The sequence below is a fragment of the Musa acuminata genome, chromosome BXJ1-3 (genome assembly GCF_036884655.1).
Source record: "Musa acuminata AAA Group cultivar baxijiao chromosome BXJ1-3, Cavendish_Baxijiao_AAA, whole genome shotgun sequence".
Lineage (NCBI taxonomy): Eukaryota > Viridiplantae > Streptophyta > Magnoliopsida > Zingiberales > Musaceae > Musa > Musa acuminata.
In genome coordinates this window covers 10,231,818-10,292,765 of record NC_088329.1, presented here as the reverse complement: position 1 = coordinate 10,292,765, position 60,948 = coordinate 10,231,818, and the positions used below count along the sequence as shown (strand labels likewise).

The 60,948-nt window shown below is 42.3% G+C and overlaps 6 protein-coding genes across 16 annotated transcripts in view; 5 read left to right on the top strand and 1 right to left on the bottom strand.

The window, feature by feature from the left end:
• Window positions 1–465: 465 nt before the first annotated feature.
• On the bottom strand, window positions 466–4,154 carry LOC135582045 (ubiquitin-conjugating enzyme E2 22-like). 8 transcript variants are annotated; one of them, XM_065124830.1, is made up of 9 exons: window positions 4,026–4,102; window positions 3,806–3,929; window positions 3,451–3,572; window positions 2,241–2,415; window positions 1,996–2,140; window positions 1,834–1,911; window positions 1,608–1,720; window positions 1,165–1,268; window positions 466–989 (listed from the first exon to the last, which is right to left on the bottom strand). In XM_065124830.1, the coding sequence occupies exons 4-9, from the start codon at window positions 2,241–2,243 to the stop codon at window positions 677–679; spliced, it is 756 nt and encodes a 251-aa protein (XP_064980902.1). In that variant the 5' UTR covers window positions 2,244–2,415; window positions 3,451–3,572; window positions 3,806–3,929; window positions 4,026–4,102; the 3' UTR covers window positions 466–676. The 8 variants fall into 8 exon arrangements, with proteins under 8 accessions (XP_064980902.1, XP_064980883.1, XP_064980940.1 ...); XM_065124811.1 differs by lacking the exon at window positions 3,451–3,572; XM_065124868.1 differs by lacking the exon at window positions 3,451–3,572 and having other exon boundaries at window positions 3,806–3,854; window positions 4,026–4,085.
• Window positions 4,155–7,643: 3,489 nt separating this feature from the next.
• On the top strand, window positions 7,644–21,970 carry LOC135622711 (calcium-transporting ATPase 5, plasma membrane-type-like). Of its 3 annotated transcripts, XM_065124782.1 has the most exons (35): window positions 7,644–7,847; window positions 7,952–8,115; window positions 9,032–9,148; window positions 9,229–9,271; window positions 9,647–9,756; window positions 9,835–9,966; window positions 10,051–10,140; window positions 10,549–10,618; window positions 11,141–11,211; window positions 11,296–11,379; window positions 11,462–11,539; window positions 11,988–12,059; window positions 12,961–13,044; window positions 13,134–13,216; window positions 13,291–13,399; window positions 13,516–13,571; window positions 13,661–13,703; window positions 13,777–13,860; window positions 13,973–14,110; window positions 15,502–15,564; window positions 15,648–15,746; window positions 16,055–16,165; window positions 16,228–16,395; window positions 17,040–17,099; window positions 17,537–17,698; window positions 18,765–18,881; window positions 18,955–19,053; window positions 19,182–19,319; window positions 19,621–19,721; window positions 20,589–20,634; window positions 20,728–20,862; window positions 20,998–21,105; window positions 21,208–21,299; window positions 21,526–21,620; window positions 21,700–21,970. In XM_065124782.1, exons 1-35 carry the CDS (start codon window positions 7,841–7,843, stop codon window positions 21,741–21,743), a joined length of 3,273 nt encoding a protein of 1,090 aa, XP_064980854.1. In that variant the 5' UTR covers window positions 7,644–7,840; the 3' UTR covers window positions 21,744–21,970. The 3 variants fall into 3 exon arrangements, with proteins under 3 accessions (XP_064980854.1, XP_064980863.1, XP_064980871.1); XM_065124791.1 differs by lacking the exon at window positions 11,462–11,539 and having other exon boundaries at window positions 7,708–7,847; XM_065124799.1 differs by lacking the exons at window positions 7,644–7,847; window positions 7,952–8,115 and adding an exon at window positions 8,124–8,315.
• A 3,793-nt stretch (window positions 21,971–25,763) lies between these two features.
• On the top strand, window positions 25,764–27,790 carry LOC135622705 (plant intracellular Ras-group-related LRR protein 1-like). The gene is made up of 4 exons (XM_065124770.1): window positions 25,764–25,808; window positions 25,925–26,106; window positions 26,526–26,695; window positions 26,943–27,790. Exons 2-4 carry the CDS (start codon window positions 25,942–25,944, stop codon window positions 27,634–27,636), a joined length of 1,029 nt encoding a protein of 342 aa, XP_064980842.1. The 5' UTR covers window positions 25,764–25,808; window positions 25,925–25,941; the 3' UTR covers window positions 27,637–27,790.
• Window positions 27,791–34,288: 6,498 nt separating this feature from the next.
• Window positions 34,289–35,114, top strand: LOC135622698 (uncharacterized). The gene is made up of 2 exons (XM_065124757.1): window positions 34,289–34,694; window positions 34,792–35,114. The coding sequence occupies exons 1-2, from the start codon at window positions 34,502–34,504 to the stop codon at window positions 34,911–34,913; spliced, it is 315 nt and encodes a 104-aa protein (XP_064980829.1). The 5' UTR covers window positions 34,289–34,501; the 3' UTR covers window positions 34,914–35,114.
• An 18,612-nt stretch (window positions 35,115–53,726) lies between these two features.
• On the top strand, window positions 53,727–58,383 carry LOC103973140 (uncharacterized). Of its 2 annotated transcripts, XM_065124746.1 has the most exons (7): window positions 53,857–53,881; window positions 54,727–54,818; window positions 55,083–56,310; window positions 56,630–56,680; window positions 56,842–56,940; window positions 57,494–57,652; window positions 58,029–58,383. In XM_065124746.1, the coding sequence occupies exons 3-7, from the start codon at window positions 55,099–55,101 to the stop codon at window positions 58,152–58,154; spliced, it is 1,647 nt and encodes a 548-aa protein (XP_064980818.1). In that variant the 5' UTR covers window positions 53,857–53,881; window positions 54,727–54,818; window positions 55,083–55,098; the 3' UTR covers window positions 58,155–58,383. The 2 variants fall into 2 exon arrangements, with proteins under 2 accessions (XP_009385907.2, XP_064980818.1); XM_009387632.3 differs by lacking the exon at window positions 54,727–54,818 and having other exon boundaries at window positions 53,727–53,881.
• A 1,134-nt stretch (window positions 58,384–59,517) lies between these two features.
• Window positions 59,518–60,948, top strand: part of LOC135622684 (uncharacterized) — a 3,623-nt gene continuing 2,192 nt past the window's right edge. The window contains exon 1 of the mRNA XM_065124727.1: window positions 59,518–59,651. The gene's annotated coding sequence lies outside the window, so the exon portion shown is untranslated. The remainder of the gene's footprint in view (window positions 59,652–60,948) is intronic.

The following is a 60,948-nucleotide window of genomic DNA, read 5'->3' as shown; positions in this document are numbered from 1 at the left end:
GAAAAATCCAATACGAGAAAAACTACGGGACCATAATCCACCTCAAACTTTCACTATCAATAGTAATGATAACAGGTTTACAGTAAATCTGAGAATTCTAAGTCTCACAAATTAAGTATAACAGGAAAGTATCTCAGAGAGAGTAAATCAACACCGTTAGAATTATAGAGCTTACCGTAAGAATTTTTTTATATAAAATTTAGGTTAAAACTTTAAATAAAATTTAGGTTAAAACTGACTATGAAAACTCAAAAACACTGTGGCTCGCTCACCCTTTGTCGAGCTATATCTCTTTTGTAATGATTTGAACTATATCTATTTTGCATTTCAATTAATGATTTGCACTTAAAGGTCCAATTGTCCAAGCTGGACCCAACAAATTGAACCAAGGATGATCGAGTATATGGTTCACAACATCAATTTGTCGATCAAAGAATGAGTCATGAAAGAGAAACACAACTATGATGAGAAAAATAAGATCTCAAGACGAAGAACGGGTACACCCTCCGTTAAATTTCAGTGGAGTATGTTGCTGCATGAAGAATTACATTAAATATGCAGCATATTCTATCTTTTCTCTCTCTACCTCAGTTCAACTGATATTTAATCTTTTCTGTTTCGACAGACCAATCGATAATTGATTCCTCAAGCTCTTCTTTTCCTTTTTCCTGCACATTTATAATCTCTTCAAGCTCTTCTTCCTTGCATCTGTCTTCCTCTTATCCGTCTGCACTTTTGCAGCGACTATGCCTTCCTTCTTTGGAATTGCGTGCGCTCCAGCAGCTCCTTCCGCAGGAGGGGGAAGGACATTCTGATCTTGACCCTTCGGTCCTGGAATCTTGGAAGGTGGAGTTGATGGCGCGGAAAGCAGAGGCATTTTACCACCGGAAACCATGTTCGACTGATCCACATTCAGAGCCGTCGTGGATTCGGAGATGCCTGCCTGGCACTTGGGTTTAGGTTTAAGTGCATGAATTACCGTGTACAACCTGCATTGATGATCATATAAGGAGCCCATTTTCTCTCGAGGCAAAAGGAGATCATACTCGTACATATTTGTCTACCACATTGCGGATGCAAAAGATAATTTTGAATTGCAGCCGAGGTGCCCACTCAATTAGTAGACAAAGCATAGGGGAGAGTGGGAACGAAAAAGAACTTTACCTTGCATGCCTTGCATACTCGTCATAATTTTCAAGAAGCATCTTGCCTGCCTGTTCATTCAGGGCAGACTCAGGGAATGGCTCTATCAGCAGGCATCTGATAACCTGTCATGCAAAATTAACAGGCAATGAACTTGATTAGCCCGAGAGAACTTTTTCTTTTTGTTGCCTCTTCAAGAATTCATTAAATGATCATTTCATATTAGCACAAGACCATAAGAGGTACCCCGATTAAAAAAAAAGATGTCATCGGTGACGATGATACCTAGTTGCTCATGGAAAACGAAAAACAACAACAAGGTCTTAACCCAGTAGGTTAGTGCCATGATAATGCGCTCAAGAGTGTGAAGGAAAAAAAAGACAAGAATCGTTGGTTGTCATGACCCCTAAAAGATACTGGCCTATGAGTTGGCATTTTACGTAGGTGGAAACATTTGAACTTACAAGTAGAACATGTCTTAGTCCAAGACTCGGATTCCAATCCTTCTTCAGTGTGTTGACACAGATTTCTCCATTCGTTGCAATATTTGGATGAAATATTTTGGTCAGGAAGTAACCTGTGGAAAACAGAAGAATGTTAATACTTAGCAAGTATTCAACCCGAACCAAGTATTTTTGGAGATGGAAAAAAGAAGAAAAAGACACTGCAGCTTAGTCTTTAGTGGATTACCCTTCGGTGGCAACTGAGGAAAGTCATGAGATAATAGCAGCTTCATGCGGAATACACCATTCTCATACGGTGTTCCAGCTGCAAAAAATATGTAGCATAAACTTGTCAAGAATTAGATGCATTGTTCAAGTGAAATAACACTGTATTTTCACAATCACCTACCAGGACCCTCAATATCAGCAAAAATAGTAGAAAAGTCATCATCATTTAGGACCACTTTTATTCCTTCTGGAGGTGTTTCATCTAGGTTCTTCAGTTCCTTTGCTAGTTGTTTGATGACATTTGGTGGAAGATTCTCATTTGTTGCCTGCTCACAGTAACAAACATGCAAGCAGCAGTGACTTCATCACAAGAACGTATTAACAAAAAAAATAGTCTCGAAAATTTAAAACTGAAACTGTATTTACCATTGTTGGAGAAGAAGCCTTCACAGTGAAAACTATGTAGGGATCTTTTTTTCCTCACTTCGAAGTATACTAGCACCCAGTTTATTCTTTATCCAGGCAGTGTTTGTGACTTCAACTCAGATGCAGTTCCAGAATTATATTATGACCAAAATATTCAAATTTGCGAAAGACAAACCTGCAGAAACACTCTATAAGCATTAACTTGACTACTCTTATGAACATACAGAGATTATTCTTCTTATGATACAGCAGGCATTTAGCAGGAAATGATGTATGGTCTTGAGCTGAAGCAGTTTTTCATAACAACTTACGATCAAAATTAAATGGCAAAAAAACACTCTTCACATTGTTTCTTGCTAGACATAAATCCAACTAATTTTATAAGAGCCACAAACTGAAATTCTTCCAGAAAACATCCACAGCTTCTGATACTAGATACTATTTAGACTACCAGTACTAGCAAGATTTTTTGTAGACTCATCAAATTGGGCTATGTTGCAGAACCCTTAATTTCAACAAACAAGAATGCAAGACCAATCCATTCTCTTATTTATGTGGAAGAGCTATAAAATTATAAAACTCATTCTCTATATGTCATACTGCTGCCTTGACTTCTCAATGAAACATCAGAGACACAATGTTGCAGGAAGCAACAACATTGTCTATGCAAATTTACAGTATCCAACAGTTCTTCTGGAAATTATCATTTTTAGCGGTTCTGAAAGTACCAGTATTTCTTTTCCAAATAATGCTTTCAACTGAATCTGTGATAACCAACATCAAACTGACTACTCAATCTTGAACCACGAGATTACCAGAGCTCACCCCATATTCCAAAGTAATTAACAGCCAAATCTTTGTATAACAAAAAGGGTCAAAATGTCCTAAATTTTAAAACACAGTATGAGCCCCAATTTCCGATGAGGTCTGCCAAGTGCATTTTCATGACTAGCGCGAGAAAATCATGATCCTCCGAAGCACAAGAGAAAAGAAAATATGTACCCACAAAGGAACCTTATATTAGAAAGTTGAATGCTTATGCCTTCAAGTGCTTCAAACTTGAGAAAATATCTCAACAATTAGTTAAATGAAAGATTCAGCAATAACTAGCAAATCAAGATTTAATTCTAACTGGTCTACGTTTTACTATAGTTTCTTTAACATGCACAAAACTTCTATGCAATTTCCAAACAGATATAAGGGCATTTACCATTAGCCTCCTTCACAGACACTTCACTTGATCAAATAAATGATTAAGCCAGTCATCTCATCGAAAATCTTTCCCTCCCAAGAACAGCATTCCACGTTTTCCTACGGTCTTCAAACCCTTTACTGCGAAATACAACAATCCAGATACTTCTTGGGAGTCTGAATAGCCTAACTAAATAAAGCCCTAATTTGCTGTGAGATCCATCTGTCTGAACTACCCCAGTTTAAGACAAGTAATCCAAAGACAAGCGCCTAACTTGCTCGTGATACAAGAAACAAAAACCATCAATCGAGGAAGGTATCGCCCTGAATCACAAAGAACCAAAAAGAAACCCAAATCATAACGAGCATCGCACCTTCCACGTACGCATCATAATAAGAACCGCAAGATTGTCGCTTTGGTCACTGAAAAGGGGAAAAAATCCATCAAGAAAGCTTTTCTTTTTGGGGCGTACCGACAACAAGAATGGACATATCGTTCTTCAAATCGCACATGAAAGGGTAGAGACATGATGGAGAGTCAGACTCAGAATGCTTAGAGTAACAATTAGAGGAGAAGGAGACGAGATCGCTCACCCGAGGGGATCGAAGTTGGGGTTTCTTGAGACCAAGAATGCTAAAGATCCCGAATCGAAAGACGTTTGGATGAGGTAATACGTGGCCCCATCGCTGGTGGCACATTTATTCGGTGTGGATGTGTCGGCGTCGGACATCGGATCTGATCTCCTCCTCTATGACAATACTACCCCTTACTCTTACCTATATACTACCCCTACTCTTACAATATTCTTTCTATTGACTATAATACCCTTATTTTGTGATGTGATCGCTCGTAGATAGCAGTGAAAGGTCGATAAATTGAAAGAAGAAGGGTGGTTTTATCGTCATAGAAATCGATTGACGAGAATAACCTTCGCGATGGACCGTTGGGGCGCGTTCTTGGCTAGCCGTTCACAATTTTCTTTTCTGGATTTGGAAATTTTTCGTGATGCTGTTTGACTTCGGACTAGTCAACGTGTAGATTCAAACTGCCATAAATAGGAATTTGTTCAATTTTTTTTCCGACTTACCATTTTTTGTCTGTAATACTTAACCAAGTGTGAGTTGTTCATCATCTAATAATCCCTGTATTTTTATTTTCCTCTTCAACCAAGTGATAATAAAAAATATGACAATAGTCTCTACTAATCAAGACTATCATACATCTTATTTTTATCATTTTTTATTCAAAAAATTATTTTCTAAGGTATTTAGAGTATCTATTAAAAATTGACCATTAAAAAGGTTTCATCGGTTATGTTTTTGATACAAAATTTTTTATATATATTGATGATGAGATTCGCTAAGTAGGAGTTTTCACATCAAAATTTTTTATATATATTATATATATATATATATATTTAGAAAATAATAAGTTTTATAAAAAAAATTTATTTTTTTTTACTTTATTCTCTTTTCATTTATTTTCGTAAAGTATTTTTTATTTTTTTAAAATATATAATTATCTTTTCATCCCATCGTGATCACGTTGGAGGTCGATGTGATCGTCTCGAGAATAAAATAAAATAAAAAGTATTTTATAAAAAAATAAAGATTTTTTCTTTTTTTTTAAAAAAAAAATGTCTTGAAAAAAAGGATATCATATTAGATAATAAAATTAAAGTGCCACATCCCACTCACTCCCAATGTGATGGTCTCTTTATCATCGTCCTATGACTGTGACACCAACGCATTGCCCTCCCCATCTCACGCCCTTTTGGCACGGCCGTCGGCGATGGCTTACGAGGCGCCATGCAAAGCTTGCAGGCAAATCTTAAATTTATAATTGAATTTACGCAGCCATTGATGACTCACTTTGGATCCACCCTCGCTCGGTATCATTTTGATTACCGAGCACGCAACATTTTATGATGGCACCGTCATCACGTTAGCAATTAATTGATAGGACACTGTCACATATAATAATAATATGTTGCAAAGATGCTTCACGTCTGGAGTAGGTAATTAGCTGAAGTTGATAGGACACTGTCTTCACACAAGCAGAACTTGCAATGTCATATACGTGTCTCGCTCATCTTTCTCTATGTTAGCTGAATGGTATGGTGTTCGGTCAACCTTCTCGGAGCAACAAGTGTGGGAAGTCTCCCAGGAAAGCAAAAGAAGACATCTTGACAACCAGCACCTCGTTGGCCTCGTGAAGGCCTAGTGTAGTTTCCGTGAATCCAGCTTCGTCTTCCGACGACGAAGCTTTTGGACGGGGGAGAGATGACTCAGGCCTGTGAGCACAAGTATTTTGATCAGAATATTGATGATGTTTCTTGTATGATTATACGTGCATGTACGTGTATATAGACAGACATCCAAGGGGACAGGCGTCATCATCCCTGCGGATGTACCATGCATGCGTTGGAAGTTCGCTCCTGTAATAATGGCCGCGGTGGGGAGGAGGAGGAGGAGGAGGAGGCAGCGTGTGATGCTCGTGTCCGAGTGTCATATTCTGAGGACGCATCACTTTGGGTCCCAACTCCGCTGGATCCTATGTCGCAAAGGTTGGACGTCGACAAGGCTCTTTCGGTAAGAAATCGACATGCTATTTCTTATCGCCTTCCGCTCCTTTTGCCTTTTTGACTTCTTTCCCTTCCTTCACGGTAAAACATTCTCCCTAGTAATGTCATGTCACTCCGGTGAAGAACGGTGCGTTTGCTTTGCACTATATAAAGTGAAGCAAACGAAGCGGACTTGCTCCGGTAAAGAACCGAGGTTTGTGAGATCTTTCCGCTTGCTAACGCTGCCGCTGCCGACGAGGTACGGCCTCCATCTTTCTCCTCCCGCATGATATATATATATATATATATATATATATATATATATATATATATATATATATACCATCGACGCCTGCTACTCCTCTGTTGTACTGCGTATGTGGCCGATCTATATTTCCATGATTTAAAAGTAGATAAATGTTGTTATTTGGAGGCAATATTTTCTTATCCTATAATAACCCATTTGGGTCTTTTAAAATAAATTATCAAAATCAAATAATCTATGCACTTTTAGATTAATCAAAATAACATGATCCATGCATCGGACCCTCTTTCCAAAGGTTGATGTATCAAATCGTCTTTGAGAGTTTAAAACCTCAATTAATATATTTCAGTAGTAGGTATTAGTTAATTAGTAAAGGCCATAATAGTTTATCGCAAGGTGATCAATTATCGTCTTCGTCACTTATCATTTATTAAAAAATATATGAGTGATTTTTTTTAAAAAATATATCTTCTTGTTTAATGTCCTCATTTTTAGTTTCCTTATTTAGCTCTCATTTTTCTTTGATATCCTAAATGCCCTTTGAAATCATTTGTTGCTTCGACCTCATATAGACGTTTTTCCTTATTATGATCACTTTAGTCTCACCTTGATAAAGAGATCATTGCATAGTAGCGATGGCATGTCGCTCTCATTGAGAATTATCTTTTTGTTGTAATTATTATCAAGGGCGAAGGAAATGAGAGCCTAAGCGGCATGAACCCTGTGAGGGATCGAATGATAGTGGTGTAGTTTTAGACCTAATTAGCAATGATGTGGTCAATGATAGTGGTGAATCTTTATACCTAATTAGCAACGATGTGGTCAATGATAGTGGTGAAGCTTTATACCTAATTAGCAATGATGTTGTCAATGCTAACGATCGGACGGGGGCCAATTGTGATAATGCATAGGAGGAAACGATCATGGTAGCAAAACATGGGCAAGAGCACGCTTAAGGGTGTTAGTGGTTGACGCTAAAACATAATGTTAAAACCGATCATAAGAGACACGAAGACGATAAAATCTCGTAACGAAATGAAGGTGGTGAGGTGGAGATGACCGTGATAGTTAAAAAAGTAATAGAGTAAAGATAATCATGGAAGTACGAAACGAAAGAACAAAGGTAATCCATTAACGATAAGAAGAGACATTTAAGATATTAGAAGTAACGAGGCTACCAAATGAGAAATTTAAAAATAGGGGCAGGAAAAAAAAAAGATAAGTCACCTAAATAACATAAAATTTATTTTTTCAATAAATTAAATTTAGAGATTGGAATTAAATTAAACAAATGTAATGTGGCGAGTCCATCACTAACCGCTCTAACCGGTTGATCGGCATCACCTAAAGAACATAATGTGCTCCTCTGTTGGTCGCAGGCTCGACGAAGCAGAGGTTGGGGACGCCGCAGCAGTCTCCACCTCACTCTCCTCAACTTCTCCGGCCAGTCACCGGCATCGAGGCAGTGGAAGCCAAGAAAAGATACATATCCACGTAAAATAAACAACAGAGAAAAAGGAGGCGAGGAAGCGGCCGGAAATCCCCTTCGGTGCTTTTACTAGTGGCTGACGGTATCCGACATGACAAGTATAAAGACAAAGCCTCCACTACCGTACTGCTTTTCTGCTCGCTTCTTGTTCTTGAGATCTCTCTCTCTCACTCGAGACCCTCGCTTCTTTGTCTGTTAACAGCCCGGCGTCATCTATCCGGCGGCAGCATGACCCCCTCGCCCACCCCGCACGTCCGGCAGCGGGACGAGGAGCGCGGCAGCGCCGATGACGGCAGCGGCTCGCCCGGCGATTGGTTCGACATCCCTCCCAAGAACGCGCCGGTGGAGCGCCTCAGGCGGTGGAGGGTACGCTTCTCTCGCCCTACAGCCCGCGTTCTCGATGGTCCTTTTAAGTCTCCGTTTGCCGCACGGAGTTGGCACGCCATGACTAAGAGAGCTTCAAGATTGTTAGTTCGTAAATGCTATGAGAAATTATTGAAATGGGGATATCAGCAGCCAAGAAAGTACATAGAAAGAAATGGCAGATTTGTTGTGCACGAATTGAGGTGAAAAGAAATCCCTGGTTTTCCAATTTTCTATATGTCTTAACAATCTAAGAATCCAAGTGCATTATCAGGTAGGCACCTTGAAAGTTTAGAGGTTGGAAGGAGCAACCAAGGGAAATGACAGCTAAAACTTAAAGACACCCTTGAATGAAAAGGTGAAACAACCAAATGATAAATTAGACAAGATGTATAAGTATTCCTTATCTGATATTAATTCTTTAAGCAATTTGGTACCCATAATCGTTGAAACCCAAGCAATTTGGTCTTCAACCTATATAACTTATAATGTTGATGTTGTTCAGTAGTTCTAACACATAAACATGGACTTAAATAGCATACAATGACTGCTATTTACCATTCTACCCTGTACTGTTATGTGATCAACTGATTGTACCAAGTAATACAAACACTTTTGTTTCTTTTTTTGTATACTTTTCTTAGCAGCACCATGGTATGGCATACTGTATTGATCTCTGACAGTGGCCTGATACTGGACTAGTATATGATACAGAACAGTTTTTAGATTTGCACACAAGCACCCTAATTAATCTACATATTAAACTATTATGTGAAGTGAACGCTTACTGCAGTTATAGATATTGTTGAAGAAAACTTTACTGTAGATTCTTTTTTGTGTGTGCTACCATAATGCTGTGATTATGTATAACTTGTTCCTTTAACTGATTGTGGTTTTGATTTTATTTTGATTTTAACAGCAAGCAGCACTAGTGCTGAACGCTTCTCGTAGGTTTAGATATACGTTGGACTTGAAGAAGGAAGAAGAAAAGGAGCAGGCGAGGAGTAGGATCCGCGCACATGCTCAAGTCATTCGGGTATAGCTTTGGCTGTATTTAGGCTTAGTTCTTGCATAAATAAGCTTTTCCCATATGCTAATTGACTTTTGACTTATCAGGCAGCACTTCTGTTTAAAGCAGCAGTGGAGAGGGCGAAACCAGGTACTTTTGCCGCAATCCGTTTGTAACATCTTTGCTTTACAACCAGTTAAAAGATAGTATGTGGTTTACATGGATTTTCCTTGACTATAGTATTGTTCCGATTATCAATTTGTGCTTCAGAAAAAAAACACACTCTTGAATGTATGCCTTTGACTATGTTTCTTTTACCTCAAATTTATCAGGGAATCTCTTCTTTTTTGTCCATGAATTTTGCTAGTTCTGGTTGTTATTTTTTGTATCTGATACATTGGAATTTGGATTTTCCAAGTTTCTGATCATTTTTTATATTTTAAATTTATATTTAGTTTTTTCATCTATTTTTCGAAGTGTTCTCATTTCTGCTGATCAGATATCCTTTTTTCATCTGTAATACAGGTACTCCCACTATACCAGTACTTCCTTCTTGTGGTTTTGGAATTGGAGAGGAACAGCTTACTAAAATGACGAGGGATCATGATTTCTCTGCTCTACAAAATTATGGGGAGGTAGGTAAACCTTTTGAATTGTTTTTTGTTGATGTGTACCTTTTTCTTCGATAATTCATCATTTGGCTATTGCTTTAGGTCAAAGGTCTCTCCAATTTGCTAAACACAGATTTAGATAGAGGAATAAGTGCAGATGATGTTGACATATTGCATAGGAGGAACATGTTTGGGGCAAACACTTATCCTCAAAAAAAAGGAAGGAGTTTTTGGGTAAGTTGTGTTCTGATCAATCAACTGATTGCATGAGTCTTCCAAGCCTTTGTATTTATTTCTATATTTACCTTTTTCCTTTAGGTTTTCCTTTGGGAAGCTTGCCAAGACTTAACTCTTGTCATGCTTATGGTAGCAGCGGTATTATCATTGGTCCTGGGTATAAAGACAGAGGTAAGATTGACTTTGTCATATGCGGAGCTGGTAGTTTGGAGGTTTCCCCTAAGTTTTCATCCACTAATATAGTATCTGAATAAAGCCTTTCTTTGCATACTTCTTTCCTCGGTTATTTTTGTTACAATTTTTTGCTGCTATGGTATGGCACCATGAACTATAATATAGCCTGGTCTAAATTCACTCAAGTACCAACTTCAGCAGGAAGATATAAACTCTAGATATTAGGTGTCAATCTAAAGAAATATGCATTAGTTGCCCTTTCTTCTGCTTAAACCTGTTTTAGTAGGTCTTAGTATACTAATTGCACTTAAAAGAATTTCTGATGAGTATACATTAATGAACATATGTGGGTTGAGTTTGTTTGTCACTCATTTATTTATGTTCTATTTATGACACTTAATTCAGGGTATTAAAGAAGGTTGGTATGATGGTGGTAGCATTGCCTTTGCTGTTATTCTTGTTATCGTGGTAACAGGTAAATCCTTGCACTTTTAGATAATTTTTTGTCTTATTTGTTTGGTCTGGTCGTATTCATGGATTACTGTTTTCTACCATGTGTCGATTGCTTATTAACATGGCATAGTATCATGCTGTGTATTGGTCAGTATGCTGCTTCACTAGCCAGCACTTATCGAAAATTGCCTTAGCCATGGGTTGTCACTGCTGGTACGGCTAAGACAGCATGTCTTGCTACCTTTCTAGCAAGACACATGTCAATCGCCATGCCAACCGGCTTAGCGATCTTTGACGGTAAATAGCTAGCAGTAAGGCTGCCGCAAAAAATTACATGTCATAATCTTCTAAGGTTGCAGCTTGTTCATATATTTTCTTATATACATGTTTGTAAGGCAATGATTTTCTAGATTCTATCTGTTCTTTTAAGACAAAAGTAGTTTGTTTTTTGTAACGATGGTGTTTTTTTTTTTTTTTGGACAACAGCATCTATTGGCATCTCTTAAGCTTTTTTTTTTCTTTTGCATTCTTTCATCTTCTCTAGCTGTCAGTGACTATAGACAGTCACTACAATTCCAGAATCTCAATGAGGAGAAGCGAAACATACAATTAGAGGTTAGTTGGTTTTACTGTACAGTAAAAATGTTCAGGATTTTTTTTCCTTTTCATCTACTTTAATGTTTTACTGCATGATTTCAGGTGACTAGGAGCAGTAGAAGAATTAAAGTGTCCATTTTTGATCTTGTAGTTGGTGATGTTGTTCCTCTCAAGATTGGTGATCAGGTAGCCATGCAGCAATTACTCCTCTTTTCGTCATGTTTTTCCTTCATCTTCATTGTTAAAGGGCATTATGAATGCCTATTAGGTCCCTGCTGATGGGGTTCTAATAACTGGTCATTCTCTTGCTATTGATGAGTCAAGTATGACAGGGGAAAGCAAAATTGTAAGTATCTCCGTATTGTCTTCATTGTGACGATCATTCAATTGTAGCATGCAAAACCTCCTGTTCCATATATCATTTTGTTCCAAGCTTTTTGAAGTTATCCAAATTCATAGAGAAGGTATTATATTCTTTTTGTTGTCAAAAGAATGTTCCCGTAGGACTTCACAAAAGTAAAACATTATAAGCTCAATGCCCAACTCCCAAAACAGAGACAAGCAATTGATATAATATAGTAAGAAATCATTCAAAGTTAGATTTTTTGGCTTATAATTTTGATATATAAATGTATTGCCACTTTTTTTACACTTTTGGATATTTCAATATAACTTTCTTGAAAAGCTTAACATGTACAATTTTAAAAATTATTGAATGTATTTACCTTTTTATTTTGTTTGGGATGGTTCCTCAATGTTTTAGCTTGTTAGAATATTTCAATGCTCTGTTGCAGGTCCTCAAAGATAAAAAAACTCCATTTTTGATGTCTGGATGCAAGGTTGCTGATGGTTATGGTACTATGTTGGTATGTATTTTCTGTGCTGGCACCTTCCTTTTGGATTTTTCATCTCTTTTCTGATCACTATATTGTCTATGATGAGTTATTGTTGGTGCTACATGATAAAAATCACATAACTTGTACTTTCTGTGCTTTTAGAAACATAACTTGTTTCAACTAACTTCAACAACTACATACCTAAAGATAAACAGATGCATAAATTGTCAAATGGCTTCTTAAATTAACGAGTTACTGCAACACAGTTTACCTTCTGGCTTATATGAAGATGCATTTATGAAGGGACAGATAAGCCTCTTGATGAATCTCAAGTTTTTCCCTTCTTGTTCCCACTTGATAACAGGGCACCTTATTTTATTTCCTCTTCCATCGATTTATATGCCAAAATCAAATTTTGAGTCACAGAATGGGTAGCTTTTATATAGATTGAAATCCTGATTGGTGGTCTTTCATAGACAGACACCTGAAAAAGGTTCTGATATATTCTTGAGTATCTTAGGTGGCATCAACACTAAAGGGAGATAAATGGACAAGTAGGAGAGAAAATTTTGATAAGTGAAATAGATACTTGTTGCGACTTTTGAGAACGAAGTGTCTCAGAAGTTATGTTAATCTTTTTGTAACAAGCCTCATTAAGTCCTAAAGGTTCAATATCACTGTCACCATTTCAGTTCATATTTAGATCATTAACCTGAGTTATGGAGATGCCTAATGATACATGACCAGCACACAGGTAGATGAGCTTTTAATCTTTTATTGACTGGTAATAATAAACTTGTGTTGGGAAATTTTTGAACTCATAATATTTCAACTGTGGTCGATATATCTAAGTAGTCAAATTCAACATATATCAGAATTTTATAACATTAACATGGTACCCGCAGTATGATCTTATTCATATTGCATTCAGGTAACTGCAGTTGGGATAAATACTGAATGGGGTTTGTTAATGGCCAGTATTTCAGAGAATGCTGGTGAAGAAACTCCACTGCAGGTTTTCTTTCCTAAAGTATTTTATATCCTGTTTTCTTGTCATTCAAAACTGTGATTTTTTATTGTTTAATGTTGTTTATTTGTGAATAGGTACGCTTGAATGGAGTAGCTACTTTCATTGGCATGGTAGGGCTAACCATAGCTGCTGCCGTTCTTGTGGTCCTATTAGCCAGGCAAGAAGACAGTTTATTCTCTGTTTGCCTACAATATTTTCAAATTCTTATAAAGTGTGTTGGGAACTTTTCAGATACTTTACTGGACATACAAAAAACCCTGATGGATCAGTTCAATTTATAAAGGGACAAACGGGTACAAAGACTGCTATAAATGGAGTCATTAAGATCTTGACGGTTGCAGTATGTTTAAATATTACCACCTTTTATTTAAACCCCTTTTGTTTTTCCCTCCTCTCCTTTTCTTCATTTCTTTGCTTTCATGAGCTATATTATCCTTTTCGATTGAACTTGAGTAGGTGATAATTGTGGTTGTTGCGGTACCCGAAGGGCTTCCTTTGGCTGTTACGTTGACGTAAATATGCATAACCTTATTTCATCTTACATAAAAAGAGCTTGTATTTTCTGCATTCTATATTTTTCTTATTTCTTTAAACATATCAGTCTGGCTTACTCAATGCGAAAGATGATGGCAGACAAGGCTTTGGTAAGTGTTTGTGTTATGTTGTATTGCAATTTTTTTATTGTTCTCTAAATAATTCTAAGGTGACAATTCACAGGTGCGTAGGCTTTCAGCATGTGAAACTATGGGTTCAGCTACAACTATTTGCAGTGACAAGACTGGAACCTTGACCTTGAATCAGGTCTGTTAATTTTATCATGGATTCAGTCTTTCCATTTGTGGCAGTGGTGATTGCACATAGTGATTAAGGTAGTATGTGCTTTTCAATTCTGAAAATAATTTTAACTTCTTAGATGACTGTTGTTGAGGCATATGTTAGTGGAAGGAAGATAAATCCTCCAGATAATGCTGAATTGTTATCTTCCACCGCATCGTCTCTTCTAATTGAGGGAATTGCTCAGAATACTACCGGCAGTGTTTTTAAGGCAGAGGTAAACTTCACTGTCTTAGTATGATGAAGTGTATTGTCCTTATTTGTGTGCTCAGACTTTCAAAATGGAGTTTTATATTGAGATTCATTAGTGTCAAATTATGTTTTTTTTGTTTTCCTTGTCATTATTTGATGTCATTTGACTTGTGGATATTAACTGAAAGTAGAAGGATACTGCTATGAAGGTCTTGCTGAAATATTTGCTGTCATTTAGGTGACTAGCTGAAGGGATAAAGAAGCAGGGCAAAATTGAGATCTCAGATCTTATTATGAATACTGGAACCTAAGTAAATTTGTAGATTTGAGGTGGCAAATAAAGGAACAAGCAATAAATTTTCAAGGTGACTAGCGAATTTTAATGTATTAGGTTCCTGGTGTGGGAACCTTGCAGGAAAGACAAGCAGTACCAATTATATCAGTATTGGAAATTGATGGCGGGTCTTTAGCTGCATGATTTCTCTCTCGATGAATTTTGTTGGTACATAAATAGATTAAGGATAGTCTTTGGTAAGGATTGCTTGTTGTTTAAAATCAACTTAGCAAGTGGAACCCTACTATCTAATGGCTTAGAACAAGTACAGGAGGCTAAAGTAAACATAATTGATTCTGATGGTGAAGAGGGTACAGGAGCAAATTCTTCTGTCAAATCTGATGAATAATGGAAACTAATTGGTTCAGGTGTTCTTGTATTGTCGGCATTCCTTTTGCAGACATGGGAGTGCTAGGGAGTCCCCCTATTATTTGTTATGATTGTTATATATACATGTATATTTAAATTCACACCGTGCAGAATTTATTCCTCAAGTTGTTGCTTTGTTGTGCCAGAAAAATATTGAACTTTTTGCCCTTAAATTTCTCTCATTTTGCAGTAATATTGCTTTCTTTATTCTGATGAATGCGAATGATCACCTGAGTTGGAAGGTATTGGCACATACTGTCAGTGTACTTTTGCACGGGAAGTTCTTGACTTCTTGTATTTATTTTTATGAAGATAAAGAGAACATTTTAGGGGAAAAATGCTAGGAAAATATACAATAGTTAATATACAGTTTCAGAGAGGTTTTTTTGTGGGTGGTAACACAAGGTGAACCAATATATTTTAGGCATCTTGATGACTGAGAGAGGAAGATTGAGTGGGATATCATTTTTAGATGAACCTCATAATTTATATTTGTTGTGAATAGCTTACTTTTTGTTGGAGGGTGGCATTCCTTTCTTAAGCTTCTTTGTCCTTAAGCTATCTTCCGCAATTCTATAACTTTATAGATACCAACTTTTTCCTAGAAAATTAGATGTTTGGTCTCTTTATGGGCTTTTTCTGACACTTCTGTTGGATATTGTAACATTTTGATGAAAAAATTGCTTTATAACATGCAAGTTTCCAATTGATAGACTGGAGCTTTTGAGGTCACTGGCTCACCCACGGAAAAGGCCATCCTATCTTGGGGTGTTAAGGTATCTTAATAAGTGTATCTGCTGTCACTTTTGGCTTTAGATTTTTTTTTATCGTTTGTTGACTTGTTGCTCATCATCGAAAGCTGGGAATGACGTTCAATGATGCAAGATCAGAATCTTCGATTATTCATGTCTTTCCTTTCAACTCTGATAAGAAACGAGGTGGTGTAGCGGTGCATCAGGTATTGATGGTTATCACCAATACAAATGTGGAATTGGTAATACACCTGTTAAATGTGATTTATGATTTCTTCTCTTTATACCAGAAAGCCTGAGACGTTTTCTCTCTCTTTTTGTATGGATTTGTCTGTTTTGTTTGGTTTGCAAATATTTTGAATAGTTTTGAGGAAAGTATTTTAAATATCAGATGGACCAAGGTTTTTTTCTTTTCACGCAATCATATATGTTAAGAGTTAGGACTTAGGAGACTAACAAATAAGTGAATAACAATTATATGCTATATGTTCACTGGCCTTCATACTCATCACAGGCAGGTGATGACATTCATGTCCACTGGAAAGGTGCTGCTGAGATTGTCCTGGCCTCGTGTACCAGTTGGCTTGATGCGAATGGCTCCAAGCAACCATTGACAGCAAATAAGGTTAGACTAAAGTTCTGGCCTCTTACAAGTGAAGCAGATTCTGACTCATCCTGTCATTACAGGTTACTGGATTCAAGAAATTAATTGAAGACATGGCAGCAGCTAGCCTTCGTTGCGTTGCTTTTGCATACAGGTTTTATGATTTGGAGAGAGTCCGAAATGAGGAACAGAGAGAGAGCTGGCAGTTGCCTGAGGATGACTTGGTTCTGCTTGCCATTGTGGGGATTAAGGTGCTTGTTGTGAATTGCAAGTGACAGTAATTTAGATATCCTGGAAGATGCCACTTGCTGATGTTAGCAAATACCTGTAGATAATTTTTTGTCATTTATTTAGGTTATATGCTTATATAGAAGGGCGAAGTATAAATAAATACAAAAATAATTTTTAAAATGAACCAGAGACATAATAACATGGAATGCCTAACATGAGTAATGATCTTTTATGTGGTCTTGAAATTCTGTATAAATGTCATGTGATTTTCTTCTTTTTTTTTCTTTTTTTGTTTGTTTCTCTCTGGTATGTCTCACATTGACAACATTCTTCTGGAGCCTTTCAATGGTGGTTGTAGGCCATCCAGTAAATAATGCATCCCTTGTATCATCCTCATCCAAATTTTATTCCAAATGAAGACCTCTGCTAATTAATGAGCCGGTTATATTCATGTCCTGACTCTATAGTGAATCAATTGGTGATTGTGACAAAGCTACTATTCATTTACCCTCTCACAATCATTATATCCTGAGTCTTAGCATATTGCAGCAGTAATACATCTTGGATGACAGAGAATCTGATGACAAGCATTTACCTCTCATCTCATTTATTTTTATAGAAACTGATTATAACCTCCTTTGTTCTTTTAATTTGATGACTTCAGGATCCTTGTCGACCTGGTGTAAAAGAGGCTGTAGACTTGTGTACTCATGCGGGTGTCAAGGTACTTCCAATGATCCTTTTGATGGCTTAATGCAATTTAATCAAGGTTTAAGGGTGGCATGATATGCTCATGCCAGTCTGCTATTGACATGGTATACAAGGGCGTGCATCACACTTTGTGATTTCTAATACCAGGCGCAAACTTAGTGCTGGCTCTATAACTGGTGCTTCCTGCCATTTTTGACCTTAGTGGATATCAGTCATAATATCATATTGGTTTCTTATGATAATGGGTTTTATATGTAACTGACATTTGACTGGGTAGCTCTTTGCACTGACAGCATTTGGTCTTCTTCTTAATGATCTTATCTAAATTAACTATGAAGATAGTCTTTAATCATCCAGAATGGATGTGATCGTATTAGAAAAAGCCTGGTTTTGACATCAAATTGTCATGCTTGGGTGTGGTTAACTTGAAGTTGCTGTTCATGATGACAGGTTCGCATGGTCACCGGAGATAACCTTCAGACTGCCAAAGCCATAGCCTTAGAGTGTGCGATACTTGAGGATGCCAATGCACGAGAGCCAACTATTATCGAGGGAAAAACATTTCGCACCAAGACTGATGCAGAAAGAGATGCAATTGCTGAGAAAATAACTGTAAGTTGAAAATATCCTTTCTTTATATTCATGACAATCTGCTTTAGTTTTCTCAGAGATGATAGAAGTAACAAAATAGATAAATTGTTTTATTAGACCTTTCAAAATAGGATTCATTGTTAACAATATAAGGCATTAATTAACATTTTTATTGTTATGTCACTTGATATGTAAATGGAGTACATAGCAGATATCACAATAGTTTATTTTGCAATTCTTGATGTTTTTTCAATGTAGTTATTATATTATTTTTAAGATGCTTCCTAGATCCTAATACACGTTACTGTCCTTCTATGCCTTTCTTGTAATTTCTTGCTAGTGTGCCTTTGTTTTTCTACATTTTTTTTCGTTTGATAGAAACAATATGATTCTTACCCAACTTATTCCGATGTTAAAATTATTTACTTTCTATTCTATTTTTCACATTTCATGAGCCTTTTCTTTGATTGTTGACTTGGCAAATGTGTGATGCTAGATGTGTGCTAATACACTGGATTTGTTAAAAACTTTAAGGATTTTCTGCTTTAGTTATGTAGGATGTTTTCTGAAATTGTATATAAATATAATTTTTTATAAAAAATTCACCAGAAGCGGTTTGGTCATTAAAAACAACTATTTGTTAGTATATTCTTCTATGCTTATTTATATAAAGCACATCTTTTCGTATTGTGACTGTTTTGTGCTGCCAACCATGACTTCCAAGTCCTAAGATGTTTATGCTTTATGTATTATGGTTATTATATGAAAATAACTAAGAATGTGAATTTTTTTAGCATGTATCTCACTTTTAACTTTTACTACTAAACTAGAACTGTAGAACTCATACTGTAATCTAATGATCATAAGATGTGTTAATCTTCTCAATCTTTACTAGGTTTTTTCATTAGTTATGCTGCAATATCTCGGTTATTTTTTCTCCTTAAATCATTCCCTGGTCTATTTCAGTTCCCAATGGTGCTTTGAAGTTGATTTAGTGTGCCTCTCAATGCTGTTTCTTCTGGGCATGCACCTTTACTATCATTACATGACCTGTAGAATGGATATTTATTTAAATGTCCTTGTGTAGGTGATGGGGAGGTCTTCCCCCAGTGACAAGCTGCTGCTTGTTCAAGCATTAAGGAGAAGAGGTCATGTGGTTGCTGTAACTGGTGATGGCACCAATGATGCCCCTGCATTGCATGAGGTCTGCATTTGTCTTTGAGGTGCTGAGGTTGTCTTAAATGACCACTGATTTTCTCGATAATTTTGGTGTTCAGGCAGATATTGGTCTTTCTATGGGCATTCAAGGTACAGAGGTAGCTAAAGAGAGCTCAGATATCATTATTCTTGATGACAATTTTGCATCAGTTGTAAAGGTACTTGTGGTTAATCTTGACAGCAAGGCGAAATCAAGAGAAGTTCTGCTTCAACTTATGTTGAAGCTTACGTTATCCCATTTTAATCATTTTTTTTTCACCTTCTCCTTTTCTTTCACCCGTTCTAGGTTGTCCGTTGGGGCCGCTCTGTGTATGCAAATATCCAGAAATTTATCCAGTTCCAGCTCACTGTCAATGTTGCAGCAATTGTTATTAATGTCATTGCTGCTGTCTCCTCCGGCAATGTTCCCTTGAATGCTGTCCAGGTTGGCTAATTTTCGGCTTCTTGCATTTAGATTGTTTAAATAATGCAAAGTGCATGGTCAATTAAAATTAACCAAAATAATGCCAACTTGTGTAGGGCATTTAAGCTTCTAATTTGATATAAAAAAATGTTGCCATTTAGTTGCAAGTTTTACTATTGTTAAAACGAGAGACAATTCTGACTTATATTGCAATTCCTACTTTTTCACCTTTTTTCCCCTAAAAGTTTGATTGAGTCGGATTCCATCTTCCTTAGTGTTGTCATTATTACAGACAGCATAACTGCTTATTTTGCCTAAACAGCTACTGTGGGTCAACCTCATCATGGACACACTTGGAGCGCTGGCATTGGCAACAGAACAACCAACAGACCACCTAATGGATAGACCTCCAGTGGGGCGGTGGTCAGCATTATCTTTTTAATCTGCACAACACTTGGTTCTCTATATGTCTATCGTAAATAGTATTTGTTTTATTTCTCGTTTCTATCCATCTGTTCATGAATTCATGCTTTGGTTTTTCTTAGATGGAAACTTTTTAGGATGATGCTGCTAACTTGGCGCATATCAGTTTGGTACTTTGGTTTGTAAGAAGGATGTGAATTTATATTCACATGAATGCATATAACAATTTTCTACAAGGTAGGTGACATGCAAGATGGCTGCGGCTAGCATGACACCAATATTCAGGGTGGTTCACAACCTAAGAGCACCTTTAAAACAACTAAATTTAAAATTTGTGAAGGTAAATAGGTAAAAGCAAACAAAGCAAGGATAGAATTTCATGCTTGTTAAGGATTTACAGTAACTGTGTAAGACGTAGAGATGTGTGATCTGATTGGATGAAAGCATGATAGAGAATGAAGTTCAAATTATTTTTATCCGTTTATTCTTAATTTGTTGATTGAATCCTTTATCATATTTCCACTGCCACTGCTACAGATTTTGTGACCGCTATTCTTCATTCAAATTTATCTTTGATTTTTTACTCCTAATTATCAGATATTGCTTATTTATTCACTTCTACTAAAGATTATTTCTTTCTCTTCCAAGTTGTAGTTTAGCTTATTAATACTATTCAGTATTCACACATATTTATAAATTTAATTCACTTGAAACACTCTACCATGATTTTGTGAAATTCTTCAAATTCTTGTTCTCTTCTTGATAGTCATATTTGCTGTGGCTGTCATCATGCTCAACTTACTTTGTTTATGCTATTTCATGTACCAAATATTATTTTTATTTCTGAATCTTCCACCTGTTTCTCAGGGAACCTCTTATTACAAATGTCATGTGGAGAAATCTCATATTTCAGGTGATGGATGTTCACTTATATTGATTTTTATCTAATACTTGCACATTTCTTCCAAGTAGATCCTTACATTTGTTTTTATGTGATTAATTGCAGGCTTTGTATCAAGTCACAATTCTTCTTGTGCTTAACTTTGGTGGCAGAAGTATTCTGGATTTGAAGAACGACAACCGTGCGCATGCAGACCAAGTGAAAAACACATTGATATTTAATACCTTTGTCCTATGTCAGGTAAATTAGTTCAGACTTCTTATGCAGTTTGACGATGTATATTGTCAACCAAACATGAAATGCCAAATTCATTTCTATCTATTCAAACATTGGTTGGTGTATCTCTAGTTCAAATGATTGGAATTCTCCTTTCAGATATTCAATGAGTTCAATGCTCGAAAACCAGATGAATTCAATGTATTCAGCGGAGTCACTAGAAATCAATTCTTTATGGGAATAGTAGGCATAACCATTGTGCTTCAGGTAATTTGGGTATCAAAAACATTTTGGAGTCGTACATCCAGAGTGCTTCTGTATATATGTTTATATAATGTCATCTGCTGAGTAATGAGTTTTCTTTGGTAGGTTTTGATCATCGAGTTTCTTGGGAAGTTTACTTCTACTGTCAGGCTCAGTTGGAAATTGTGGCTAGTTTCAATTGCGATTGCGTTTGTAAGGTAAGTTGCGCTTATGCCGGAGACCAAGTTTAGTTCCTTTTGTTTGTAGCTCAGACGTAATTTTCTTTCACATGGAGATTGGTCCAATTCATAATGCCAAGCTCGCTATTGCTTTTCCTCTGTGCTATGTTTTCTGGTACAATCCGCGGTGTAGTAGTTTATCTATCCAGAAAGTTTTTATGGAAGACATGATGCCTAATGATTTCTGTACTCATCTACTTCTCAGTTGGCCTTTGGCACTCGTCGGAAAGCTTCTTCCTGTACCCACGACACCTCTGCGGGAGTATTTTGGCCGATGCTTTCGGCGTAGTAGGAAAGAAGGTAAACAAACACGTGTCTGTCAGTACCATACGTTGGCTTTCCCCACGGCTGACCCATGATCTTTGTGTCGGTCTTGCAGATGATGCGGGCTCCGGTGCTCGCCCTCCGATGAATGGTTCGTAGGTGTAACTGTGTCTTCTTCGCCATTGTCAAGATTCTCAGGTATATATATATACATACATATATATATATATATATATGCACACACCATAAAGGAGGATAATGTTGATTATTGTGTAGTCTGTGCTTTGGGATGGGTGGTTATGCCATCGTTGTAGTTGGACATTATGATTGTCATCTTTGGTGTCAGGACGACTCAGTCAATCTCAAGCTGTTAGATATCGGGTTGATATTTTAGAAGTCCGAGTGTTATCCTTGCTATGTATTACATATATATATGTAATACATATATATATACATATATACATATATATATATATACATATATATATATACATATATACATATTTATTCAGTGGTTCTTTCTTCAAGTTTCAAAGATTTGGTTACATATATATATATATATATATATGTATATATATATATATATATGTATATATATATATATATATATGTATATATATATATATATGTATATATATATATATGTATATATGTATATATATATATATATATATATATTTATATATGTATATATGTATATATATATATATGTATATATGTATATATATATATGTATATATATATATATATGTATATATATATATATATATACATATATACATATATATATATATACATATTTATATACATATATACATATATATATATATATATATACATATATATATACATATATATATATACATATATATATATACATACATATATATACATACATATATATATATACATACATATATATATATATATATGTATATGTATATATATATATATATATATATATATATATATATATATATATATATATATGTATATATATATATAACCAATAGCATCACCCTTCTCTCTCTCTCTCTCTCTCTCTCTACAGAAGCGGACACTAAAATTGACCCAAACGTTGTTATCCATCCACGGATGCATCAGATGGGCCTCGTACTGGTGTTTGTAAGAGGTAGGCCTCAATCGATCCAAGTCCCGACGATGCTAATGAGATCACAAACACGCTTGGTAGAAGCCGAGCATCTGAAGCTTTTTGCGCCCAAAGACGTAGTTGATTAGCCGACCCCCCCCACCCCGCCTTTATTTCTACTTCGCATCAGAAGGCCAGTTTCGGTCGTTGGAGTAAAACGACGAGCGCCTCGAAGACTTGACATGTCGAATCCAAACACTCGCCAATAATAGCGAAACCATCAAACGAAGGTAGTTGCCTTCACCGCAGAGATTTCCAACCAAATCCAACAGCTGCAACATCACAACACGTCCCCTTTCCTTGCACCTTACGACAACCTCTTTTCTCCTCCATCTGGATAAGGCAAGCAGTGACGAGGATGCGAGCAGCAGTACAGCTAGAGAGCAGGGGCAAAGCATGCCCACGTGGAAACGTAGAAGAGCAAGCCAACTTCGTCTCCTGATCGATCGAGGTTGCCGTTTTGACTAAACCAACGTGATAAGACATGGCTTCAATTTTCTCTCATGTCATCCTGTGTCTTTCAAGTTCTTCCTTCCTCCCTCCCTCCCTCCCCTTTCATACATGAACCGCTCATCCATGCGTCTTATCCTTATCTCAGACTCTTAGCGAAGCGCTGCATTGTGACTACTTTGTCTTCTTCTGATTTCTTATTCCGAACCGATACTATTATTATCAGAAACAAAAAAAAATAAAGGAAAGAAATGGAACATCCATCCCTCATCCTGTGATCGTCAGAGGGGTTTGATTATTCATAACCGCACACTTTCAGCATTATTGAATTCGTTTTTAAAGATCAAGTGGCGTGCGTCAGCTACGTTCGTTGACTCGCTCGATCATGATGAAAGGACGGAGAAATATAGCAGCATGAACTCCAGAAAATTCTCACCAGAAAAAGAAATAATAGTAGGAAACACCACACCCATGTGTTCTGGTTTCAGACGCTCCACTTTGTTTCCTTGTCCGGCTCGCAAGTCAACCGTCCTCCTCGGTTGTACGAAACCATCGGTACCATTTCTCCGAGCAGGTACGTACGCGGGCGATGGCCCGCCGCCACCTTCGTACGTGGACTTCCTGAGCTCTCCTTTCGAACATGTCATGCTGTCCTACGCTGCACCACCCCTCGTTATGATTGCCCAAATAATGTAGTTAATGTCCTCGTCGCGCCACTCGAGGTTTTTCTATGCTACAGCGGCGATGGTGGGAGGACCCATCATGAGAAGCTAAAAATCTTGGAGGAGAAGAAGAAGAAGATGATGGTGATGGTGGTGGCACATGCAGGCAGTCTAATAATTCTCGATCCGCCATGTGCTTTGCAAAGGAAGCTTCGTTATTTTTTGCTTTCCATTGGCTACCTACCGATTCATGTTAGTTTGCCGTGACTTTTGATTTCCAATCATTACGTGCGATCAACAACAACGAAAGCAAATATATTCAATTATGATCCCTATTTAAGAATTTTAATATATTCAATTTGTGTAAATCTCGATAGCTATCCATCCAAGTTTGAGGTCCGAAATCCCATTCGATTATCTATTTCTCTAATGTACTCGATCTAAACTCGATAAAAATGTAGTTTTCTTTTGATCCTACATTGCACTTTGCTTTCATCACATTAACATAATTGATTAGTTGCCTCGAGGACTTCCTTTGGTGTTGATCATGCCGTCCTGAAACCATCATAATTACGTAACTCATGCACATGAATTGTGTTTGGTTAATGCAAGAATATGTAGGCATCCACTGATGTCGCCATTGGTAGGCAAAGAACTCCATCACCGGATGTACAAAAGGACAGTGGCACAGTGGGCACCACCACCACCCTAGCAATCCGTACTCCTATAAAGAGAGTTGACATGAGCAGTAGTCGACTCGAGAAGCACTAGAGATAACCTTTGGTGATGGCATTGCTTTCATGGCTATTCTCCTTATCTTTTTTTTAATCTTTTTTTCTTTTTCATCTTGAGCTGCATGCATCACATCTGAATGGCTAAAAAGTCGCGTCAAAATGATGCTTGCTTTGCGAGTTACTGTGCAGCAAGCAGTGTGTAAGGCAGCCCCATCTTTCGTGGGCAAGAAAGCTCAGTAGCACCACCACCCTCCCTACAAGCGTATGCATTGACCACCCTAACCTAATCCCAAAGAAGAAGAAGGAGAAGAAGAAGAAGAAGAAGTCATGCCAAGTGACAAGGATTGCCGACTCCGGACGTCCAATCCATCTTCTCCTCCTGCATAAACTATTCAAACATGTTTTGCTGCCCACAAACGTGACCTTGTAATGGTCTTCACATGAAGTCGCTGCATCGAAGGAGGCTATTGAATCTTCCCAGTTATTCCACGGTTCTAAGGAACTCTGCGTTTGCAGACGCATGCAGTAAGCTAATCAAAGCGGACTCGTTAAAGCCAAATCCTAAGAGCTGCTAATGTCAAACAACAAGCATAAAATGAAAGCATATATGTATCAAGACACCTTCTTTCGTTGTAAAGAAACAATTACACAAAGAAAAAGAAAACCTATTGTTGGCTCTATCTCAATATCCTTTTTCTCTTTCGAGATGTCCGTGAGATCGTAATAGATGATTAATTTTAGACTTCACAGGAGCATGCATGAAGCTTATTTTCTACCTTTAGGAGGATGACTCTAAATTATCTTAATATATGCAGATTTATGAATGAAATTTTTTCTCCAAAAACGCATTTCCTGAACTAAGAAATACTTTACCTTTTAGTGTATATATATATATATATAGAGAGAGAGAGAGAGAGAGAGAATAAAAAACCAAAGCGGTAGCCGTTCACTTTTCAACGAAAAAGGGACGGGGGCCATCCCGTTGACTTTTCAACGAAGAGACGGTGGCCAGCCAGTCTGATGTCATGCACGCGTGACACGGGACACGGTACATCCGTACGTACCCGGTGGCAGAGTGGGCCCGGTCGATTTCCCTCACTGCCCTCGGCCGTTTGACCTTTCTCCCTCCCCAGCATTTATTGCGCTCCCCTCTGACGCCATTTATATCACCCTTCCTGGTTTCGCTCACTGCATTCCAAGGCTCCAGTTGGATACCGGCAATCCCTCGGTAGGTTTCCAAACGCCTCTTCCTTTGGTCATCTGTTTTACGTTTGCTAGTTGTCCTAGGATCGATCGACCGATTTGATCTCTCTGTGTTGTTTTTGTTTGACTTATTGGATGAAGGGAAGGGAAGGGAAGGGATGAGGATGGAAGCGAAGACGAGCGAGAGAGCGGAGTCCGAGTCGGATGGTGTCAAGAAGGAACAGGAGTTGGACTTGAGTGGGATGTCGTTGGACTCGCTGCCGAATCCTTCCATCAATCTCGGCATCATCACCAAGCTTGATCTCTCAAATAATAACCTTCAGGTCAGTTCTTCATGCACGCACAGAACTGCTCTTCATCTTACCAAGTCGATCGTATTCCTTGTTTCTGAAGCGCGATACATTAGGAAGCTTTTTCTTTTTCCGATCAATTTTGTTTTGGGCTTCAGATTCGAGTGCATGCGTCAACATTTTTGGTAGTATTCCTTTTTCCCGTTTCCCGAGTTCATCAATCGGTTCGGCAGAAAGTAATTTCTAGTTAGCAGAAAAGAACAACATTGGGACGTTGACGCTTGTTGGGAACTGCCAAATCTGCTTGGTTAATGCGTTATTCTTGATGGCGTGCCATTTTTGCTCTTCTCTATTCTCTTCGGTTTCTGTTGGTGGAAGGAAGGAAGGATAATTAGCTGATGGCTCTCTGTTTCCGTTTTCTGTCTTCTTTGTGCTGATGGGCTGGAGAACAGAGCATTCCGGAGTCGCTGACGGCGAGGCTGCTGAACTTGGTGGTGCTGGATGTGCACTCCAACCAGCTGAGGGCGCTGCCCAACTCCATAGGCTGCCTCTCCAAGCTGAAGGCCTTGAACGTCTCCGGCAACCTTATGGAGTCCCTTCCGAAGACCATCGAGGACTGCCGGTAAGCCTTCTACTCGCAGCATGTCACTACTCCACTCGGTGGATTCTCGAATAAGTGTGTGCAAGCGCAAAGGAGTCGTCTTTGGCCAAAAGGCAAAGACGAGAGCCTCGTGGAAGAATCCCCATGGAATATGTTCTCTCTCCTTGAGCGAAGGAAACATTACCATCCGATGCATGTTCGATATGGTAGAGAAGAGAAGTGCGATACCGAGTAGTAGAGCTTCGATTCTTCTCATGTCTCTGAACAGGGCTTTGCAGGAGCTGATTGCCAACTTCAACCAGCTCACCAAGCTCCCAGACACCATGGGTTTCGAGCTCACCAACCTCCAAATGCTGGCCGTCAACACCAACAAGCTCGCCTTCCTCCCCTACTCCACCTCGCACATGACTTCCCTCCGAGTCCTGGACGCCCGCCTCAACTGCCTGCGCGCCCTTCCCGACGGCCTCGAGAACCTCATCCGGCTTCAAGTCCTCAACGTCGGCCAGAACTTCCAGTACTTGCAGTCTCTTCCCTACGCCATCGGGCTCCTCGTCTCCCTAGTCGAGCTCGATATCAGCTACAACAGCATCACCGTCCTCCCCAACTCCATGGGGTGCCTGACCAAGCTTCGGAAGTTCCAAGTCGAAGGCAACCCCCTGGTGTGCCCGCCCACGGACGTGGTCGAGCAAGGCATCGACGTCACGCGGGAGTACCTCAGCGCGAGGATGAACGGGAGCGAGACGGGTCCCTCGTCGAGTAAGCACTCGTGGATCAAGAATCTGGTCAAGTGCGGCACCTTCAGCGGCCGCATGATGTCGAGCAACATCAGCGTCAGGGATGAGAAGGACGGGCTTTTGATGTCAGACTATCGTTCCATCGATGGGCTTGCTTCGCCGAGGTACGTTGGCATCTTCTCGCCTCGACGACTGTTCTCGCCCCGAAGGGCTTCGCCGCGGAAGTAGCAGGAAGAGTTCAACAACAGTCGCAGCAGCTTGTTGGGGTTCAGCGTCGAGTTGATCATACATGACAATAACGAGTTCTCCGTCTAGAGAATAGCTGTTTAGAAGCGCATCTGTAAGATACCACGGACTCAAAAACTTCCTCTCCGACATATAAGTCACTGTGCAGTCCGGTCGTGATCGATACGATCGTAATGCATGAGCGAAGGAGATGTTCTCCGGCCGCCTCAATTCGTAGCTTCTACACCAGCGGTGAAGCGAACATGCCAACGGAGAGAAAAGACGAGACAGCGGGCGGCTAAATACCTCAACGAGGCATTTAGTCGAACGGACCGTGCTCAGATTATGTGGGCTTGGGTTTCCCAAAACCATGGTCCATTCGGCCCGATTTAGAGCTTGTCAACAAGTATTAGGATCCCTTTTATAACCGATCGAAATCAGTCATCGATCATTTCAAAAATGAATGTTAAATATTGCTAAAAAAAATTAAGATAAATGCTTTTTGTTTGTGATATAAAAAAGATATTTAATGACCTCTAATATATTCCATACTGGAAATTAAGAATGTGATTACAAGTCAAACAAAATTTTGGAGGCAGTAAGGGGGAATGTTGATATACGAGGCATGCACCTTCTCCTTCTCGTGTAGGCTCGAAGGAGGAAGCGTCAAGTACTTCTTCCTGTCAGTCGAATCATTCTTCGTTATAAATGCGAGATTCCGATGCTCACAAATGATCACCTATTGGAACCCAACCAATACGCAAGGACGAATCGAGCGTCAAATATGAGATCCAGCATCGATCGATCACGTAACAAGTTCGACTCAAAACAATTACTCTCTCAGATCGATGACCGACGCATGACGAGCGGGGGACCGCGATTCGCATGAGGTCTGAAACCTTCTCCTATATCGTACGAGTCCCGTCGATCGATCACAACAGAGGTAAAAAGCAAACACTATGTAGAGTAATGGCTGTACTCGTTTCATAATTGGACAAACCTCTCGGGTGCTACGTATCAAAGAAATCTGTAAGTTGACCGTCGAGTTCTACGTGCAGTTGAAGTTTAGATGTTGCATTCGATCGAGGGGAGTAAGTGAGGTGTCAGATCCAATCAACCTAAGGTGTTTATAGATCAACGCCTTTGGGGCGCAAAAGCTGAGTGATATGATACGTTGACACAGACCCAATCATCATTATTTTACGACTCCTCCCTCTTCACATGCATGTCTCGATGATGCTGAGCTCCCGGAGAAATAGTTTAGCTGGTGATGCCTTTTTTCTATGAAGATTCCCTCTTCCTCGTGTTGTTTGTCTGCACGCACGCAGAGAGCTACCGGAGGAGGAGGAGGAGGAGGAGGGGATGGAATAAGCGGCTTCTGTAACAAGCTCGGGTGTTGTATATATATACACGCTAGTGCTTTTTGCGACCCCATGTGCGTCATGACGTTGAGCATGTGGAGGAGGAGCTCCGGTTGCTTCTCTGAGGGTGGAAGGACGGAGTGCCTCGCCTGCCATGAAGGCACGAGGCAAAGGAAAAAAGAGAGGCAAGAAGGCGACAGCGATGCTCGTCTTTCTTCCGGACCTAAAGGCTGTGCTGTGCAAATATTTATATGAAGTCAGGCAGTCAGATCAGAGGGCGCATGCAGAGAGAGAGAGAGAGAGAGGGTCACATTTTAGGGCGTTCACTTTTTCTTTTCTTTTGTGATCAAGGACTTGGTTCTGCTATTCGGGGGGTACTGAAGCCACCTCTCACAAGGCTCGAGTGGGGGCTCCTTTCGCTGCACACTTTCTCTGTCTTGTCTTGCTCCTCCCACACCCTCCACATGCCTCTTGTACCATTTCCAAGCCATCTCTGAAGATTACAAGGGATACGCACAAAAGAGATTGGATCGAAGCTAAATTCTATTTACCTGAACACGAGAAACTAATCCGGTTGGACTGATGCATGATCACAGCGATCAAGGACTGATGCATGGTAGCGTCGCTTAGAACAGCCCTTCTCTTCCGACGTTGCCTTTGCATGCGGTGCTCGTCCCATGTGCTTCCTTCCTTGCCCTGCACTCGTCCGTTACTCCTCCTCCTCCTCGCATGCAGCAGCATTCATGCATCAGCTCTGAACACAATGAATCCTTCACCTTTCACAGCATTGATTGCTCATTCCTGCCTGGCGCTCGTGGAGAACGCTTGCCGCGATCCTGCTTGCGAAGACACTATCACTGGAAAGTTCTCCACCGAGCTACGGCTGATAATTAACGAAGACATCTGAAGAACAATTCAGGTCAGAGATCACAACATGTACATATATTTATATTACTTTTTTTGTTTCTTTCCGTTTTGAGTAACGATGACTCATCGCAATTACTTCTGCAGAGTATGCCGCTATTCTATTTAGTCTTTGTACAAATCTCGTAATATAATCACATCATATGATCAGGCGGATCACGTAGGCGCTGAAACTGATATATAGCCTATAAGCCTTGTGGCTGCCATTACTCTTTTCTTGAATCTGGAGCTTACCTTCGTGCCTTCCAAGCGTTGACTCTGTGCAGGGTGATCGATCCTCTTCTCTCTTTGTCTTCATGGTTTCATTTGAGGTCTGAGCTTTCCTCCTCTCTATTTGGACAGGGTGCAGATGCATGCTCTGGGGAGGGGTTATTCCAGCTACGATCTTTAGAAAGTGGTCCTCGGATCACCCAACATATTGGTACTTCCTTAAGCAACCACCATAAAATAATAATTTGGCACCGTGAAATAATGTGGCCAGTGATCAGATGCCTTTGCAACTCATTCATTGCGGTCTCTGCATCCCACTGAGATTTATACATCTCCGGAATGTTATGTGTCATTCCTGGCTTTCTCGTAATCTTACAAGGGAAGTTAACCCCTGCAAGCCCAAGAAATGCCGTGAGTTAAGTAATGGCTTCTGCCATTGGAGTCAACCAGACTGCAGCATGTGTCATGCAGGAGATGACAAGAAGAAAAACAAGGGAAAAGAGAGATATGGAATTAATTAGAACAAAACTGAGAGGACTTTGATGTGATGTGGTAGATCACGGTGACATATCAAGAGTTTTCGATATGCCATTTGTGATCTAGCCAGCCAATGGGGCTTCATGGGCTGGTGAGGGAGGTGATAAGGTAAAGAGATGGACAGCTGAGATTTATAGCGACAGGACAATGTGTGGTCGACAAGGGCCCCTGTTCTGTATACCACATGAAACAGCTATGGGTTAGATCCTCTCTCTCTCTCTCTCTCTCTCTCTCTCTCTCTCTATCTATCTATCTACGTTCCATTGACTATTTAACAGCTTTGCACTACCTTCCCCTGTAATTTTGTTATGCTTTTCTTTCATCATCACCACCATCTCATGCGTCTCCCCGCCAGCCCTACCTCTCCTCCTCCTCGAGAGCTCTCAACTCAAGGCTGAATTCTGGTGATATCTCCCTCTTCGGTCACCGAGTAATGGGATGGGAGCTCGTCAACCGGGAACTGCCATCTCTTCCTCCAATTCGGACTTCCGGGATCGACGCCAACGCTCGCGAAGAAGATCCGTCGGAGTCCACAGGCAATGAAGAAATAGGCTGTTGTGTTACGCCCAAGTCGGAGGAGACTGTGCTGAAGCCTGCGTTAGTGTGCCCGCCGGCGCCAAGGAAGCCTCGGCCACCTAAGAGAAGGTACGGCTCTTCTCCGAAAGGCTACTTTCCGGTCCCCGATGACCTCACCCTGGTCTTCACCCCGGTCTCCCGCCTGGTGATAAAAAAACTTAGAGTGGATTGATTGGATTTTTCTTCATCTCTTGTAACTTTCTTCTTTGTATGTGTGTGTGTGCTTTGTATGATATATATTGAGATTCTAAGTCATCTGTAACTCGGTGAGCTTGAAAAGTGTCATGCCATAATTCACGGCTTATATGTTGGTCTTTCATATTGATTTATGTCACCTTATTCCACAAATTCTCTTGAATTTAAGGCCCAAATATGGCAAGCTTGTTTCTTTCGATTGCTTAGAATTTGCTTTTCCATGCTAATAGTTACATATCTTGGAATTGGAACCTGCATTCATCTTTCATACTCCCTCTCTCCCCAAATGCTATCCTCTTCCACCCATGATCAACGTGTCTTATAATACAGTTAAGTCGTGTAAGGTTCCATCCGGAGGTGTGTCATGGAAACTCAGCGAATTCTTCCATCGGAAGGGAAGGGGATGGGGATGGGGATGGGGACAAGGGAAGGGAAGGGTGTTGGTAAAGATGGTGGAAGGCGAACGATCTGAGAAAACGCAAGAAAGCAGATTGACCACTTACCTGCACTTCACGCTGGCACATATGACTTTATTGACTGCAAGTCGACAGGAATGACTGCATCCATCCAGAGAATTACCGTCAGAGAATCTCATGTTAGGCTGTCTGAATTATGCCACCGAATGGTATAGCATAAGATAGTCATGTCATCCTCCTTTTCTAAGAAGAAACAAAATGGAGAAATCTCCATTGCTGTTCTCGCTACACACTTCTCAGAGTCTCAGACCAAAGTTGATGGACATTAAATATCATAGATCTGGGCATAACATCACATGGTTGGAGTAGTTAATACGGTAGACAGTGTGCATATGCTGTGGGGAATAAACACACATACATATGACCCACGTTGTCTTCTTCAGCTCACTCATTACTGCTGCGGTGTTTCCCCGGTAAAACTCATTCATCCAAGCTAGTGATCATCTATCTAAGACTTCGTTCCAAACCTCTCCGAATAGTTGCTGGGTAGCAAACAAAACTTCCTTTGAACACGTGGGATGGTTGCGTGGTTTCAACTAATGGCGTAGCTCCGAAGTGTGTCCAAAGAGAATTTAATGTCCTCTGAGCAAAGGCCAGAACGCAGTGACTCGACAGCTTCAGCTTGCAGTCCAAAGTTACTCGGCGGGGTGGTGTTTGGATTGGAAGAGGGCTGATGATCCATGTTGCCGTGGGATAGATAAATACGTTACATGGGTTTCGAGATCTAATGCATGCTTACCTGTTACTGCGAGACTCAGCGGTGTGAATGTGGCGTCTGCAGCTGTGACAGAGAGAGGTCGGAGGCGATTCGACTGGAGACCGAGGCATGTGGTGGTGATGGTCGAAGGATGCAATGATAACATCGCAGCACTGGCCGTGGTTATTACTTTGGTGGTGGCTCGATCAGTGATGAAGCAGAGAGAGGGTGACAAAGTGATGATGATGATGTTGTTGTTTAGAGAATACATACCATGTGATGATCACTCTACTAACTAAGTTAGCATCGGACCTAAATATATCAGTCCACATGTGGAATTCGAATCATCTTTTTTAGAGATCACAGACAACAACAAGATACTATTCATTAGCATGAAATAACAATATAGTTCCAAAGATGTTGGAACAACAAGATGTGCAATAAAATGCATTGTGTTCTTTGCAATTTTGCTAACAAAAATTCAATTGTCAAAAGAACCAAGTAAATACACACTTCACTCATCTATGTGTCAGTACTTCTCTTGTCCCATCTGACTCCTCCGATGCTTTCTCATTTTCACCGTCTGAGTCCTTTTGTATTATTGCATTTCTCTGGTGATAGCCAATGATAAAGTCACAGTACCATTTTCTTGACATTATTTATTGGGCAATCGATGGTGAGTGAAAAGGACATCCTTTGAAATAGACAGATCACCACCACAAATTAACATGAAATGTTCATACATGATTGATAGTTTGAATCGCACAGGAGGAGGGAGAGGTAAAACAAACAAATAAATAAATAAATAAAATTAATGGCGGTAAAAGATTAATGTACGTGTTTCTTAGTGTACTTGTGGACAATGTCTTAGGATTCCCTTCTCCCCATGCAAGTGCAGCCAAAAGAGAAGATAGCAACAAAAAAGTTTGACCTTAACCAACAACTCTGCAACTTTGTGTGACAAGAACTGGACGCATGCATCGCCAAGATCCAAATTACAGTGAAGTTTTCCTGTTCTATCTCTTTGATATCAATTTTTTTGTTTTACTTTTCTTAATATCAATTGATGTACCGACACTCCAAGGCAGTATGATCCGTCGATTTCGACGCATGTGAATCGTAGAATACGACAGCACGATGGGGGTTGACTACAGGACATTCCACGAATCGACGTGACATGTAGATGGTCCTATTTGGACCCGATATGTGTTGCTAAGATGGATTTGGGATCGATTAGATCGTGTTCGACCACAGTAATTCGAGCTTCGCCGTGCGAATGATGGGCAAAGCAACAAAATGTACGACGATTCACCCACGTCGCTGCTTCTCCTTCCATTCCCTCGCCCTTGCATCCGTGTATCGCTCTCGAGCCGAAGACAACGTGTGCATTAGATGGGCCGGATCTGAAGAAGGCGCATTCCTCGAGGATCAGATGTGTATCACATCACCAAGGCTGGGGTTCATACAGGGTGGGTTCGGACCAACCGAGATTGGATGGACTTGTACCAGACCACGTTATGGTGGGTTAGGTCGCGGCCAATTTGAAATAGCTTCGGGTCAAGCTGACTTCGAGTCGAATCGGTCGTGACAATGCTTAGATCGAGTTTATGCTACCAGACAAACCAACCGCTCCAGTCACGGCTTTGGCAGTAGCGTTTCGCTCGGCGACCGAGCCCACCTCCTGCGAGAGGCGTGACCACTGTCACTGAGAGCCAATCCAGACCGAAGCAGTGTCGGGTTCCCGTCTCCCTTCCTTCCCCGGAGTCCCATCTCAGTTGGTTTCTTCTTCCTCCGTTCTAGGGTTTCCCTACGTCCGTCTCTTGCTTCCCCTTCTCTTCTCCTTCCGAACCGTTCTCGATCAAAGAAGACAGAACACAGTCTCTCGGCCTCCGATGGCGTACGTCGACCACGCCTTCTCCATCTCCGACGAGGACATCATGATGGGCGACTCCAGCCACGCCATCCAGAACCGTCCGCCCGTCAAGGAGATCGCCTTCGCGGTGTCCCTCCTCGTCTTCGGCTCCCTCGCAATCGTCGTCGGTTCCGTCATGGCCGCCAACCGCGTCGGCGGCGATCGAGCCCATGGTAACTAGTTTCTCTCTCGGATTTTCGTGAACGACTATTTAGGCTTTCTTTTTCCCCTTGTATCAATTTAATATTTCGGTGGTTTTGAATGGATTAGGGGTTTTCTTTGCGGTCTTGGGGTCGGTGTTGTTCCTGCCGGGTTTCTACTACACGAGGATAGCTTATTATGCATATAAGGGGTACAAAGGCTTCTCCTTTGACAATATTCCCTCGGTCTGAGGGCGGTTTCAAATTTTCCATGATGCGTTGTTCGGCTTTCCAGTCCCTCTGCTGTATAGATTTGTTTGGTGAGACTTCTCCTAGGGTTTTTTTTTTATGTCTTGATCCTTTTGTTCTTCTTGAACAGCTTGCTATGTATACATGCTATTGAGTTATGATGGTCGTGTTATTGAAATACCGTGTAGCTTGTTAGGTTTTTGAGTTGGTCAGACTATTACTGGATTGATAAAACTGGATCAAACTTTTTTGAGGTTTTTGTTTATGAGTAGAAAGAAAAGGGTGATCGTTCTTCTTTGAGCGTGAAATCAACTATAAACTATAAAGTACAAATATGCGTCACAAACTGTTGTTAGATCTGACTTGGATTTTGTTCAATCATTCTATAAGATATCTTTCTTTATTCGTGATTTGTCTTTTGAGAATCCTTCTCAACTGATCTTGCAATCTACAATTGACTTGATATTTTATTGTCAATTAATTTGCATCATTTGAATGTTCTTAAAAACAAAATATATGATAAGCCCACCCGGTGACTGAATATATATGTTTCTGAAAGAAGCCCCAACTCGAGAAACCACAGTAGATCCTTGGCAGGGAAAAAATCTTGACTAAGAACTCAGCCTATTTTTAACGGATATATCTTGCTGAATTTCAAGTTCCTGACAAGTATCTGCAATATAAAATGATAGATATCAATTTGCATGAGACTCCATATTCTTGTAAATCATTAGTGCATACTCGATATGCCTATAATTATTGTACTGCACAAACCTAATCTCTTCTTGTTACAAGTGGCATTTGTTGGAGGGAGCAAAACATTTCTTGATACTTTTTTCTGTGCCACACATTGTTTCGATGCTTCAAGTTCAATCTTATGTTCTAGTAATGCACTCAATTATTCTGGTGGTTTCACTGTTAGCAGATTGTTGATTAATCACTTTGATTCATTATTCTCTCAGCTGCCCAACTCAGTGCTCTTGTTTTGTTCTTCTCATGGATCCCTTGATTTCGTAAAAATGTACATGTGACCAATTTGTTATTCAGAGTTCTAAAACATTCAATGCAACAAATGAATCTTCAGTTCAGAGTTCATTAAAACCCTACATGTATTTGTTCCTTTCAATTAGGTTGTTTACACAAGACTTCTGTGTTTGGTTAGATCTAAAGTTTTCTTTGGTGAAGTTGCTGACGAAATAAGATGCCACGGACAAAATTTTAGGAATATATTGTAATTTCAACTGATGATTCTCCAACAAAATGACCCCAATTCGACCATTTCTTACACCTGCCACCAAGCTAAGTTGTTACTAGGCCACCTTATTGTTCACCAATATCTCTTTATAACTGTAATTCCAAAGAGATGTGTCTTCCATCCACACCAATCTAGATGATAACAAGGCACATGCACCCCATATAATTATAAGAAACTTTGGAGTTTTGTTTCGAGGTATTCCAACCTCCACTATCCTTTCAGAAGATATGATAATTGGCATATGTTACTGCACAACTGCATGTAATTCTTATTCAAGTATTGATTATATCTTTCCACAAATCAATGGGATTTGTCTCTGGGATCTTTACTTTGGAAATCCATGCTTTTATTTTGACTATAGTAGTCAAGCCAATGAATGGTTTCCTGGTTCTATCTACCAGGAGGAGGCAACCATGATTTTGAGCTTGTTGTATTAGCTCCTAGATTAGACTAATAACTCCTCATATAGCAACATTTAGTATAGATTGAGAAAGATGCAAATCAGTTCTCTTTAGAAAATTATCAGGTAAACTTTTTGAGTGAACTTGAAGTTAGTGCTTGTGTCACTTTCTAGGAGTTAAGCGCTTCAGATTTCCGACCTGTACATAATTGAATTTTTTTCCTAGTAATTTTGTATTACCGTACCATTCATTAGCTATCCTTGCTCTGTATTTTTCTCAAAGTACTTCAATATTTGCTTTATACATTTGGCGATGTGCAGAAAGTTTATCATGTGGTAGCTATTCTTGCTTTTAAATCAGAGGGGCATTGTGGTTCTTTAGAAAGGCTACATTGCTCATGGCAAGGATGCAAATTTAGATTGTTGTTCTCACATTTGAATCAGTTTTGGTTCTGCTGATCCTGCAGGCTTGCTGATAAAAATTTACATACTTTTTTCAATTCAAACCGCAAACCTTATTTGATGACCACACCTTCATGGGCTTTTTCTCTTGTTTTACCACATCAAAATCATTATTTGTGTCTCATTGGTACTTGTTATGTTTAAATTGCCTGCAAAATCTCACAATTAAAATTTTGGATAATAAAGACTAGCAACAAGGAAGTGAAGTAGTTTCTAGTTTGCCAGAGCAATTTTTTCAGCTAAACAATGCATGTACTTGCAACAAAATAGAAATGGAGGCTCTGGAAGAATCTTAAGATGTCAAATGCAGATACTCGAAGTTGGTTGTGCCTAAAAACCATGTTGAACATTGCATACCGTCAAGTTTGTGGGTGAATCATAATGAAATGGTGAGAGACATCTTCAGGGATCATGCTCTTTCTTTCTTGTGATAATGATGGAAGGAGATTGCTTCAAAATTCCCAAGCTGTAATCTGTTCTTTCTTGCTGTGATAAATAGACACTGATACTTATTGCAATAATGTGTGCTTGGGGGAGGATTTGAGAATATCTTACCAGATACCTGATGACTAAAAACCATCCTTGGAGATTATGTGAAGACAATTCTTTTTAATCATCTTAATCTCTTCAATGGTCACTGTGCCATTACCACAAACTACTATTTGAAGAGCATTCTTGCAGGTGAAAATATTAGAAGCTCAAGTTCCTTTATATGACTTGGTCTGGTCCCTGATGATGTGGCTGTGGTTCCAAGCAACTCAAAAGAGGAAAACCACTGATGTGTTCTTTTGAAGAGCTTTGTATGTGTAGAACTAAAATATCATTTCGTTGGTTCGAGTGCATTGGATTTCAATGGGAGAAAAATAGAAGCAAAATTGTGGATGTTGGTATTTATTATATCTAACTGATTTGTCTCCATAATCTATTGGACACAAAGCAGCCGTACCAAGCAGACCTCCCCTCAGCAAGACGACAAGTCTTCCATTAACGTTAGCAAAGAGCGGAGAAGCCAAGCCTACTGTACATGCCGAAGTCACGGAAGCTGAAGCGCTTCGGTCGACGCCACCAAAGAGCTAAACCAGAGAAGGTAAACAACTCCCGAGTGCTCTGAGGAGATCGCAGCGCTCGCAGGCCCGGACGGTGCCCCTAAGAAGCCAAGAACGGGAGAGAAATCGATGTCCATGAGCTCCATCGATGTGGCTGCAGGTCCAAGGAAACAAAAACTGGCCGGCCACGGAGGCAAGGAGCAGGTGGCGGGCGAGCGGCTGGAGTACAAGAAGAGGGAGGGAAAGGCGGTTGACGAGGGTCGCCGCCCGCTTTCAGCGGCGTCGCAGACGTGGCGGCTACGAGGAGCAAGATGAAAGCGGTGGTGGGGGCGTTCTATACCGTTCATCGCGTCGCAGAGCAGCGGAGGGAGCCCGTTGACCGACGTAAACCATGCCCATGTGGACGCCGCGTGCAGCAGCCACGTGCACTTATTCGCGGGTGTAGACGACGCCACTTTCTTTGCTAATAGGAATGGGACCCACTCGGATATCACTAAGATTTAAACTTATCCCAGTCCTTTATGTCCATAATAAGATGTATAATACTGTCTGTGCACACAGGCCTTTCTTTGCATTCTCTTTTCACTTTAATATCACCCACACAATGGAACCTTTCATCTTACAATATCTCATAGTGGCAGGCAAATCTAAATACATAATGTGGGATTTAGCGGGAACACTTTAGCAGCGTGAGGAACTTAATTACGCCTACATACAGTGTATATGGTGGCTATGGTTAGAAAGGTGACGTTTGACCGCCATCGCACCCTATATAAGAGCTTCGCGTGGGTGACAATACCACCCTTTAAAGAAAGACGCGGGCGGAAAGAGCAGAGGAGGAGAGGAGGGTGCGTGGCGATCAGATCAGCGGAGGAGGAGAACCGGCCGGAGGGAGGTCCTGGTGCTGCGGCGGAAGGGAGGAGGAGCGAAGGTGATGGCTTGGTGGAACAAGAAGGTGGTGTTCCCGGTGAAGCGCGCCTGGGTGGCCGTCACCGCCCGGGTGAAGTCCCGGAAGCACGGTAAAAAGTGGTTTGATCCGTTGATCTTCCTATCGCTCTGTTCTAGATTTACTGAACTCAGCTCTAGCCTTGCGATACTTCTCTCCCTCTGAGTGACAAATATGATTATATATTCAGATTGAATAGCAGATGGAAGCCACCATTTAGGATAGCTTGACATCTTTTGTTTCTCATTTTAAGAACAAAAAAGTCGGGAGGAGATGGCAGAAGATTCTGCTGCATGCATGGGCAACTGCAAAGTGTGTGCAGGTGGCCGTATCGGAGGGTGCATGAAGGTTCAGGCTGTGGGCAGGCCACTTTGTGCTCCTTTAGATTATGACCATGGCTTTTGGGCATCTCACGTACCCATGCTTTTAGATTGTGGACCACTCGACATTTGTGCGTGAGAGAGAGAGAGAGAGAGAGAGAGGAGGAGGACGAGGTTTCCTTTTACCATTTTTCCTATGCGTGAATCCTTCTCATGCCTCAATTATCACCTGGATATGCTGTCCCCACTCGGACATGTCGTCTTTGACTGCTTTACGGTGCCTCGTGACCGTAAGCAGACAACGGAGTCGATGAACAGCATGCGTCTTAGCAAAGAAGAATACCTTCGTAGGGGTGTGAATCCATCAAACTCTGGTTGCACCTGCAGGTGATGGAATCCTGAAGCTCCGCGACGACGTCCAAATGTGTGGCTACCAAGATGTGCAGGTGATGTGGGAGATGGTGAGGAGGTCGGAGACGGAGGTGTCGCAGGCCACCAAGCGAGACAAGCGCCAGTTCTGGAGGCCATCGGCCTGCTCTTCACGAACATCCGCTTGTGATGATCCGACGGAGCCTTCTCATCACCATTGAAGACACACATGTCTATTTATCGTCGGCTCTCCCTATCTTGTGGTTCTAATGTACATTATAGTGCCTTCAAGAACCTCTTCCTCGGTTGACGGTGGTGGATCATCTTATGCTCTGTTTTGGATTTGTCACAGCCATTATTGCTTCTCGGTGCAATTACTTGAAACAACTCGATCGGCCCAATCTTTTTTGCTCGCTCCATCGTCGGAGCTCTTTCGACTCAAGATTGGGCTCGAGTTGCCTTCGAAATGGCCCATACATCCAAACCTTAGTTCGCATAGATATAGATTCGAACAGTAATATTTCCTCCCCATGGGATTGACGATCAAAATAATGATAAAAATTCTTATCCATCCATGTTTCGATGCTAAGATCATTTGATGTTGATGGAATCTGTAAAGATGCATTCCGACCAGTCTACGTGCTTGTAGCTATTGATCAAATAATTCGGGTCACAAAGAAGCCATCAACTTCTACTGCTACTGCAGCAGCATCGTTCAGGAGATAAGGAACCAATCATACGTTCTCACAGGTGGCGGCTATAAGCTATCCATTCCGACTCGTTAACATCGGCAACTTGGCGAGAGGGAGAACGAAGCCATCAACATGGCGACGTTGATGTCTTGATACCGACAAACGAAACGGGGACAAAGGAAGCATCAGATAAATCCTTTGCGTCCGGCAAGCTGAGATGAAGATGATGATGCTGTATCCACTGGCTACGTGTCCTTCATGGAGCACGAGCACTTTTGGTGGTGGACAACAACAACTGCTCGCCACAGTTTCGAGTGTCCGTGATTTTATTTGGGAAGAAGATGAGTCTGAGGCCACCAACAGAGAGCAACTCTGGAGGAGGATAAAGAAAGGGACGGTAGAAGACGGTGCATGCCTTCCAACCACAGACACCAACCTATGGGCACCACAAACATGATTAGTGCACGTCTTCTAGCCACCGTAACGCAGTGTATTATTATTCTACTTGAGCAATGCCTAAAAGAAAGGTATGTCGAGCTGGATCGAAGCTAATGGTTTCTTCAACTTCATAGTCGCTTCACGAGAACAGAGTCGTGAAGGGTCTGCAAGCCAACATGCACTATTCCATCTTCTCCGGCACTTAATTCTGCCACGAAACCATGTGAGGTTGTGCATGCAGCACGTCATGTCTCACACACACGCATATTTCCAGGAAAAGAAAAACAAGAAAAAAGGGTTTTTGGAACGGGGAATAACCAGAGTAAATGTTAAGTGTTGGTGTAACCAACCTGCGAGCCGTGGCCTCGGGGCCGACGCGGCTCGGTTCAGGTCCGGATGACGGGGATCTCCCGGGGCGTCCCTCAAGCCCGCGGGGTCGGTCCGGTGCGATGGTCCGATCGGGACGGGGTCGCCGTTTCCTCCGGACAGGGACTCGTCATCCGCGCGTCCGACGGGGACCCTCGGCTTCGCACCTGCACAAAGGTCGGGTCGGGAAGCTCGACCCGACCCCTCCGACGATCAAGTTAGAAGATGTGGAGGGGGTTTCAGATGAGGAAGTGTTTTAGAGTGTCTCTCCCCCCAGTTCTGTTCAGAATGCGAGGGTATTTATAGGGAAGCTTACTGTTGTTTGATGTGCCCGCCTGCAGGAGGCAGGCTGGTAGCATCTGACATGGGCATTGGCGTGGCGTGAAGAACCGAGCCTGAGTAGGCGTTAATGCGCCTAGGCTAGTGTTCCGGTTCGGTTGACCGAGTGCAGTCGCGTCGATCGAGGCATGAGGCGTCGACTGACGTCAGCCGAGTCTTATCATAATTACTATCCTTATCATATTCCCCCCCGGAAAGAAGCTATGCGTCGGACGTTGTAACGGGAGTCCGAGGCATGGCTTTAGCTTTCAAACGGGCTGGCCGCGCAGGCGCGGTCTCAGGGAAAATGGAGCCGAGGAGCACGACGCAGGCGGGCTAGTCGCGCGGGTGTGATCTCGGGAAGCATGGAGCCGAGGAGCACGACGCAGGTGGGCTGGTCGTGCAGGTGTGTCTCGGGGAGCATGGAGCCGAGGAGCACGACGCAGGCAGACTAACCGCACAGGTGTGTCTCGGGGAGAATAGAGTCGAGGAACACGGCGCAGGCAGGCTGCGGGCGTGTCTCGGGTCAAGGGGCCGAGGAGCACGACGCAGGCGGGATGGCCGCGCAGGTTTGTCTTGGGGAGCATGGAGCCGAGGAGCACGACGCAGGCAGGCTAGCTACGTAGGTGTGTCTCGGGGAACATGGAGCCGAAGAGCACGACGTAGATGGGCAGGCCGCGCAGGTGTGTCTCGGGGACATGGAGTCGAGGAGCACGACGCAGGCGGGCTGGCCGCGCAGGTGTGTCTCGGGAACATGGAGTCGAGGAGCACGACGCAGGCTGGCTGGCTGTTGGGAAATCATTGGGGGCGACATCATATGCGTAGCGGAAGAACAAGAAAACAAAAATCCCCGATTCCCAAAAAGATGTTCGTCGTCGTGCGAAGATTGGTGCGCAAAAATCCGCAAAACACAAAACTGCGTATAGAGATTGTGTTACCTAGGGAGATCGTATATCCCTGTTTTCTTGCAGATCCTTAAGAGAGGGTGAAGGAGGTCAAGCGTCCTCCTCTCTAGCGGTGATCCACACAGCAGGGTTGCGACGACGCTCCTCAAAAATCCAGGCCTACTCTGAGGTGGAGAGGGAGAGGAGAATAGGAAAGGCAAGCAAAGACTCTAGCCTATGAGGCTGTGAATCCCTCCTATTTATAGAGATCCCGTGTCAAACCCTAATGGGTCCTTCCCTAGTGGGTATTGGATCTACATCCAATAAGACAAGGGCTCCGTCGGATATCTCATATCCGAACCTCTACTCATCGCAATGCCTACCATATGTGTGTGACCCTCTAGGCCCAATATCAAGCTGGCCGTGAGTCATACCTGTCAGAACTCCTTCTAACTTAGTGAATTATTATCTCTGTAATAATTCACTCGACTCATCGACTACGGACGTACTAGGCCACTACGCCGTAGTCCCCAGACGATACAGGGGAATCCAATCCATTGGACCTGTCTGTCCTCAGTTACCATGTACCTATAATCCCTCATCCATCTAATATCCCAGAGACCGTATATCGAGCATGGTGTTGTCAGACCCATACGGTTTCTACTCGAGTCTCGCTCTAATCGGATTCTCCCGGAGAACTCTTTCTCTCTCAACCCGAATGACCCTGGCCAGGGATTTGTCTGAGCAAGAACACATGAGATATTCCTCTCATGACGCCGAGAGTGGATGATCCTCTGTCGACACTCAATAGCCCTCGTAAGGTCGACTACCACTCCCAATGACCAGCTGTACTAGATCTGGGAACAGCCAAACCTATAAGTCTGGTATCAAAGAGTGGAGCACTCATACAGGACATCCTTGGTGTCTCAAGTCTAAGGACCAGATACACCACTAGGACTACGGAATCGCTGTCTGACAATAAGGCATCATCAACCATCCAGCATTCCGTAAGCGGATCAATCAGTGAACTCATTCTCCAATGAGCACATGTACTGTATCCCTAGTGTCCCTACACAAGCAGCTATGAGACCAGCTGCATCCATCATATGGACGGGTATATAGCACACCAGTCTATCCGGTTATCACGATGTCCTTCTCGAGTAACCTATGACCGGGATTATTTAGGATATGTGTTTAAAGGTGAATCGATCTCATTATCGTGATCTCATCATGATCCGATTCCCATTGCACAAATCCAAGGACATCACAATATATATATGCACATATGCAATTGTTATAAAGTGATATACGCCAAAATATAATAAGCAAAAAGATTATGTATCAAGTCACACGTGCCGTCACTCACGTGATTGGCTTGCTGGGCACCTATGACTAGCAATCTCCCACTTGACCTAAAGCCAATCACCTATGTGTCTGATCCCCATCAGACTCCTGTGACGCTCATAGACAAAATGTGACAACGGCTTTGTCAGTGGATCTGCAATGTTATCTTCGGATGGAACTCTTTCCACTGCTACATATCCTCGGGTTATGATCTCTCTGATAAGTTGGAACCTCCTTAGAACACTTCTGATGAGACCCTGGTTCCCTTATTTGAGTAATCGCCCCGTTATTATCGTAATATAAGGAAGTCGACTTGTCGCTATCTGTATCGACTCCCAAATCTGTGATGAACTTCTTCACCCAGACTTCCTCCTTTGCTGCATCGGATGCAGCAATGTACTCCGCCTCTGTGGTCAAGTCAGCAGTAGTATCTTGCTTGGAACTCTTCCAGCACACTGCTCCTCCATTCAAGGTGTACACATACCCTGAATTCGACTTGCTATCATCGACATCAGACTGAAAACTTGAGTCAGTGAAGCCTTCAACCTTAAGGCTATTACCTCCATATACTAGTAAAAGATCCTTAGTCCTTCTCAAGTACTTAAGGATACACTTTACTGCTTTCCAGTGCTCCAAGCCTGGATCCGCCTGATACCTGCTCGTGACACTCAGAGCATGCGCTATATCAGGCCTAGTACATAGCATGGCATACATGATAGACCCTATTGCTGAGGCATAAGGTATCATATTCATGTTTGCCCTTTGGAATTTTCCATGTCAAACCTTTTAACAATGGTTTCTATGTACCTGGACTGGGACAAGCCAAGCATCCTCTTGGATCTATCTCTATAGATTCTAATCCCCAAGATATAGGATGCTTCCCCTAAGTCCTTTATGGAGATGTGTCTAGATAACCAAGTCTTTACTGTGGATTGCATTCCTACATCATTCCCAATGATGAGGATGTCATCCACATATAACACCAAAAAAGGTGATAGCGCTCCCACTTACCTTCCTGTATACACAAGGCTCATCTTCGTTCTTAACGAAGTCATAAGATCTGATTGTCTCATCAAATCTTATGTTCCAACTTCGGGAAGCTTGCTTTAGTCTATAAATGGATCTAAGCAACCTACACACCTTATCTGGGCAGTTCTTGGACACGAATCCCTCAGGTTGCATCATATACACCTCCTCCTCGAGGTTCCCATTGAGGAATGCGGTTTTCACATCCATCTGCCAGATCTCATAATCATAGTGTGCTGCAATAGCCAATAGAATTCTGATGGATTTTAGCATTGCTACGGGTGAGAAAGTTTTGTCGTAGTCAACACCTTGCCTATGACGATACCCCTTAGCCACTAGCCTTGCTTTATAGGTCTCTACCTTTCCATCTACTCCGATCTTTTTCTTAAAGATCCATTTGCAACCGAAGGGTACAATACATTCGGGCGCATCAACTAGGTTCCAAACCTTATTGGAGTACATAGAATCCATCTCAGAATTCATGGCTTCTTGCCACTTCTCGGAGTCTATACTCATAATAGCCTCCTCGTAGGTGTGAGGATCAATATCCTCAGCATCCTCTCCTCTAATATGTCCCACATATCTCTCAGGAGGATGAGATACTCTATCAGACCTGCGTAAAGTTGAAACTTGTGTATTAGGTACCTGAACAGACTCGGGCTGTAGAGTGGTGCTTGAGCTTGGTTCTCTAACTTCGCTCAACTCTATCATTCTCCCACTGTCTCCGCCAAGAATGTGTTTTTTCTCAAGGAACACTGCTTTCTTAGCTACAAAGACCTTTTTGTCCTCGAGATGATAGAAATAATACCCACAAGTTTCCTTGGGGTATCCCACAAATATGCATCGCTCTGTCCTTGATTCTAACTTATCGGGGTTGTGTCTTTTAACGTGGGCTGGGCAGCCCCAAATCTTAACAACCTTAAGATCAGGCTTCTTCCCTTTCCATATCTCATATGGTGTAGACACTATCGACTTAGTTGGAACTCTATTCAGAAGGTAAGCTGCGGTTTCTAGGGCATATCCCTAGAATAAGATGGGTAGGTCAGCGAAACTCATCATGGACCGTACCATATCTAATAGCGTACGATTCCTCCTTCCAAAGACACCATTGAGCTGAGGTGTATAAGGAGGTGTCCATTGGGATAATATCCCATGGTCCTTGAGGAACTGAGTAAACTCTGTACTTAAGTACTCACATCCTCGATCTGATCAAATAGTTTTGATACTCTTTCCAGTCTGGTTCTCCACCTCATTCTTATACTTTCTGAATTTCTCAAAGGCCTCGGACTTGTACTTCATTAAGTACACATATCCATACCTTGAGAAATCATTAGTAAATGTAATGAAGTAGGAGTAACCTCCAATGGCATGAGTTGACATGGGTCCACATACATCACTATGTATGAGTTCCAACAACTCAGTGGCTCTCTCTCCAGTTCCACTAAATGGAGAGTTGGTCAATTTTCCACGAATGCAAGGCTCACAAGTTGCATAAGACATATAATCGAATGGATCTAGATATCCATCATTTAGCAACTTTTGAATCCTTCTTTCATGGATGTGACCTAGCCTACAATGCCACAAGTATGCACTGTTCAACTCATCTCGTTTCCTTTTGGACACATTTACATTCATGATATGTGGAGTGGTGTCTAACATAAATAAACCATTATGCAATGTTCCTTTCGTGATGATCTTATCATCTAATAATATCGAACAACCATTGTTCTCAAAAACAAATTTATATCCACTAACTGTTAAACATGAAATGGAAATAATGTTTTTGATAATAGAAGGAACAAAATAACATGCATCTAATGCAATAAAAGCTCCACTAGGCAGATGTAGGGCGACCTCGCCAACAGCTAATACAGCAACTTTTGCTCCATTACCCATCTTGAGGTCCATCTCGCCTCTCTCAAGTCTCCTAGGCATTGCCAGAACTTGCAACGAATTGCATATATGATAAGCACTACCGGTATCCAATACCCATGTGTTATCATAAGATTATGACAAATGGAGACTGATCATGAATGTACCTGAAGCTTCATCAAGCTTTTGTTTCGCCCTTTCTGCAAGGTACTCTTTGCAGTTTCTCTTCCAGTGCCCATCTTTATCACAGTGGAAGCACTGACCTTTGTCCTTTGTTGGGTCTTTCTTAGCAACCTTTGCTTTACCTTGTTTGCCCTTGCCCTTTCCCTTCTTAAGGGACCTTTCTGCTTTCCTTTTCTTTTTGGTCTCACTAGTGTAGAGAACTGGCTTCTCTTTCTTAATAGTACTCTCTGCCTCCCTCAACATATTGAGGAGCTCGGAGAGTCACCTCAAACTTGTTCATATTAAAATTCATTATGAACTGTGAAAAGGAATCTGGTAGGGACTGAAGCACAATGTCCACACACAAGTTATCCTCTAGGACCATTCCTAGACCTGTGAGTTATCCTCACCAGTGTAGAGAACTGGCTTCTCTTTCTTAATAGTACTCTCTGCCTCCCTCAACATATTGAGGAGCTCGGAGAGTCACCTCAAACTTGTTCATATTAAAATTCATTATGAACTGTGAAAAGGAATCTGGTAGGGACTGAAGCACAATGTCCACACACAAGTTATCCTCTAGGACCATTCCTAGGACCATTCCTAGACAAGTTGTCCTTTGTTGGGTCTTTCTTAGCAACCTTTGTTTTACCTTGTTTGCCCTTGCCCTTTCCCTTCTTAAGAGACCTTTCTGCTTTCCTTTTCTTTCTGGTCTCACCAGTGTAGAGAACTGGCTTCTCTTTCTTAATAGTACTCTCTGCCTCCCTCAACATATTGAGGAGCTCGGAGAGTCACCTCAAACTTGTTCATATTAAAATTCATTATGAACTGTGAAAAGGAATCTGGTAGGGACTGAAGCACAATGTCCACACACAAGTTATCCTCTAGGACCATTCCTAGACCTGTGAGTTTCTCTATTCACTCAATCATCTTTAGGACATGGTTCTGGACATGGTTCTAAACTTGTTCATATTAAAATTCATTATGAACTGTGAAAAGGAATCTGGTAGGGACTGAAGCACAATGTCCACACACAAGTTATCCTCTAGGACCATTCCTAGACCTGTGAGTTTCTCTATCCACTCAATCATCTTTAGGACATGGTTCTGAACCGGTGTCCCCTCAGTCATCCTAGCGCGGAAAAGGCTCTTGGATATCTCATATCGTTGAGTCCTTCCCTGTTCCTCAAACAATTTGCGGACATGTAGGAGAATGGATCTGGCATCCATCTTTTCATGTTGTCTCTGTAACTCAGGAGTCATAGAGTCCAACATATAGCACTGAGCAAGAGTGGAGTCATCAATGTACTTCACATAGCGAGCGATCTCATCCTCGCTTGCCCCTTCTTCGGGCGTAGGCATCACTGTATCAAGGACGTACACGATTTTCTCCGCTATGAGAACAATTCTCAAGTTACGGAGCCAATCCGTATAATTTGGACCAGTGAGGCGGTTGACATCAAGTATGCCACGTAAGGGATTTGAAAGCGACATTTTCTGAAAATAAAGATGTAGCAGAAATGTATAACATGCAGATTTTGCAAGAAATAAACTATCAAGATATGGACTTCTATCTTAATATGCTCTCACTATTTTACTATCGAGTCACGCGACACCCTCAGCACGTGAAACGGAAGTCTCCGGCAGACTTCTAGTGGGGATCAGGATCCAATCAGCGTCTTAGTGTAACATCGAGGGACTCGACCAATCACACTAAGCCTAAATGGTAGGCAACTCTTGCCGATCACAACTCTTTGTGATTCCCGTCCTGTTCGGCCTCCGAATCACCATGGCCTCGAGGGACTCGACCAACCATGATGCTCGGTTAAGTCAACACCTTCGTTACAAGATGAGTCTGATTTGATGATATACCCTCGAGGGACTCGACCAAGCATACCATGCCCTCAGGTCACCGGTGACATCTCTATGTCGTAAGCAAGATAGCGAATCGCGATATAGGTGAGTCTCGAGGGACTCGACCAACTCAACCTACACCGGGAATCGGTTCCTACTCATAACGATGGAAGGCCACGTGAGTCAATCTAATTGCCTCACGTTTACCGACTTAATATTATCGAGAGATGTTTCTATGATTTGGTCTCCTAATATGACATGTCACACATATACATATTTAATATATATCTACATCGCATGCAAATATATATACATATCTAGTATGTGTATAAGCAATCACACCAGATGATCATGGACCACAACCTAATATGATTAGGCCCGAGCCAGTAGGCCTAATCACTCACATCAAGATCTATGTGTGCAACGGTGCATCTCCATGCCCTGTGATCATCCATCTCGTCCTCATCGGTTTCGTGGACATCTTGATGCATCTCCATGCATCACGATCGTCCGTCTCGTGGGTCCCGCTATCGCATCCACGCTCCCGCTGCACCTCCTCATGTGATTACAACTTAATCATAGGCACGCAGGCCCGACAATAAACGAGAAATATAATGGAGGTTCGCAGACCTCAATAATAATAATCACAAGTACACACATCACACGGTCCATGATCATCCGTCCACACATCATACATCACATGTATAAATAATCATCATCATGTAGGACTACTAGATAATAATAAAAATAATAATCAACTAAACCTTTTAATTAATTAATATTTTCTGAAATCAGGGATATGTAGGGAATTTCTCAATTCCTAAGGGTATTTTCGTAATTTGGACAAAAGACAGAAACTGGAATTTCTCAAATTCCGAGGGGCAAAACTGTCTTTTTTCAGAAAACCCTAATTTTCTCTTTCTGCTGTCGCTGCCGCCGCCGGCACCCTGCTGGCGGCGGCCTGTGCGGCGGGGCGAGGGCGCTGCCCTCGCCTGCAGGCGACACGCTCGCTGGCGGCGCTGCCGCTGCAGGTGGGCTCCCCTTTCAGGCGTCGCTGCCTCCGCAGGCGGTGCTGTCCCGCCGGGCGGCCGCCCCTGTGGGGGGGGTTTCGCCCGCGGGAGCAGCGGCGGCAGGCGTCGCTGCCCTGCGGCGGCAGGCGCCGCTTCCTTTCGGCGGCAGGCGCCTCTGCCCGTGGGTTGCTAGCCCCGCCGGCAGCAAGCCTGCTGCAAGCAGGCCGCCGGCCGGCTGCTGCAGACACAGCGCTTGCGCATGCGCCGGCGCTGTGCTGCCTGGCTGCGGCTGCGGCTGCCGCTGCAGGTGGCTGCAGGCATGCAGATCGAGGGCAGCAACTGTTGCTGCCCTTCCTCGCTTTTGCGTCAACGATTTTGACGTCAAAATTCTTCCTAAACACAATACATGCAGTTCAAAACCAATCATTTGCACGAACAACCTGGCTCTGATACCACTGTTGGGAAATCATTGGGGGCGACATCATATGCGCAGCGGAAGAACAAGAAAACAAAAATCCCCGATTCCCAAAAAGATGTTCGTCGTCGTGCGAAGGTTGGTGCGCAAAAATCCGCAAAACACAAAACTGCGTATAGAGATTGTGTTACCTAGGGAGATCGTATATCCCTGTTTTCTTGCAGATCCTTAGGAGAGGGTGAAGGAGGTCAAGCGTCCTCCTCTCTAGCGGTGATCCACACAGCAGGGTTGCGACGACGCTCCTCAAAAATCCAGGCCTACTATGAGGTGGAGAGGGAGAGGAGAATAGGAAAGGCAAGCAAAGACTCTAGCCTATGAGGCTGTGAATCCCTCCTATTTATAGAGATCCCGTGTCAAACCCTAATGGGTCCTTCCCTAGTGGGTATTGGATCTACATCCAATAAGACAAGGGCTTCGTCGGATATCTCATATCCGAACCTCTACTCATCGCAATGCCTACCATATGTGTGTGACCCTCTAGGCCCAATATCGAGCTGGCCGTGAGTCATACCTGTCAGAACTCCTTCTAACTTAGTGAATTATTATCTCTGTAATAATTCACTCGACTCATCGACTACGGACGTACTAGGCCACTACGCCGTAGTCCCTAGACGATACAGGGGAATCCAATCCATTGGACCTGTCTGTCCTCAGTTACCATGTACCTATAATCCCTCATCCATCTAATATCCCAAAGACCATATATCGAGCATGGTGTTGTCAGACCCATACGGTTTCTACTCGAGTCTCGCTCTAATCGGATTCTCCCGGAGAACTCTTTCTCTCTCAACCCGAATGACCCTTGCCAGGGATTTGTCTGAGCAAGAACACATGGGATATTCCTCTCATGACGCCGAGAGTGGATGATCCTCTGTCGACACTCAATAGCCCTCGTAAGGTCGACTACCACTCCCAATGACCAGCTGTACTAGATCTGGGAACAGCCAAACCTATAAGTCTGGTATCAAAGAGTGGAGCACTCATACAGGACATCCTTGGTGTCTCAAGTCTAAGGACCAGATACACCACTAGGACTACGGAATCGTTGTCTGACAATAAGGCATCATCAACCATCCAGCATTCCGTAAGCGGATCAATCAGTGAACTCATTCTCCAATGAGCACATGTACTGTATCCCTAGTGTCCCTACACAAGCAGCTATGAGACCAGCTGCATCCATCATATGGACGGGTATACAGCACACCAGTCTATCCGGTTATCACGATGTCCTTCTCGAGTAACCTATGACCGGGATTATTTAGGATATGTGTTTAAAGGTGAATCGATCTCATTATCGTGATCTCATCATGATCCGATTCCCATTGCACAAATCCAAGGACATCACAATATATATATGCACATATGCAATTGTTATAAAGTGATATACGCCAAAATATAATAAGCAAAAAGATTATGTATCAAGTCACACGTGTCAGCACTCACGTGATTGGCTTGCTGGGCACCTATGACTAGCACTGGCCACGCAGGTGTGTCTCGGGGAGTATGGGGTCGAGGAGCACGACGTAGGCTGGCTGGCCGCGCAGGTGTGTCCGGGGAAGCATGGAGCCGAGGAGCACGACGAAGGCGGGCTGGCCGCGCAGGTGTGTCCCGGAAAGCATGGAGCCGAGGAGCACGACGCAGGTAGGCTAGCCGCGCAGGTGTGTCTCGGGGGGCATGGAACCGAGGAGCACGACGTAGGCGGGCAGGCCGCGTAGGCGTGTCTCGAGAAAAATGGGGCCGAGGAGCCGAGGAGCACGATGCAGGCGGGCAGGCCGCGTAGGTGTGGTCTCGGGTATCATGGAACCGAGGAGCACGACGCAGGCGGGCAGGCCGCGCAGGTGTATCTCGGGGAAAATGGCGCCGAGGAGCATGACGCAGGCGGGCAGGCCGCGCAGGCGTGTATCGGGGATCATGGAATCGAGGAGCACGACGCAGGCGGGCTGGCCGCGCAAGTGTGTCTCGGGAACATGGAGCCGAGGAGCACGATGTAGGCGGGCTGGCCGCACAGGTGTGTCTCGGGGAGCATGGGGTCGAGGAGCACGACACAGGCGGGCAAGCCGCGCAGGTGTGGTCTCGGGCATCATGCGGCCGAGGAGCACGACGCAGGCGGGCAGACCGCGCAGGCGTGGTCTCGAGCGCCATGCTGCCGAGTAGCACGACGCAGGCGAGCATACCTCGCAGGCGTGGTCTCGGGCAGCAGGCCACCCTAAGGGGGGCTCAACAGTCTATGGCCGAGGGATGTAGTTCGGACGGGAAGGCCGCCCTGAGGGGAGCTCGGCAGTCTAAGGCCGAGGGATATGGCAAAGGCCGGGGGACTCGACTCAGGCAGGCAGGCCGCGTTAAGGTGGACTCGGGCAATCTATGTCCGAGGGTTCTAGCAAAGGCCAAAGGATGTGACTTAGGCGGGCAGGCCGCGTTGAGGTGGACTCGGGCAGTCTATGTCCGAGGGATCTGGCAAAGGCCGAAGGAGGTGACTCAGGCGGGCAGGCCGCGCTGAGGTGGACTCGGGCAGTCTATGTCCGAGGGATCTGGCAAAGGCCGAAGGATGTGACTCAGGCTGGCAGGCAGTGCTGAGGTGGACTCGGGTAATCTATGACCGAGGGACACGGCTCAAGCGGGCAAGCCGCCCTGAGGTGGGCTCGGCAATCTATGGCCGAGGGGCGTGGCTCGGGCCGAGAGACACGACTCAGGCATGCAAGCCGCCTTGAGGTGGGCTCGGCAGTCTAAGTCGTTCGGGTGATCACCCGACATTCCGAGCCCTCCTTCTAGTGCCAAAATGTTGGTGTAACCAACCTGGGAGTCGTGGCCTCGGGGCCGACGTGGCTCAGTTCGCGTCCGGACGACGGGTATCTCCCGGGGCGTCCCTCGAGCCCGCGGGGTCGGTTCGGTGCGATGGTCCGATCGGGACGGGGTCGCCATTTCCTCCGGGCAGGGATTCGTCGTCCGCGCGTCCGACGGGGACCCTCGGCTTCGCACCTGCACAAAGGTCGGGTCGGGAAGCTTGACCCGACCCCCTTCCCGACCCGACCCCTCCGACGATCAAGTTAGAAGATGTGGAGGGGGTTTCAGATGAGGAAGTGTTTTAGAGTGTCTCGCCCCCCACTTCCGTTCAGAATGCGAGGGTATTTATAGGAAAGCTTATTGTTGTTTGATGTGCCCACCTGCAGGAGGCAGGCTGGTAGCGTCTGACATGGGCGTTGGCGTGGCGTGAAGAACCGAACCTGAGTAAGCGTTAATGCGCCTAGGCTGATGTTCCGGTTCAGTTGACCGAGTGTAATCACGTCGATCGAGACGTAAGGCGTCGGCTGACGTCAGCCGAGTCTTATCATAATTACTATCCTCGTCGTTATGTCTTTTGGATTCGGTGAATCGAGGGAGGCAAAGGAGGTGAGGATTCGGCTTGATCGACGGGGAACCGCTGCATGTCCCTTTATTTTGGGAACATGGGTCGGACCCCGTCGATAGGATCAGCGGAGGAGGAGATGCAGCAGTTCCTCATCAACGGCCAATCGGCATCGGGTCACCGTCCGATCCGGTCTTCGCGCGCCATGGGTCGGACCCCGACGGCCGACATCCGGTCTCGATGCCGAACCGGGAGGCGTTCGGCCGGCTCTTTGACCACTGTTCCTTTCTGGTGCCCATCGGCTGGTTTGCCTTTTGGGTATTAAAGCTTCGCTCCCCGCCGTGTCTCAACTCGATGCCGAACGATTTCTTCGGTCGCCGAGGAAAACACGAGGTTCTCTTTCTCTTCTTCCCTCTTTCGGTTCTCAAATTTGTAAACGATCAAGTTCTTGCGATAAAACTACGATCTTGTCCTCCCAAATAGAGAAAGAATTGATCTTGAAGCATAAGAAGTTGCCTGTTTTTTGGGGTTTTGAGCGTCTTCTCGGCCAAGAAGGGCGGATTGTTGTTGCTTCTTGTGTTTTCATGGATTGGCGTGTGCTCATGCAAGCTTTTATTTGCTTTAATCTCCTCTATACCCAGGAGTTTTGCCTTCTGTGATAATGACCTGATTCTTGGTTATCGGTGTATCTACCTTATATCTGTATCTTGATTCTTGGATATCTTTTAGTTGCCGTAGCAATTTCTTCTTGCGTTTGTTGCTGCTTTTGGTGAATCTTGAATCTTCTGTTCTGCGCTTGTTGGTCGTGATGAATTTGGATTAGATGGAAGATGAAGATGCTCCTTTTCGCGTCGAAGAAGAACAGAACGATTCCTTTGAACACCAAAATAGAAAGATCTATCCACGATGGCCTTTGGCTTCTAATTCTGCTCTAATGTTACCATCATCGTTTTTCTTTTTTTTTGATGTCCTGTTTGATGTCTTTTACTAAAAGAATTGATTTGATGGTTGAATTTGAATCCTCGGAGCTGTGTTATGCTACTTGCTGATCTGTATTTCCATCCATGTCCTTACCTGCTATATCTGGTTTGATTATGGCCTTAAAACAACCATAGTGCATGCATTCTTTTCTCCCAATCAGTGTTTATTGGGAATATGATTTCTCTGGATTTTTGTTTATTATTAGCTCTACATATCAGAAATTTAATCTTTATTTATAGTCTTTTCATTGATTTCAGAAATTTTTTGAAGGTTCCTCCTTCCAAATGGGCTCTGGAAGTCGTAAAGCAGGGCCCTATCTTGCCTAACTTTGCTATGGCATTGGTTATTAGTGAGTTGTTGATAGGCTGATATCTTGGTTACTTGGATTCCGTTGATCTTTTTTGAGTTAAAAGTTATTCTTTAGGTGACTACACTTGGTAAGAAAGGCTACAGCCATGATGACAATATGTTTCTAGGGGTAGTTTTTGTTCTTCCTGCCTAGAAAATTTTCATTCCCATGTCATGCTGAGAATTTAATTTGTTACTCTTTATACAGCAAATTTGTGATGCTGATGGATTAAAGTCACTTTTTTTTTGTTTTCGTTTCCTACAGGTGTTTTCGCTGTGGCATGGATGGTTCCAAGGGTAGAAGGACCGCTACCGGAATAAGTTTTTCCAGAGGTGGTTGCATTATTACTCTTAGAGAACAAAACTACCATGATAGAAGTGTCCGATGCTGTAGCCGGTTGGGATGTAGTGCTAGTCTCTATGCCATGAAAGGCACCCAGGTAGGAAAACAGGACAGAGCTTCCTTCCACTCAGGACCGTGTCAATCATTATCTGCTAATGGTTTTAGAAAGCCTCAACGAGGACAAAGATCCAGTTGTTCTCGTGAAGAAGCAAATGTTGCAGAAAGCCGTAATACCCGAAGAGATAGTGATAAACCCAAAAGTGGTAGAAGATTCACAGGTATAAAAGATTCAGACTCCAACCGAAGAGTAGAGAATAAAAAAGACTTGCACTCTGTCCCGTTAAGTCCATTAGTTGGATCTGCAAAGCTTCCCTGCTCATCAGATAGTGCAACTGGAGGAGTGGGGTCCAGCAGGATGAAATTGAGATCAATAACATCTAAGGAAGCCGCTAGACAGTCTAGATATCGTTATATAGAAAATTCGAGTGCATCTGGTAGCACCAGCATGACTCATGGGGATGCTTCACATGATATGGCATCCAGGTCAGAGGTCTTTGGTGTGGAAAATCCTAGAGGAACAGACATATCCAATGTTCTTGCACCAGAGTGTAGCTCTGCTGATTCCAGAAGTAGCAGAGCAGATAATAATTTAAGAATGAGATCCCTCAAAAGGGGAAGTTCATCTTTCAGAGGCAGAGGCCGAATCCCATCCTCAAATGGATCAAATCTAGGTACTTCAGACCTGAGTGTATCTCTTCCGGAGCATTTAATATCTTATCAAGCTACAAGAGGATCCAGAAACCAATCTACCAATAAGGTTGTTGTCTCAGTCAGAACAAGGCAGCCACCTAGGGGTGATACTAGAATAAGACCAGTAGGACAAGTAGATGAGTCCATTTTGGCACCAATGCCTCTAACTGTTACCCAACAGTCACAATGTGAATCAGGAGCTATTCCTCAAAGTTCATCGAGATCATCCGCAGATTTTCATCGTTTTTACCAGAATATACATGGAGATCCTGGAACCAGCACTCAGATTGCTCCTAGGAGACAAATTCATGAATCTGCAGCCAATCGCCTGCATATATTTGATGCTCTTTTACAAGATAGAGATGGCTATCCACACTTAAACATGGGAGGAGTTGCTGAGGTATTACTGACTTCTATATCGTAATGCTTCTCCTTTATAAACTTAGTCTACATAATTTATACATTGAACACTGGGTGCGTACAGTTGCAATGCAAGCAATGTGTGGAACAAGCAAAATCCTTTTGGGCATTATGATGTATAAATGCAGCTGTTTCTATTCATCTCAGTTTCTTCTTCTTAATTTATTTTGGATCACAAAATATTTTATTTGAGGATGTACTTAGTTTCTTCTGTTTTCTTTTTATGGTTTTTTGAAAATGCCTGGTGTAGAATTACCTCTAATAATTTGAAAGTTACTCAGATGTCTTTTGACATGCAGGTGTTATTGGCACTTGAGAGGATTGAACAAGATGAAGGGTTAACACACGAGGTTGTTATCTGCGTTCAGCTCCACAGATAGCATGCTTTTAATTATAAGAGCTATTTTATAAATCCAAAAATGCATGAAAAATCAAATTGGACTTTCTGGCGAAGTATTTATTTTATTCTTATTATATTATGCCATTAACAGCTGTGACATTATCCTTGCAGCAATTATTGGCCCTTGGCAATCATTTGTCTTTGGATAGCCGAAGTTTCCATGACCAGTACAGAGACATGAGAATGGACATAGATAATATGTCATATGAGGTTTGTTCTACCTTTGAGCCATGTGTAGTATCATGAAACTTGCTGATGAATATTTTCTTGAGTTCTCATCGATGGAAGAGAAATTTTTTTAACTTGCATCCGTAAGTCCTAAATATGTTTAATGTTGGGTGTTCACGATTCAAATTACAGTGGTTTGGTGATTCCTTTGGGAATAACTATTATGAGAATGTCATTCATTCTTCTGTTGTATCTGCATTTCTTTGCTAGTACCAAAGTGATTCAAATGAAAAAGTTGCTCGAACAAAGTGTGATCCACTAGTTCTTTACATTGCACCGATAGTACTCTCTTATCTGCAATCAACAACAAGATGGTTTATTGCACTACATTAATTCAAATGTAGCTGTTTAAGGTCAAGCAGCTCCATATTTTTATTGTCATCTCATCTGTGATAAAAAATAGAGCAGTTAGTGGCCCAGAAATATCATTGTTTTCATTCTTATTAGTCTCCATTTTTCTGGGAATTTTTGAGGTATCAGAGTTTGTTATGAATTTACAGCCAAGCATATCTAGTAACTCTACTTCCTTGAGCAGGACTTGTTAGCCCTGGAAGAGAAGATGGGTACTGTGAGCACAGCTCTCACAGAGGAAGCTTTATCAAGGTGCTTGAAGAGAAGTCCCTACATGTCTGCCTCTTTGATCTCCGGGATCTCTGGACGTGACGAGGATGAAGTCAAATGCAGCATATGCCAGGTACAGTCAGTCCTCTTGGCCAGACTTTCAAGATAGTTCATATCGAATTTTATTTGCACCATCAAAATTGTTTTTTTGCCGCGGAATGCACAATCGCTTGCTCTTGAGCTTTTCGTTTCTCGTCGTAGACAAGACACTTGTTTTTCTACAGTCCGGTAATACCATAACAAGAATAAACTGTAGAGTTCTAATTATTAGATCCATAATTTTACTCGAGAGTTACAAGTATTTAAATTTTTATTTATAATTTTTAAGTAAGATATTTCTTTATCTCTTCTGGTACTATTGACACTAAATGGATTTTTGTGGCTCTCCAATACGTTATATCCATCTCAGCCACAGCAATCAATCAAACTGAAATCCTACGTTTTCCCAGGAGGAATTTGTTATGGAAGACGAGGTGGGGGAGTTGGTGTGCAAGCATACGTACCATGCAGCATGCATCCGCCGATGGCTTCAGCTAAAGAACTGGTGCCCTATCTGCAAAGCCTCCCTCTTGTAATAAAGCCTGCCCTCAAGAAAAGATGTGGTATTTATTCTTATGCATTGGCCAACGAAAGCTTGCATTTCTTCAGCTTTCAATGGGGACACAATAAACCTTGTGTGTGTGCGTGTGTGTGTGTTATGGCCTTCTTCACCAATCCGTTCCTTTCTTGGTTGGCTGGAAAACCATACTTACCGAACAGAGTATATTGCAACTTTCTTTTTTTATATTAGAAGTTTATGTGTCATTGGGACTGCTCGTTACAAAGGTTAATATCAAATTATCTCAATATAAAATTTCCACGAGTCAAACAAATACCGGATATTTTATTTGGGATCAAAGCTTGCTTATCGTGAAAGAAACGTAAGACAATGCTGATTCATCTGATCGTGGATTGCCACCTGGATGATAACATCTGCGGTAGAACCTATGCCTCTCTCTTGCGGTTGTCAGCAGGAGCATGGTCCTTTAACCCTTGCTCACCTCGACCTTCGAGAGGGTTTATAACGAGTTAGTCATAGGGTGTATTAATCTCCGGTAGTGAGATTCATTCTCTCTGAGTGTTTTTTTTTTCAAGTAGCATGTCACCCTTGTCAATCATGATTTTGGGAAGACTTACACATTCGATTGCAAAGGGTATTAAACCCAAGTGATGTGGTCCAGTTCATCTTTTCGAATGCCTGGTACAAGGGACCATCCCCTGTTCATCCTAAATAAGCTTCGGTCTTGACAAACAATGCTCTCGCAATTGTCCTTTCTTGGTACCACCCTCAAAGAGATGAGCTCATCAATTGTCGACATAAATGAACATTTGGACGATACGAAGGGCACCCTAACGAGCTACTGGCTACACTTTATCGGTCGCTCAGGTATAAAAGCCAACTCCAAAACCTAAAAGAACAAGCTATCTCTATTATTTTTACTTCTCAACTAACTTAACTAATGGAAGGGTCGGGTTAAGAATATTCCCCAACGTGAACCACTTATATAGGATCATCGACGAGGCTAAGGTGTATCTTTAAGAAGCAGCTACTCCAAATCCGCCTCCGACAAAGAAGCAGCTACTCCACGGTCTAATCTCATCCCTTGTAGGCCCTGAATTAGCTTGCACTTCTAGGACTGACCCAAACTGTGACTACTCCACGGTCTAACAGCATCCAGGCAATAACAAAACACAAGATGGCACATCGATTCCACAAACAGTATCGGATCGCAGTTAAAGATCCGCATCCGGGGCTACGCTTCGGATTCAGATTCGAATTCGGGTTTTGGAGCCCCGCCCCGTTGCCGTTTTCTAGCGAATGGAACAGAGAGAGAGAGGAATAGGGAATCCGACCCGTTTAGCATTTCCAAGGGCCTCTTATACCGACGCTGCGCACGCCGACGATTCCATCGCTTCCCGTCGCCTTCTCCCTCTCCCTCGCGAGTCGGGCTTCTTAGGGTTTGGGTCCTTGGAACTACTTCTTCGGTGGCCTGATCTATTCCACTACGATAGCAATCTCCCCAGAGGACACGGTTAGGTTTTTCTTGCTCTATTGGGATTTCGATCTATTATGATCTCTTTTTTCGCATCTTTTGTGGAATTTCTGGTTAATTGCTTGACTTAGGGCCTCTCGTTTCGTCCGGATGATTCGTTGCTGACGATGATGATGAATAACGATGATAATTGTTTAGGGTTTGGGTTTTCTTGCGCTTGTGATTGTGGGTTCCGGGATCATTTAAGTCGGAATGAGTTAATTTGGGTTCGCGCTATATCTGTTGCACTGATTTTCCTGCAACTTGGTTCCGTTTGGTATAAAAGAGTCAATTTTGCACTCATCGGAGTTAACAACCACATCTTGTCTTTATTGACAAGTGTTTTGTCGTTTGATAACCAAGTGGGTCTTGGAACCGAGGAAGCTGACGGGTTCTTTTGATGCTGCGAATTAGGCTTGTGATTGTGTTTTCTGTTAATAGAAGGCCTATCATCACAAGATGTGTGACGTTTGGCTTATACTTGGATAGTTAATAGAATGGGTAATTCTAACCTATACATATGCATTCATTATAGCAAGGTATAATAATTATTAATTTGTTGATTTTTTTTATTGTGCATTCCACTTCTCTCTTCTGTAGATTTTTTTTTTTTTTTTCACTTGCACCGACCATCATTGATTTATGAACACTAGTAGAAAGGACTAATGCAATTATAATTTAATGCTAGCTTCTTTTTGTTTAAATAAAAATATTCTTACCAAACTATGGAGATAGCTACAGTTATGGTTGTTGTGCAGGACCCCTCAGCTAAACATGCGCTGTTGAATCTTTTACCAGTATAGTCCTATTTAACTCTTACTAACCTAAAGTGGGTAGGTTATAGCGAGGGATTCAACGCACACCTTACAATGTATGTGATCTAAGCTTACATGGAGGAAAAAGGGACCTCAGTCAATTGTCTTCCGTTGATACATCGTAATACTGACTCCACCGGACTCGGTATGTCCAGTGTGCACGTGTCTGTGTTGCATTGTCGTAGGATATATGGACTAGCTAACAGTTGTTTTGTTTCACAAAGATGTTTGCATAGTCGCATGAAAAAGTTTGCCTTATGCTGTACCAAATTTGTTCATTTGCTTGTTGGTCCCACCCATTATTTGGTGTTTGAAGTTACAAATAATGTTGCATGATATTCTCCTTCCATGCATAAATGTGAGTTTATGGCATCACTGAAGTTCAGATGAATGGACGTTGACTGTTTTGATGAAAGTTTTGTGAAAGATGTAGTTGTTAAGATGTGTAAGCTCCTGCTGAAATCAGTTATGTCTTTGTTGGA

Bases quoted from the DNA above. Each gene is read 5' to 3' on its own strand.
- LOC135582045 (XM_065124854.1), bottom strand. The intron at 1,721-1,833 runs GTAATCCACTAA...TGTTTTCCACAG, and splicing joins TCCTCAGTTGCCACCGAAGG to GTTACTTCCTGACCAAAATA. The intron at 1,269-1,607 runs GTAAGTTCAAAT...TTTGCATGACAG, and splicing joins GACTAAGACATGTTCTACTT to GTTATCAGATGCCTGCTGAT.
- LOC135622711 (XM_065124782.1), top strand. The intron at 9,757-9,834 runs GTAGGTAAACCT...CTATTGCTTTAG, and splicing joins CTCTACAAAATTATGGGGAG to GTCAAAGGTCTCTCCAATTT. The intron at 16,396-17,039 runs GTGCTTGTTGTG...TGATGACTTCAG, and splicing joins TTGCCATTGTGGGGATTAAG to GATCCTTGTCGACCTGGTGT.
- LOC135622705 (XM_065124770.1), top strand. From the start codon at position 25,942: ATGAGGATGGAAGCGAAGACGAGCGAGAGAGCGGAGTCCGAGTCGGAT. The intron at 26,107-26,525 runs GTCAGTTCTTCA...GCTGGAGAACAG, and splicing joins TCTCAAATAATAACCTTCAG to AGCATTCCGGAGTCGCTGAC. The intron at 26,696-26,942 runs GTAAGCCTTCTA...GTCTCTGAACAG, and splicing joins AAGACCATCGAGGACTGCCG to GGCTTTGCAGGAGCTGATTG.
- LOC135622698 (XM_065124757.1), top strand. From the start codon at position 34,502: ATGGCGTACGTCGACCACGCCTTCTCCATCTCCGACGAGGACATCATG. The intron at 34,695-34,791 runs GTAACTAGTTTC...TGAATGGATTAG, and splicing joins CGGCGGCGATCGAGCCCATG to GGGTTTTCTTTGCGGTCTTG.
- LOC103973140 (XM_009387632.3), top strand. From the start codon at position 55,099: ATGGATGGTTCCAAGGGTAGAAGGACCGCTACCGGAATAAGTTTTTCC. The intron at 56,681-56,841 runs GTTGTTATCTGC...TTATCCTTGCAG, and splicing joins ATGAAGGGTTAACACACGAG to CAATTATTGGCCCTTGGCAA. The intron at 56,941-57,493 runs GTTTGTTCTACC...TTCCTTGAGCAG, and splicing joins TAGATAATATGTCATATGAG to GACTTGTTAGCCCTGGAAGA.